At 50.0% G+C, this 72,089-nt stretch overlaps 1 pseudogene; it reads right to left on the bottom strand.

Annotated features, from left to right (window-relative positions):
- Positions 1-40,863: 40,863 nt before the first annotated feature.
- LOC129530526 (fibroblast growth factor receptor 3-like) lies at positions 40,864-49,753 on the bottom strand (annotated as a pseudogene).
- Positions 49,754-72,089: the final 22,336 nt, after the last annotated feature.

Raw genomic sequence — 72,089 nt, 5'->3', positions numbered from 1 at the left:
AGGACAAAACAGGGAAACATCAAAGCCTTGCCCATTGTACCCCTGGCAGACTATTTAACATTGGAAATAACAAAGATCATTTGAAATAAAATAACCAGCTGCTTTCAAATGGGAAGTCAGTGACACTTGCTTTTCTGCCCACTGAATCAGTTTTCTCAATTGGCCGCTGATTGAAAATGTTTATGGAATCTTTTAAGGAAATTAAGATGTTGGAAGTGACAAAATTTTCTTGCAGAAGGAAATAATGAATGAGGATAAATATTTTGTGACTTTACAACTGCTGATCTGAGCTGACTCAGATAGCGTCCCAAATCTGAGGAAATGTGTTTAAGTGTGTGTGGCAGGAATAGACTTTTTCATCAAATTCTAAAGTAGTCTACATTTATGTTAGTAAGAAAACAAAACAAGATGAAAATAGTATTGGGCTCATTTGGCTCTGTTTCAAACCAAGAAATTGAGGCCCAGTATGCTGTTAATCAAGAAATTTTATCACACAAATTCTTCCCCCCACAAAAATAACATTTAAGTAAATATTCCTACAGAACATGTTTTTCCAAGTGGTGTTTTCTCTCCTATTGACATTTAAGGGCACTTGCCTAAAAACTATGTTGGTTTGCGTTATTTTCTTTAGAAAAAATAACCGAAATTCAATAGCTTTTTTAGCATTTTGTTCTCAATCCAATGCCTTCCTAAGTGTCATTCTAACACAAGGCCTATGACTCATTTGGCATTTAATATACTTATATTTAATCATGAAGTGACAATAAGTGGAGCATATTTTTATTTCTCTTTCAAAGGCCTTTTGAATACCTCTTTAATAAAAGTTAGCATATTTAATGGAAAAAATGGAAGAACTAGGGAAATATGAGGCTAAATGTTCAATGCTTTTACCTATGTAACATGATTTATTAAGCCCCTTTTGTTTGCCACATATTAAATGAAACAATGCAGGGGTAAATAGGAACAAGATGCAAACTTTGCCCTTATAAAATGTACACTATGTGAGATGTTTTTATAAAGCAAATATATGTAAATAAAACCTTATCAGAGCACAGAGGACAGTGGCATTATTTTTCAGCTGTGAAAAACAAGGCATGTATTGGGAGGAGATGGCATTACAATCAAGCCTGAGAAAAATAGTTCTCACTTTTATTAGAGGTTTGAGACATGCTCCTCAGTAAAACTCAAGAACAGAAAAAATCTATAAAATATATTGTCATATCATTAAGCATCATGATTTTTTTAAGCTAGTTAAAAGGACTGGAATTACATCACTATTACAGGATGATGTAAGAGGCCATGCTTAGGACAACCTTAGAAAGTATCATATGCATATAAAGAAATATAGTAATAGTGTGATTTGGAACAGAGACTGTGCAATGCAGATGGATGTTTAATGACGGGGTCCCTGGTGAATGAAAACCTGATTTGTAATGCTTGATGAATTTATTGATATAAATATTCCTATCATGGCAGATTTCAAGCTACCAACATGATATCATTGCACATGGAGGGAAAGATGTGCATAGTGAGTTCTTCTACCTGCCCATCGTCTTCATGACTCCACAGAACACAATCCTGAGATCGGACTGTGGAGGTGCTTAAATTTCATTAGGAGTTTGAACTCTGTTCTTAACGAAAATACATTGAAACTTATAAGGTGAATAATATGACCATGGTAATAGGTCCAAGTCTTAATTTGAGTTGTAGTTCTGGGAATGGTGTAAAAGAATATGCGGGTATAGAGGGCATTTAGGGTAATACCGGCAAAAAGTGGTTGAGTATAGTGCAGTGGGAAAAAAAAGAGCTCAAAGACAAATGTTTTTTGGGGGGCAATTATTTAAGTATTCTTGTGCTAATTATCCTGTATATCTAGTACTTCCTTTTTTTCTGCTTCAATCTGTTCTTGGAAACTGTATCATATATATATTTTACTCATTAACTGCTTTATAAGTCTGCATGGTTCCTTGAGCTCTGGACTACATATGTCACAAGCATGACAAATTTACTCCACATTCTTAAAAACCAGTGAGGCAGCAGCAAATGCTAACAGACAAGAAAATTAAGATTCTTCTAGAAAACGGAGGAAATATGTCTTCACCATGGTGTGCTTGCGAGGGTTTTGAAGAGAACTGCATGTAAAAGCACTTTGTGAATTGCCAAGCAAAGCCTTAACAAATAAACAATAATCAATAACTGGCAAATAATGAAAAGTAGAGGTATTTTCTTGCCAGTGTTAGAAGAGCAAGATGGTAAATACAGGAATTAATTTAATAATTTTATTCGATATGTCTGAAGACCCTTTGCAGCATGTAAGGAATTACTACAACTTCATTGGAAAGCCAAGAAACCTGACTCAGAGAACGTACAATGTTTCTTCTCAAGTTATACAAATTAGTACCAAAGCTTTGATTAGAATTAGATTGGGTAATTTACAATTAAATGTCCTGTTTTGCTTTCTACAACTGCATTAAATAACAAAGTAGGAGTAGAAATAGTAAAAAGCCTAACATTTTTAAAAAGCACAATAAAATATAACTAAATAACAGAATAAGGAATCAAACAAGAACAATAGCACTATCACTATTCTACACCAGGCCCTTTACTACCTCACACTCAAATTACAGCAATAGCATCACAGCAACTTGCTTGGCATTGCATGCTTCACCCTTGAAATTTACCTGTTACAGTTGACAGAATTCAGCTTGTTAAGACAATTACAGTCTGACTAGACTGTCTGTATTTTCTACCTTATAATTCCTAAACTCTTTCACCTATTTTTCAAAGCCCCCTTCATACTACCCACTTAGAAGTTGAAGCTGTTGTCATATCTTCATGTCTTAATATTTCTATATTTTAATCTGATGCTGACCACACAATAGGTGCTCAACAAATATTTCTTAATGAGTTCATTCAGAAATATCATCCCCATTTTGAATTAACGAATCATCTCTGATGAAGACCAAGATCCAAAACAACAATGAAAATTATAAATGCTGACATATTCTCACTTTTTGTTTTGTTTTGCTCGGCATTTCATCCTTACCTTAACCAAATTCTAAAGAAGAAATAATTTGTTTTGTCAGTACATGGAGCTATAAGACTGACTGTTAGGTCTTAATTTATTGGCTAATTCCATGTAAGCAATCCGTTAAGTAAAACAAATGGTGTAATTGCTTTTTTATTCACTATTTTCCTGACTGTTCTAATTTGAATAAAATTCCTCAGTCAACCAGACTTGTATACATTCTGTGTCATTTTAGCATGGTGGAGAAGAACACAAGCTTTAGACTCAGACAGCTAGATCTTAGGTCATGGTGAGGCTTTAGCAATTTTTCTAATTCTTTAAGTCTTGTTTCACTCATACAAAAATAGAAATAATGGTATTTCTTCTTTAGGAATATCCATTTTAATCTTTCTCTATATCTAAATAATTGTCGAATAAATGCCAGTAAGCTATTTTATTAGTATTCAATGTATAAATACAAAACATCATACACAAATTCAGAAATAAATACTATTTTAAATTTTTCTTCAGAGTTGAGATTAGTATTGACAGAGAGTAATTGCAGCTATATATATATTTATATACACGTAACTATTTACATATTTTATGAAAAAGCTTAATCCCTAAGGAACATGTTCGTTCCATTGCTTAAAAAAAAAAATGAGCTTTGTGATATGATGGTTCAGGAAATAGATGTTATACATTCTTTTAGCTTTTTGTTCAAGATGCTTTTCTCTTAAGGATTTTGATGGTCTTTCCACATTCTTACCCCTGAGAAACTTTTCAAGAACAAGAGGGAAACAATAAGCTATTGGAGCCAAACACTGTGAACCAGTAAGGAAATAATTCGGTGAATCAAGCCAACCAGAGGATGTTAGCATTAACTTGCTGAGTGCCTGTTATTTCAGGAGGATGCTGGATTGCAGTATAGACCTAGGATTTATCAAACTAAACATGTACATGCCATCGAAGATGTGACTGAAAATTTTGGACTTGCACAAGCAGGCAATCTGTGGAAGTCTCCACAATTCCCATTTTGGCACTCCTGTGAGTGCCATTTGTTTTGGTCGGCAACTTGATTGTAGTTTTTATCTGGCCAGGATGAGCTCTTGCAGCAATGAACCCAATTCACAGTGGACAGATAAAAGCCACAGAACAATATCGAAGCTGATTTACATAGCACTTGTCAGTTACATTCTCCATTCCAGCTCCGATTACCAGTGCCACTAATGTCACCATTTGTGAAGGCTTTTTAGGTACTTGCAGATATGAAATGTATTCTGGAAAATTCCAGGAATATATTATAATGAGCTAAGAAGAAACATAGTTATTAAAATAACACAATTTTTTTTCACTAACAGAAATAAAAGATATGTTTTCTAAGCTATTGGGGGTTAATGGTTTTTTCCAATTATTTATAAGTATCTTAAAAATAAAAACTTTTGCATTTACCTACAAAAAAAAGATCATTGCATGCTTAGTTAAGGGAAGTGGAATGGTGATAGAGATAAGAGTACATGTGTATACACACTTTTTTGTTCCTGATCCATTAAGTATCATCTAAACCATAACACTAAATTATGATTTTAAGAAACAATATTTGATTCTCCTGTATCTGCATGTAAGTAAGTTTGATATGAAGAGATATTTGATATGTAGCCAATTACAGGCTGGAAAAATCTTACCATTAATTTCTAGAAGATTCCAGAATGTACAGAAAAATAATTTGTCTATGTATGTATGTATTTCCTGATAATCCATTGGAAATCGGTGAGTAAAAGGGATGGAAAATGGGATTAGATTAGTTTAAATATATGCTAAATTAGTAAGTGTGCTAATTTTTCAGGAATCCATAAAGTAGTACTGTCACTCTCCTAGAAGCTAAGTGGGTAAACATATTTGATGAAAGAATTATAATGTTAACACATGCTTTTATTTGTAGTCATTGTTCTTTTTATTTGAAAGTTTCTGTTTGTTCTTTATCCCTTATGGCATCATTCCAAAAGACTAATTCTCTCCTGGGATTAAAGCCATTCCCTGGCAGAAATGCAATGCTTAGTGGAGCACATTAACATTCCCTTCCCTACTAGTCTAGTTCAGTGGTTGGTTATGAGCAAGAGTTGTGGAGCCGGACTGCCTGGATTTGAATTTAATCCAGTCTATTAATCCAGTACTTTCATCTGTGACTCGCAGAGCTGGCCTTTTGGTATGAGTGTGAGGCTGCCCTGCAAGGTCCACCTGCTACATAAACTGAGTTACATAGTTTCCCATCAATCGGGCTGAAGCAAAGATGATGCATCTGTTCTCTTTTCCTTACTTTACTACAGTGATTAACTATTTTCACTGTACCTTGAATCCTTTTCTCTCTGAGCTTCTGTGCTTGCTAGCTTTTCACCAAACTCATTTGCCTTCCTAACTGAGTGCAGCAGGTAGACAATAACACTATGGTCTTGTTAGTTCAGATGGCAGGTGGGTTTTAGCCCTGAATCCAAAAGATAATAAATAGTATAATTGAAAAGATCAGTAAGGGCCCAAGGAGAAGGGAAGAGGAAGAAGGAGAGACACATTTATCCTGTTTCAAAGGAAGCTTTTCGATAAAAGAGGCACATGAGACAATTTTCTACATTTTTCATGTGTTGAAACACCACAAACCTACTAAAAAATAGAACAGATAATTTTCTGGGACTTGGAAGAACTTGATCTAAAAAAAGCAAGCATTTGTATGCTTGTGGAAAAAACAAACTTCACTTCTGTTCCTGTGCAGTAATCTCACCAGTGACTAGAGGAAATTAGCATGGAAATACCGGCTGTTAGCATTAGGATTTGATTTTTGCAAAGGATAAACAAGGACTTTTTATTTTATCTTTGCTTAATGAGCAAACTGGCTCCAGAGAGATGCAACACTTTGTCAGCATTGTGCCTACAACTTATGTCACAACTCCAAGAAACAAGGTGTCAGCCCTGATGGTGTTCACACCAGGAACTTCATAGCTGATTCATTTCTGCCAGGCCTCCCCCTGGCCCAGGGTTGCACGGCCACAAGGGACAATACACCCTTTGGACCATTTGTGGTTTATGAATTGTAAATCCAAAAAGAGGGAGAGACAGCTTGACTGAGCCCAAATTATGTTACAATAGATGGTAATGAATGTCCTGCTTCAGCAGGATAATAGAACCCCTGCTTACTGGCAGTCATTCAAGCTCTGTCTCTCTCATCCATTTTCTCTCCTGGCCTTGACCCTAATCCAGCAATTGCACATCCCCAGCTGCTCTTTAAGCTGCCTCATTAGCAGTGCGCCATTGGGCAGCTCCCATGACAGTCATCCAATGGGATGAAAGTGACATGGGGCCAAAGACTGTAACTGATTGGCAAGCATGGAAATGAAATATGAGACAGGGTTATAGGAAGAAAGCTTTTGAGAGTATTGCAAGGGGCTGAGCAGTTAAGGAATTTTAGGCACATGTTAACCTCACTATTCAGTATTTTGGTTTCTTAAGTTTAAAAAAAAAAAAAACCCAAGAGACCACACAATTCTCTACTCTACGTAGTCATAAAGAATACATTTGATATTAAATATGATTTTTAAAAAATGTTTAAAACAATTTCTTTCTCTTTATAAAATGGATACTTCAGCCACAGAAACAGTTTAAGCTGCCTTAATATTTTCATAAGATTTTTAAAAATATAATAGTTTAAGACTGCGGTTCAGAAATATGTGATTTTTAGAACCATTTAGAAATGAGCAAAAGATATATGTATTATTTGGGAGAATCTACTGAATCTATTATCTATTATTTTCCTGTCATAAATATACATTATATTTTCATAAGTTCTAGCAGAATGTAAACTTGTGGTGATAACTTAGTTCACATTCTGTTCTTCAAAACATAACTCAAAGTACTTTCTTCATCACATTAATTGTATATTACTGAATTTATTCTAGTTATTTGAGCAACTCATGTTATCCCCCACCTTAACTCAATACTCATGTGATGAACTTCACAAGATGAATCATTTTAATAATTTTAATTTATGTTGGTTTTAATTGCTCTTTGCATTATGTTGGTCAAATTCCTCTAGATCAAGGTAAGTAACCTCTCCAGCTGTGTCAAAACAATGTTTGTCATGTTTTATAACTTACTTCCTAGCTTTCAAATATTTAAATGCTTAAAGGCATTGCCATTTTTATTCACACAATAATTTTTAAGTGTCTACAATGAGCCAGATACTGTTCTATCAGCCCCAGAGATATAAACATAACTCTAATATCGTATTGTTCTCAAAAAGCTTACTTTCTACAGCAAAAAGACATTTACCGGCTCATAAAATAGATGATGATAAATGCGATGGAAAAGAAATGACCTAGGGTGTCATAGGAGTCTGGAAGAGGTATGTATATTAAGCATCTCTGGAGTGGTTAGAAAGGCTTCACCAGGAATGTGTATGTGAACTAAGTCTTAAATGATAAATAAGTGCATATTACCAAGTTTAAGGTAAAATAAGGAAAGCAGAAAGTATTTCAAGCAGAAGGAGAACCACATAGAAAGGCTCTCAAGGCCCTCCAGTACATGCTTTAATAAACCCTTTGACTGTAACAAAGAGATGTTATAAAGCTAGCATATGTACACACATGGAAGCAAGTGAACTGTAAATTCATGGAAATCCAAGTATAGGAATCATCATAGGCAGACTTCATTGGTTGTGAAACATGCATGATTGTGGTCATGAAGAAGCATCATCCATGACCCAAGTGAGGTCCAGAGACCAAGTGACAGAAATATACAAGGATTCAATCAGATGCTCTGCAATTTCAACTCAACTATGTTTTCTAGTCTTCTCTGTTTAATTCGCTTCTTTATATTTACTAGCCCATTCTCTTCACAAATCTTTTAAGAGAGGAAACAATATTGTTTCAGTAGTAACCAAAACCCCAGTTGCAGCTTTTCACAGCAAAGCAAGTCATAAATTTGTATTAGCTGCCCTTGGATCAGATGCCCTTTTATGCTCACGTAAATTGTGATTAGGGAGAAGGTAGGAGAAATGGATATCATTCAGAGCCTAGGGGCTTGTAGCTGCAGCAAGGGCTGTGGGGGAACAGTTTTCTTCAGGAGGCTTGTTGCCACGACAGGCAAGGTGGTGGTGCTAGAATTCTGATAATAAAGGCTGTGAACAAGTGCTGTGATACGGACCATGTGAGAGTTTTTTAAACTACAAAGTTAAACAAATTTTGCATTGCCAAAAGTTAAAATTTTACCAGTTACCTGTGTTATAAACTATCCAAACTCTCTAGAAATTAATTTTCCTTTAAATATAATGTGTATATTGGATAATTAAAATATTGTTTTATGATTATATGCAACATATACCTCACCCTTCTTATTTTTCTACTAAAGTTATTCTTATCTTTCTGGCTCAATTTTTACATAGTTATCAAAGTCTTTCTTTGTTTACTATTCTACTTCATATTGAATCTCTCTTTATACCTGTAACTTTCCTATTAAGTGCTTAATCACCTACTTAATTTCACTATAATTATTTTATGCATTTACATATTTTTTCCATGACTGAGAGTTCTCAAGGGTAAATATTTTATTTTATATTTCATCTTATTGCCTCTAGATTTCAATGGAATTTTTGTTTTTATTTAAAAGGAATGTAATAAATACTACCTGTTTAAGAAATTGAGTTTGAAATAAATAATTTGAGAAGTACAGAATTGTTTTAGAAGCTATCTGAGGCAGAATATGAAACTAATGTTTTGTAGTCCTTCAGAAAGACACAATTTTATAAATCATGAACAGAAATTGATTATTTTTTCTAGATTCGTTTTGACTTCTAAAAAGTCTTTAGGAAACATTAACATCTGAGAGGAACTTTTTAAAACAGAATGTCTTCTTCCACATAATGATGGTTTCAATAAAACATGCTCACTAATGGCCACAGTCTTTCTTCAGTAAACTAGAATTATTTGCAATCAAGAGTCTCCTACAGCTTATTTCTTCTGCAATAAGAATGAGTGCATTTGGGAATATTTGTCTGCTGACTCAAGCTCTCTAGAGGATAGTGAACTGCCAATATTAATACTCTGCTTTAGCCCTTGTCAATCTACTTTTAGGAAAAGAACTTGCCTTTCTAGGACAGAAACAACAAAAAGCAGTAGATAATTTCTTTTTCTAATAAACTTCGATGACTCACTAGAGTGAGCATGATGAATAGTCAGAATGTAATCATCTGTTTAAATAAAAAGAATAAAAATATTAGTAAAATTTGAAAGAAACTTTTACTCAAATATAACTAACTAAATTCCATTTAAGTTTTTTTTGAATGCCTACCTTACACTATATTCAACTATAATTACATTTTTGAGTGAAACACAATAGCAAGCACATAATCTTGTTATATACCATTTCAAGAAATGAAAGGACTTCAACATTCAAATTTCTCAGTAAACATTTGTGACATGTTAGACAATGTGATGGGGTATGGTTTGATATTTGTCCCCCCACGTCTCATGTTGAAATGTAACCCTCAGTGTTGGAGATGGGGCCTGGTAGGAGGTGATTGGGTTATGGGGGCAGATCCCTCATGGCTTGGTGCTGTTCTCATGATAGTGAGTGAGTTCTTGCTAGATGTGAGTGTTTAAAAGTATGTGGCACCTCCCCTTCCCCTTGCTACCACTCCTGCCATGTGAGATGCTTATTTCCCTTTTGCCTTCTGCCATGATTGTAAGCTTCCTGAGGCCTCCCCAGAAGTAGATCCTGGTGCTGTGCTTCCTTTACAGCCTGCAGAACCATGGGTCAATTAGATTTTTCATCTTATAAGTTACCCAGCCTCAGGTATTTCTTTATAGCAGTAGCAATGCAAAAATGCCCTAGTACAGAAGGATAACAGGAAAGCAGATATTTTACATGACCTGCATCCTAAAGAATCTAGTGAACTATAAGAGAGAAAGATTACATTAAATAAATTACTATAAAAGTAAAATGATTGTGATAAAATAAATATATATAAAATATTATTGAATTACGTTTTAGGAGGAATGTTTCTATTGTTGAAAAAAATTTTTTAAATATATATATACATATATGTATATATATGTATGACTACTATGTATCTCAGTCAATTTTCAATGATAGTAGAAGATATATAGGAGATAGAAGACATAATATTTGTGACAAAAACCTGGCTAGGTTAATGAGATGATAAAAGGGAATTGTTTAATTGGTATTGTATTCTGAGTCTTAAAACTGGAAGACTCAACCACATTTCAAAGTAAGGTGCCAAGCCGCCCTTTTAAGGATGGGACTTAGTTACTTACTCATATTAAAAACATACAGTGGTAAGGTTGAAAAGGTCAGTTGGGTATTATAGAAATATATTTTAGAGAATGTTTTTGGTGTGCCAAGTGTGCCACCCCTGGATTCCTCAACCTTACCCCTGTGGAGATGAAAAGTCATTCCTGAAAAGTATGTCAACTAGACAGAAAGGCTGCATTTGAATATTTATACATTCCTACAGGTGGCAAGTCAAAGACTTCATTTTCTCTGCATCAAGTATGAAACACAAGCATTGGAAACGGAAGTTATTTTAAAGTCATGTCCTCGAGGACTCTGTCAGGACTTAACATCACTCAATGGAAAGGGATCCAGTAGTAGTCCCAAATACCAAGGTGCTAAGTGAGGAACTCAGAGTACCCAGAAGTGATACATTCTTCTTAATCAAGAGAACTGTGTGTGATAGTTATTAAAGTCAGTCTCAAAAAAAGCATATGAAAGTTAGCATGAGAACAAGAGTCAGCTTTCACAGCTCTCCAGCCCAGGGATCTCTGAAGCCAGTTCATAAAAAGTGCCTGTTAGGAAGCACACTTCATATACACATAACGCTTCTGCTTCTCTCCCTTTTGCAATTCTGGAGGTGTTAGTGGTACAGCTAGAGAGATGTGAGGAAAGTGCCAGGAGATTAAAGAATAAAGAAGCCAACTACTATAACATCCTTTCCTGTCTGTAGACTCCCAAAGCCAAAGGAAGGAAGAAGCTAAACTTCAAATAAAATATTTTTTAAATTATTGTTTTATGGAACTGAACATTTTGATATTTACCTATTTGAGGTTTAATGTGACTCAAGGTCTTTTAATATCTGAAAATGACCCAAAGTCAGAGTCTACTCTAGATTCCTCCAAGGAGATGATGAAACAGCCGGACAAAAAGTACCTATGAAGTTGTAGTCATAAGAAAATAACAAAAAATATGTATTTCATCCTCTAAGTCTCACAGATTCAAAATAATGGTTACATTTCTTAATAATCACTTGCTGTAAACAGTAAAAAGGCAACGTTCAATAATAAGTTCAAGATTTAGTCTTGGTTAGCAGGATACCCAAGTAATGACCAACATTCATAGTCTGTGCAGGGTGCAGAAATATCTTAAATGAAATGAGGACCAAATTGCTTCAATACCACTATTCTCTTTGGTAATCTGGAGCAATTTCTGTAGTGGAGCACAGAATATTTGTGTTGGAAAGTGAAGAGGTAATAAGAGATTTAAGACAATTAGTCAACAAACTCTCTTCCGTGTTCTTATCTTATAAACCAGAAGTGGGCTAGGGCATTAAGTTATGGTGCAGGGTTTTGCTTAGCAATGGATCAAGTTGCCTAAGGCCTATCCTAAATGAAGGCATAGGTGGCAATAGTAATAATAATAGTGATAACAATTATGATAATGCTAGCTTATGTTTATTATTTGCTTACTATATTCCTGACTTTGAACCAAGTAATTTATAACATTGTATCATATAATATCCAAAATACATTATCTCTATTTTGATGACAGTGAGTTAGGCTTAGAGAGGGTAAGTAGCTCACCCACATTGACCCAACTAATAAGTAGTAAATTCAGGAATCTATCACAGCCAATCTATTTTCACAGTCTTCATTTCTTAAAAAGAAGAAATATACCTCTTATTCTGAGAAAGAATGGAAGGAGATAAGCAGATGGTGCAATTAGGTAGTTTGAGTATAGGGAGAAGAAAACTAGAGAGATTTACTTCCTAAAATACAAACTCTATGAAGGCCCAGAGCATTACTATCCTTCATGCCCAACACAGAATTTCTATAATAATAGGAAAGGGACACCAATAATCCTGTTTTTCAGAAGGATCTGAAGAACTTCATTACCAGATGGGGAATCCATGTGAGATAAGACTGTGGAAGTACCCAGACTCTGACCTGGGCACTGACTGCCTCTTATTGGAAAAAGCAAGCCAGTGTCAGAGTTCTGTACATATGACACCAAAGTGGTATTATTCAAATATAATCCAGCCCACTGCTGTCTTATGAGAAGAGACTGATCTAAAAATTGGGAGAATAAATTTACCCTTTAAGGAATGTAATCCAGTCATTTTAATACTTGGGAGATTTGTGTTCATCGTGTGCTCTTTTGTATACAGCATTAGTGGCTGGATGAGATGAAAGGTTAGTATTTACCACTGCATCAGCACATGCATCTTCAGACTGAAAATGGTAGCAGTAACAGAGGCAAAGCTTGTTCATTATGTTAAGAGAATAGTTATTTTCTTAGTAGTGCCAATAAAATATTTAAGGCAGGCAAAACTCTTAGGGAAAGTGAATCATCATAATTCTTGTTTACTGTCAGCTCTAATGGACAAGGAAAGACAGTTGGGTCCAGCTGTAGGACTAGTACTAGAAAGAAGGTTTGGTCATTTACTTTACAATATCCAAGGGGAAATCCACCTTCTATATCAGTCTAGAACAGTCCTGATGGTCAAAGTGTCCGATAAAAGTAGGAGATCATAGTTAACATTTCCCTCATTTGTTACTTGCTTTCGAAATATTCTCACTATTTAGGAATATTGTCTGATCAAATCATTGCAAAATTTCTATGAGGTAGCACCTATTGTTATCTCTTTTAATAGATAAGAAAATTTAGAGTCAGAGAAAAATATTTGCCTATAATTAACAAAAGATATGTTTAAAAGATTTTAAACAAGATCTATTTCTCTTCAAGTCCAGAGGTTTTAGTCAACATGCTAAAATAGTAATCTCAAGGAAGCAGTGATAGTCATTATAAAGCAGGTACAGCCACATGGATCTAGGGACAAAGGAAAGTGATTCAACTACTTGTAGTTGATCTCAAGCTCAGGCTGAAGTGATTAGGTAGGACCAGGCTCATCAGAACAAGGGCTGTGATAGACTTAGTCCTGAGCATGAGGGTTCAATGCAAGATCCTAGTCATGGAAAAAAAACTGGAGTATAAATGAGCAACTAAGAATATTCAAGACAGAATTAGTGAGAGACAATGTTCCTCAGAGATTTTTGGGGTCTGATGGATGCTATAAATTGGGCTTGAAGTTACATGATTTTCTAGAAATCACCCACTGGTGAATGTAGCCTACTAACATACCACCCACATGGTCAGGACTGCGTTGACATCAGACTATATACAATCCCTTTGAGTGGTAGGCCTAGATGATTGACAAATGTCTACCTTTATTTTTAAATTTAAATCTCAGTGTTGGTGTGGGCCATGGACTACATCTTCTACAAGATTATTTGTAACTTGCCTTTCAAATACACATATAGGTAAGTAGGACAGAACCTCACCTCAATATAGTATTTGTTACAGAGAAACATTCAACGTTTTGACCTGCTTTGAACACCATGCAAAACAATTATTATTTGCTGAAACAAAAAAGCAATTAAAAGTTATAAAAATTTTCACTAAAAATTCAAGATAAAAATTTCTACTCCATAGCTGAAAAGAATTAATAAAAACATCTATCTACTGGATGAAAATGCTTACATACTTATATTTTAATGCCTATGCAGTTTATATATACATTTGGGTTCATTATTCATACATTGGGTGGGCCAACTGATATTTATCCATAAATATCAATTGTATCAATAAATAATAAATGGAGCAAAGAATTTTCCTCCTCCTAGAGGTAGGAATAAAGACAGTTACATTTGCTTCCTGGTAAATAGTCCCTGAATCTCCTGAACTCTTAAATATTTTTATCTTTACATATAAAATCACTCTGGTTTTGATCTCAAGTGATATCTAACAAGAATTTTGATAGATTAAAACACCAAATATCCTGAAATTGCTACGTGTTTAGTAATTTTGTACAGAGTTGAGAAACGGTTCCAGGACCAACCTTTTCTTTATTATCATTTTCTTTTTTGAATAGAATTTTCACTGAATTGAAAAGAAACCTCATCCAGCAAATGATACAGGGCACAAAAAGGAGGCTTGTGCCTAACGATCTATACAGTCATATAATCAAGTAGTAACTGTAAACCTAGCTGATATGTGACTGGAGTACAGTGTTAATGAAATTTCACAGCGGTTCTGGTAAGATGGTGATGGTTATTAAAGCTGACCCCCTTCAGCAAAGTAAATTGCCTTAGGTTTTAATTTTATTTTGACAGGATCCTTTATTACTTTTTCTGAAATCAATATTGACACACACAGCACACTGTAGAAAAAGCTAAACAATGTAGTAGTCTCAGCAGTGAAAATCTGAACAGGTGGTTTATATTTGTAGTCACTTCATATATCATCTACTACACAAAAATTATATGCGACATACTGAAAAAATGCTATGCATGCATTAATGACATTAAGTGCATTTAATGTAGGTTCCAACTTTATATCCAATAAATATAAAAGACACTATGATCTGTCATCGCTTTTGAAGGCTTCTTCCAAATGGAGGATTAAAAAAGATTACTTTGTGATTTAAAAAATTTCGTATACATTGATTCTGTTTCTAAATACAAGGGCAACTTTAAACATACGCCATAATTTTTTGAGAATTTTTAAAACAAAAATTCTGATAATATAATAAAATTAATATATAAACTATACTTTAAAGACTCTTATTAATTTGCCTTAGAAAGTGGTAAATCTAGAGTTTCTTTAGTTAAGTGAATTAATGAGGTTATAAAGTTAAGTCGCACAAGAACTAGATGTAATATGTCAGGCAAATGTGTTCTTCAAATTATCACCCCTGCAATCTAAGATCAAACATTTCAACCAGTAAAATAACCAACTACTTTTAACCATGATTAAAATGAGAATATATATGCATATCTATGTGAAGGTATATATGCGTATATGTACATACACATATACATGCATATATATGAAAAAGTCATTAATTTAGCCACACATATTTTATTATTTTCATTAACAGTTAAAATATGATTTATTGCTTTGAGGACTGTAAGATTTATTTTTATGCTCTCAGAATAGTGCTTATGAATTAAGATATGATTTTACAATTGTAATGTGCTTATTCAATACATGTAATTTCTACCATTGAGTGTCTGTATTAGACGGGGTTCTCTAGAAAAAGAGAATCAGTAGAAGATGTGTGTGTACGTGTGTGTGTGTGTGCGTGCACATCTAGATATATATATACAAACAGATCTATATCTATATCTATCTCTGGGTATGTATATGTATGTGTTTAGACACACACGCACGCACACACACATATATAGAGGGGGTGGGGAGGAGGAGAGAAATTTATTGTAAGAAATTGGCTTATGTGGTTATGGAGGCTGAGAAGTTCTAGGATCTACTGTCAGACCTGGGAAAGCTGAAGATATACTCCAGTCCAGGTCTGAAGGCAGCAAAAGACAGATGGGTCACCTTGAAGACAATCAGGCAGAGAAAGCACATTCTTTTTTATTCTGCCTTTTAAATTCCATTCGGCCATTCAGTGGATTAAATAAGGCCCACCCACCTGGGGGAGGGCAATACGCTTTACTCAATCTACAGATTCAAATGTTAATCTCATCTAGAACACCCTCAGAGACATGCTAGAATAATGTTTCACCAAATATCTGGGCACTCTGTGGCCTGTCTTGTTGACACATAACATTAAACATTACATGTCCACCCCTTGTCAACTTATCACCCATGCACAACTTTTTAAACCATACGTAATCTGCAAATAAAGACAAAACAGGATCATAACTTTGCCTAACATGACACATCTGTCCCGCATTCAGCTGGACATGCTCTAATCTCTTCTCCAGAAGAGGAGTTATGTTTATTCTTAGCTTTGATATCTCATAACTTGAGTACTCCTGTGTTAAAATAACAATACTCAAATACTGGGATATAAAATTAACACGTTACATGACGAAAGAATGAAAGACTGGAGAAAACAAAGATATTTCCTACACATATACATGTTTTAGTCAGTTTTCATACTGCTATAAGAATACCCGAAACTGGGTAATTTATAAAAGAAATAGGTTTAATGACTCACAGTTCCACATGGCTGAAGAGGCCTCAGGAAACTTACAATCATGGAGGAAGATGAGGAGGAAGCAAGGCACATTTTACATGGTCACAGGAGACAGAGAGAGAGCAAAGGGGGAACTGCCACTTTTAAACCATCAGATCTCATGAGAACTGACTATCATGAGAACAGCACTGGGGAAACTGCTCCCATGATCCAGTCACCTCCCACCAGTTCCCTCCCTCCACACATAGGAATTACAGTTTGAGATGAGATTTGGGTAGGGACACAGAGCCCAACCATATCAATACATATGTATGTGTATGTGTGTGTGTATATATATATGTTCTGAGCTGGTATTCATAATTACTTTCTTTTTAAATTTATTCTGTATTCCCTTTGCCTTCAGTAAGCAACTCAGTGGGTTATGGATTTTTACTTGGTGGGATGACACGAACCTTCATTTTGGAATGACTTTGGCCACTAGTAGTCCTTCCTGGATTGGATTGTTGTCATTTTCTATTGATCTTAATGGTAATACTAGGAAACACCCTAAAGGATCTCCTGTTTTCCAGACATAATCTTCTTTACCTACATTGTAGAAGAGTATTCCAGTTTTCCCTTGGTAGCCAGGCTTAGTCAACTCAGCGAACACCATAACTCCCTTTTTTGCCAGTTGACTCAGAGGTATGAGGAGTGCAAAGTAGCCGGGTGGCAGTCTTAATTTCCAATTCAATGGAATCCTTACTATATCTCCTATTGAAAACATTACTCCCTCTGGAACTAAGGCCTCTAGGTCAGTAAAGCCTAAGGTCATGGGAACCAAAAGCAAAAATTTTTCCAATGAGTCACTACGCATAAGAGTAATTGGTTTTATTTCTAATTCCACCCCTTGATTTCTGGGCCTGTAGATTTTGGCTATGGGAAAGATAGCACCACATATTGGAAACTGATTTAGAGCATATACAGGAGAACCTTGCCACAGCCCTGGGAGGCATTGCCACCTAGCTAGTGCTGCAATTGGATCTTCAAAAGCCCATTTTATTATTTCTATTAAACTAGCTGCTTCAGGATTGTTTGGAACACAGCAAGACCAGTAAATTCTGTAGGCGTTGGCTTATTGCTGCACTATTTTGGCTGTGAAGTAAGTTCCTCAGTCAGAAGCAATGCTGTATGGAATATCATGATGGTGGACAAGGAATTCTGTAAGTATATAGATGGTACTTTTGGCACAGCATTTTATGCAGAGATGGCAAATCCATATCCAAAGTAAATATATATTACAGTAATAAAAAATACTGCTCCTTCCATGATGGAAGTGGTCTAACATAATTTACCAACGTAATTAACTGGCCACAAGGTAGCTGACTATTCACCTCAGGGAATGGTGCCTTATGGGGATTCAGTGTTGGTTCCTGCTGCTGGCAGATTGGTCACTCAGCAATGACCAAAATCTTGGCAAGTGAAAAGTCCATGTTGCTGAGCCCACGGAAAATCACCACGGCCACAATATCCACTTTGTCCATGAACCCACTGGCTGATGACAGCAGTGGCTAGAGAAAGAGGCTGACTGCTATCCACAGATTGGGTCATCTTACCTGCTTGATCATTAAGATCTTCCTCTGCTGATGTCCCTTTTTGGTGAGAATTCACATGGGACACAAATATCTTCATGTTTTTTGCCCATTCATAGGATTTTATCCACATATCTCTTCTCCAAATTTCCTCATCACCAATTTTCCAATTATGTTCCTTCCACATCCCTGACCATCCAGCCAAGCCATAGGCCACAGCTCATGAATCAGTATATAATGGCAAGTCTGGCCACTTCTACTGCCAAGCAAAGTAAATAATCAGGAGCACTGTTTAAAATTCCTCCCATTGGGAAGATTTCCTTTCACCACTGTCCTCCAGGGGTGCATCAGAAAGGGGCTGTAGCGATGTAGCTGTCCACTTTTGAGTGGTGCCTGCATATTGTGCAAAACCAAGGCTGTGAGAGAGAAGGTAGTATAGCAGAAGTGGAAGCCAATGGACATTTGGGCCACTTCCTCATGTAACTTACATGTGTGGCTCAGGGTCTTATTTGTTACTATTACATACATAAAACTTTCATTTGATAATAGAATACTGATGTGCATGCTCAGCTTTACAGCTTGGAGGATCAAATAACACCCAGTCCATGATAGGAAGCTCAGGTCTTAGGGTAATCTGGTGGTTTATGGTTAAGCATTCAGACTCTACTGAGGCCCAGTAGCAGGATAAGGGCTGTTTTACAAAAGGAGAGTAAGCAGTTATCTGCAGAAGATGGTAGGGCTTTGCTCCAACATTTTTTAGGGCCTGTGCTGTGATTAGCCTATGGGAGTCTACTAAAAGGTCCAAATGACATCCCTATCTGCCATTGACACTTCAAGCACCATTAGATCTTCTGTGTCATATGATCAAGAAGCATGGCAGATTGCACAGAAGACTGGACCTATTACATAGATTTCTTTTGTTCTGTGTCCCCAAACTAACAGCTTTTTGGGTCGCTACATAAATGGGCAGGAGTAAAAAACACAGATAAGAAGTAAGCTGCCTCCAAGATCCAAAGAGGCTCACCAGATGTTGTGCCTCTTTTGTTTGTAGATGAGGCCAGATGCAATAACTTATCCTTTACCTTAGAAGGAATACTTGGATCTGTCTCATCACTGGATCCCTCAATATTTCACTAAGTTAAATGGCCGCTGAATTATTTTGGATTTGTTTTTCACCCTCTGACACATACGTGCCTTAACAATAACTCTAGAGTAGTTGCTATGTCTTTCTCATTAGGTTCTTACCAGTGTAATATTGTTTGAAAGAGAAAGATTCCTCCAGACTAAATTATTACATAGTTCTGGATGGTTGATATATCTGTGAGGTCCTAGGGCAATGAAAGTGTGCTACTGGCCTTGCCAGGTGAAAGAAAATAGCTTCTGGTATTTACTAACAGATATCAAGAAAAAGCATTTGCTAGCTTAATAGCTGCAAACCAGATACCAGGGGATGTGTTAATTTGTTCAAGAAATAAAACTACACCTGGTATAGTAGCAGCAATTGAAGTCATCACTTGGTTAAACTTGCAATAATCCATCATCATTCTCCAAGATTCGTCTTACTTCTGCACAGGCCAAATACAGTGGGAATATACATCCCTACATCTTTCAGGTCTTTGATGATGGCACTAATCTTGGCAATCTCTCAAGGAATGCAGATTTGCTTTTTACTATTTTACTAGGTAAAGGCAGCTTTAGTGGCTTCCACTTGACTTTTCTTACCATAATATCATTTATTCCATGGAAAAGAAAACCAGTATAGGGATTCTGCCACATGCTAAGTAGGTCCATTCTAATTATCCATTTTGAAACTAAGGAAATAACCACAGGAAAGTTTTGTGGACCCACTGGGTGAGATGGACCTGAGCTATCTAACCTCCATTAGTCTCTACACTGACTGGTGGACCACAGTGATATTTTGGGTATCCTGGGGTTACTGTCAGGTCACAACCAGGCTCTACTAATCCCTAAAAAGTTCTGATTATTTCTTTTTCCACGTTGCACAGCTTCCCTGGTAAAAGGCCATAGGTCCCATGGGAAAGGCTGGGAGAAACATTAGGAATGTAACTTTTTGGCAGTGTACCAGTGTCCTTTCTCAAAAGAGGACAGCCTCCCCTTCAATCAAAGGGTTCTGGGTTGGTAAACCGGCTCAAATCTGGGAAATAATTGAGGGTCTGTGTCTCTCTGTTTTTATGACTTATGTTAGACTTTTGTTCACGTGACCTAGAATTTTCTGCTTACAGATTATATAAGAATTTAGTAGGTTTCCTATCTATTTCACATATACGAACGCCATGATCAACTAGTCAACACCATATGTCTGCATAAGTCAGGCTCTTCTGATTGTTGCTTTGACCCTGCTCTTCATTACAGACATCATCCACATCTTGCATATGGTAGGTGAGTACTGCTACTTGTCCCCATGCCCCTCTTGAATCCAATTATTACCATTGCATTTAGGTTTCCCAACTTGGTGACTGCGTTCCACACTGTAAGATCTGATCTAGAGAGAGGAGCAATTATAGAGCTGTTCAAGGATGCCAGGATCTACCCACATAGTTGTGAAAGGCGTATCTTCTGCACCCTCACTCCCCGACCCTCAGTGTTGGTGGGTATTTCTTAAATAACAAGTCTACTCTAACATCTCAATCTCTTTATGCTTTAGAAGCTTTACATTAAACGAAGTCAGGTCAACCATTTATAATTTGCTCACTGTGGGCCACCTTTTGGCCCATGTCTTAACCAACCAAGCAACCACACCTTTAGAGCCCTTTCTGCCTCCCCAAATGCAACATTAAATGCAGAATCTCTGCATAGTGAACCCGTATCAACAAATTCAGCCTTCTTCAACTTTATGTTCCTTCCATCATTGTCCCACATCCTTAAGGATATTAATATCCATTCCCACACATATTTCCTGTATTTTTGTCTTGATAAATTAAAGAAAAAAAACCTCCTGTAGTTCTTTGGAAGTGTAGCATACCTCCTGCTGGTGAACTCTTTGTACCTCAGCTTTAGGGGCCTGCCCTGACTTCAGTCAAGTTATATAGGTCTAAAAGCACAAAGGGGTAATAGAGGTGGGTCCTAGGGAGAGTCAGAATTATCTTGCACGGCAACTGCCTCGGTGGAGTTCATTACAGTTTCCTCAAAAAATGTAGGGTTAATACTCTCCAGTGTGAGTGAAAATGCCACTTTCACCAGGAGTGAAAAGACTGCTTCCACTGGGGGTGTGGATGTCTCTTCACTGGTAAAGAGGACTCATCAGGATTTAGGGGCTCAGTGTCCCTAGTTCATCAGGGTTTTCCTACACGTCCCCATTCCAACTTATAGGACCTCTTTTTTTTTTTTTTCTAATGAATGTTCTCACTTAGACAGTAGGTATCCTGTAAGGCTGGAAGTTCAACTTGTATTGTAATTCAGGCAGTTGTAGGATGGGATCCTGAATTTGACTTTCAGCAGTCTTAGCCCCACAGCTAGAGGAGATAAGGGTCTCCTTTTAAGCACACATGGAAATATTCAGTTCATTTATGCAGTGCTGGAGCTGGGAATTAAAATCCCTGAGCTCATCCTTTTCTTTCATCACTTTATCTGGCAACATTAAGAATAATCATCCAACCTCATTATATTCATTAGTTTTCCAAAAATGTTTGGAAGTATTATATAAAGAGTCATCAAGCTTTTGGCTTTTTAAATATGTGTTTGAGTGTATCTAATATAGATATTTTGCTTATCTCTATTGCCAGATCACACCATGGACTATCATTGTTTTCTTTACTATTAGAAATGGAGTCATTAGCATTTTAAAACCTAATCAGATTAGAGATCCAATTCCAGGAAGCCCAGAACCAATTCAGACAACTTATGTTTAAAATTCTCTTCCTCTAGAGTCATTGTCAATACCAAAATCTATATTAGTTTTGGTTCCCCAGAGAAATACATACACATACACATAAGTATATAATGGTTTACTATAAGGAATTGAAAGAACTGACTCATGTGACTATAGAGGCTAAGAAGTCCCAGGATCTGCAGTCGGCAAGCTGGAGACCTAAGAAAGCTGCTGGTATACTTCCAGTCTGATTTCAAAGTCAAGAGAAGACAGATGTTACAGCTTGCGTCAAGCAGAAAGAGCAAGTTCACTCTTATTCTGCCATTTTGTTCTATTCGTATCTTCAGTGGATTACATGAGGCCCACCACATTGGGGATGACAATCAGCCTTACTCAATCTACTGGTACAAACATTAATATCATCTAGGAACATTCTCACAGACATGCCCAGAATAATGTTTAACCAAATGTCTGAGCACCTCATGGCTCAGTCAAATTCACTTATGTTATTTTTTGCTTTTTCAAGATGGAAAATTAGTGGTTTTCAGTATACCCCAGTCACTTGAATGTAGCAAGATAGTGCATAAAGATTAACTCTGTGAGCTTTAATTCAAGAAGGAAAATGGGAATCCACAAGATTAATGAAAGATGAAAATGCAGGCAAATAGCCCCTGTGATGGCATCTGGCTGATAAAAGTGAGTAAAGCTCCAGTACACAAGAAAGGGTCCACTGGGGATCTGAGCAACCCAGGCTGAGGGAGAGCACTTTGTTTCTCCAAAGCCCTGGAGCTAACTTGGGGAGACGAATGGAGATGTTGGGCAGAAAAGACACCAGGAAAACCTGCAGTAATTTTCCAAAGAACTGAGACCAAGAGTAGGTAGTAATTTTTAATCAAGGTGCACACAAAGCCAGCTGATATGGCAGTGTGGCCATGCATCCATCTTAGTCTCTGGCCAGAGATTGGGCCATATGATCTGAAGCAGGGTAGGGGCCTCCACAGTTAGAAATGTATAGAGTGCCTCATTTGTGGGCACTGAAATTTTTCTTTTCCCTATCACAAGCCTGGGTGGTGAGGAGAGCTGCTACAGCTGTAGTTTCTATTAGATGATGAGACTTGTGATCAGGGACAGCTTGGTGATCTGGGATTGGTCTGCATGTGTCATTGCTGAGTGCTCTAACCAGCTCTACTGAAATTGTGATGCAGTGGGGCCTTCTGCACACCACCCCCAGGCAGAAATTCAGGCATTTGGAGCAGTTGCTTGCCTGGGCCAGAAACCTGAGTTGCCCCACCCTTTATGAATATAGATTGTGGTGCAGTGGGGAAGTCTCTGCTCAATGCCCAAGCAGATCTTCAGGCATTTGAAACACTTACTCCCCTGGTTCAGCAGCTTATGATGCCCCACCCTTCCTGGGCATACGTCATGGTGTAGCAGGGCCCTTTCTCCACACCTAGGCAAATCTTCAGAAATTTGCAGCACCCATTCACCTGAATCAGCAACCTGACCTGCCCTACTCTTCCTGTGCAGAGATCTTGGTGCAAAGAGGCCATCTCCACTTCACGTCCAGGCAAATATCCAGGCATTTGAATCACCCATTATTTTGGTTCAGCAATCTGAGACACCACCACCCATCCTGGACATAAATTGTGTTGCAGTGAGGCCCTTTTTGCTGCATACTCAGGCAGATTTCCAGGCATTCAAACACCTCCTTGCCCAAATTGGCCATCTGAGTCACCCTACCCCTCCTGTGCAGAGATCTTGGTGCAGTGGCCCCCATTCTCTAACTTTTTTTTTTTTTGAGATGGAGTCTTGCTCTGTTGCACAGGCTGGAGTGCAGTGGTGCAATCTCAGCTCACTGTAACTTCTGCTTCCCGGGTTCAAGCGATTCTCCTGCCTCAGCCTCCCTAGTAGCTGGAATTACAGGCATGCACCACTACGCCTGGCTAACATTTGTATTTTTAGTAGAGATGCGGTTTCACCGTGTTGACTAGGCTGGTCTCGAATTCCTTACCTCAAGTGATCCACCTGCCTCAGCCTCAAAAGTGCTGGGACTACAGGCATGAGCCACCATGCCTGGCCATGCAGTGGGCCCTTTTTGGTCCATATACAGGCAAATTTCTAGGCATTCAGAACACCCACTTGTTTGGAACAACAGCCTGAACCACCTTACTCTTTCTATGCAGGGATCCTAATATGGGGGGAGCTTCTTTATGCTTAGGAAGATCTTTAGACATCTGGAACACCCACTCTCCGGGCACAGGAGCCTAGGTCACCCCCTATCCTCATGCAGAGGACTTGGGGCTAAGGAGGTTTCCCAGCTCCATCTCTAGGCACAACCCTGGGTGCTTGGTGGCCCCCCACTGGATTCTCCCTCAGCCCTGGTGCTTTTGCTGACATCAAGGGATCTGCATGTGGACCTTCCCAGTCTGGATCTGCCCGTTTTGCACCCTGCCCCCACTACCTGGGGGCCGAGGAGTGAGCTCAGATCACAGTGCACTCCATGAATCAGGCCATTGCCTGAGGCAACAGACAGCTTCTCTTAGTAAACAGGAATCAAGTGCATACCCAGCTTCCTTGGCCACAGCTGGCTCTTACCCCTAAGTGCTATCTACTGGATTATAGTTCTAACTGCACAGTCCAATACAAAACCTTCCAAGCGAAGTGCATAGCTCCATAGAAGCAAAGTCAAAAGACCCTACCAGCATTATCTACAGTCACACCCCTTAGAGAGTAGAGGAAAAGGAAAGAGAAAGAAGAAAAATAATAGTGTTATAGGGAAAGGAAGAAATAGAAGTTATTCTACCTACAGGAAAATAATTACAATAATTAGAAGTTCGAGAAGGAATCAGTGCAAGAATTCTGGAAACATGAGAAATCTAAATGTAGTGACACCACCAAAGGATCACACTAGCGCTTCAGCAATGGTCTCTAACCAAAATAGAAACTCAGAAATGACAGATGAATTCAAAGCATAGATTTCAAGGAAGCTCAACAAGATCCAAGAAAAAGTTGAAAATCAACACAAAGAAACTGCTAATGCAATCTTGGAAATGAAGGAAGAGATAAACATCTTAAAAAGGAGTCAATAAATCAACCAGATCTAGAAATGAAAAACTCAACTAAGGAATTTCAAAATACAATTGAAAGCTTTATGATAGACTAGACCAAGCAGAATAAACAATTTTAGAGCTTGAAGGTGAGTTTTTGAACTAACCCAGTCAGACAAAAATAAGATAAAAGAACTTTATAAAATGAGGGAAATCTTTGATGAATATGGGATTATGTAAAGTGACAAAACCTGTGAACCACTGGTATTCCTGGTAAAGAAGAAGAAAAATAAAACACCTGTAAAAAATATTTGAGGGAATTATTCATGGCAGTTTCACTTATCTTGCTAGAGAACTTGTCATCCAGATACAAAACATGCAGAGAACATCTGTGAGATACTGTACAAAACAAACATCACCCAGGCATATAGTGACTAGACTTCTCAAGGTCAACCTCCATTAAAAAATACTAAAATCACCTAGAGAAAAAGTTAGATCATGGACAAAAGCAACTCCATTAGTCTAACAGTGAACTTATCAGCAGAAAATCTGAAATGTAAGGAGAGATTGGGTCTCTATTTTTAGCCTTCTTAAATAAAAGAATTTCCAGAACGAATTTCATATCCTGCCAAAATAAGCTTCATAGGTGAAGGAAAAATAACATCTTTTCCAGACAAGCAAGCACTGTGGAAATTTGTTACCACTATACCAGCCTCACAAGAGGTCCTTGAGGGAATTCTAAACATGGAAATGAAAGAATAATGCCTGCTAAGACAAAAACACACTTAGATACATAGCTCACAGACCCTATAAAGCAAATCACACAATAGAAACCACAAAGCAACCAGCTCACACTTTCATGATAGAATTAAAACCTTACACATTAATATTAACTGTACATGTAAATGGTTTCAATGTCATATTTAAAAGGCACAGGGTGGCACATTGGATAAAAACCAAGACACATCTGTCTGTTGTCTTCAAGAGACCCATCTTATATGTAAAGACACCCATAGGCTCAATGGAAAAGGTTGGAGACAAATCTACAACACAAGCAGAAAAAAAAAAGCAAGGGTCACTCTTGTTATATCAAACAAAGCATACTTTATGCCAATAACAGTGAAACAGGACAAAGAAGGACATTACATAATGTTAGAAGTTTCAATTCAGCAAGAAGACTTTAGAATCCTAAATATATATGCACCTAGCATTAGAGTACTCAGCATCATAAAACAAGTACTTCTAGACCTACAAAAAGACTTATTTAATCATAGTGTAGGATTTCACCTTCCCACTGACACTTACATCATTGAGGCAGAAGACCTAATATATTTTGGACTTAACTTTGACAGTTCACCAATTGGAGCTAATAGAAAGCTATAGAACCCCCATTAACACAGAATATATATTCTTTTCATCTGCACAAGGAACATACTCTAAGATTGACCCCAGACTAGAAAGCAAGTCTCAGTACATTTTTAAAAATCAAAATTATACCACCCATACTCTTGGACCACAATGGAATAAAAATAGAAATCAATACCAAGAAGATCTCTCAAAATTGCACAATTAAATGGAAATTAAACAACTTGCTCCTGAATGACTCTTGGGTAAACAAAATTAAGGCAGAAATCAGAAAATTCATTGAAATAAATAAAAACAGAGACACAGTAACTAAGATCTCTAGGATGCCACAAAAGCAGTGTTAAGAGGAAAGTTTATAGCACTGAACACCTACCTCAAAAAGTTGGAATGATCTCAAATTAATGACCTAACATTCCACCTAGAACAAATTAAAAAATAATAAACTGACCCCAAAGCTAAGAAAATAAATAACTAAAATGACAGCAGAACTGAACAAAATTGACATCCAACTATTCATACAAAGAGTCAACAAAACCAAAAGTTATTTTTTTAAAAAAGATAAACAAGATCAATGGACTGTCAGCTGGACTGACAGAGAGAAAAGAGAAAATATCCAAATAAGCACTATCAGAAATGACAAAGGTGACATTAAAACCAATCCCACAGAAATACAAAAGATCCTCAGGTACCATTATGAGCACCTCTACACACAGAAAATAGAAAATCTAAAGGAAATGGATAAATTCTTGCAAGGAAACAACCTCCCAATTGTATCAGAAAGAAATTGAAACCCTGAACAGACAGATATTGAGTTACAAAATTTAATCAGTAATGAAAGAAGCTTACCAATGGTAAAAAGAAGTCTCTGGATCAGATGGATTAACAGACAATTTCCATCAGACATACAAAGAAAAGCTGGTATCAATTCTACTGAAACTACTCCAAAAAATTGTGGAAGAGGAACTCCTCCCTAACTCATTCTAGGAAGTCAGCATCACTCTGATATAAAAATCTGGCAAAGATACAATGAAAAGACAACACTATAGACCAGTAACCCTGATAAACATAGACATAAAAATCCTCAACGTAATACTAGCAAACTGAATTTGGCAATACATCACAAAGTTAATTCATCATAATCAAGTAGGCCTCATTCCTGAGATGCAACGTTGGTATAACATACCAAAATCACTTAATACGATTCACCACATAAACAGAATTAAAGGCAAAAACCATATGATCATCTCAATAGATAAAGAGAAAGCTTTTGATAAAATCTAACATTCTTTCATGATTAAAAAAAAACCCTCAAGAAACTAGGTGACAAAGCAACATACCTCAAAATAATAAGAGCCATCTAGGAAAAGACCAAAGCCAACATCATACTGAATAGAAAAAAAACTGGAACCATTCCCTTTGAGAACTGCAAGGCAAGGATATCCAGTCTCACCACCTATTTAACACGGTATTCAAATCCCTTGCCAGAGCAATCAGGTAAGAGAAAGAAATAAAAGGTATCCAAATAGGAAAAGAAGAAGTCAAACTATCTCTCTTCACTGATGATATGATTCTATTGTGAGAACACCCAAAGGATTCTGTTAAAAGACTCCTAGAACTGATAAATGACTTCAGTAAAGTTTCAGAATACAAAATCAATGAACAAAAAATGTGTAGCATTTCTATACACCATAATGCTTAAGCTACCAGACAAATCTCGAATGCAGTCCTGTTTACAATAACCTCAGAAAAACCCTATACAAATACATCTAAACAAGTAGGTATAATATCTGTACAAAATTTCAAAACGCTAATGAAATAAATCATAGATGACACAGATAAATGAAAATACATTCCCTGCTCGCGAATTGGAAGAATCAACATCACTAAAATAGCCACACCATCTAAAGCAATCTACAGATTCAATGCTATTCCTATGAAGATATCAATATTATTATCCACAGAACTAGAAAAAAATTATTTAAAATTTATATGGAACCAAGAAAGAGCCCAAATAGCCAAAGCAATCCTAAGCAAAAAGAACAAAGCTGGAAGCATCACATAACCAAGCTTGAAACTATACTATAAAGCTATAGTAATCAAAACAGCATTGTACTGGTACAAAAACAGATGAATAGATCAGTGGAACAGAAGAGAGAACACAAAAATAAAGCCACACAACTACAGCCATCTGATCTTTGACTAAGGCACCAAAAATAAGCAATGGGGAAAGAAAGGACTTCCTACTTAATAAATAGTGCTGTGTAAGCTGGCTGGCCATATGCAGAAGAAGGAAACTGAACTTCTATATTTCACCATATACAAAAAATAGCTCAAGATGGATTGAAGATTTAAATGGATTGAAGATTTAAATGGATTACCTCAAACTATAAGAGTCCTAGAAGAAAACTTAGAGAACACCATTCTGGGCATTGGCCTTGGGAAATAATTTATGACTATGTCTTCAAAAGCAATTGCAAAAAAAATGCAGAAATAAACAAGTGTGACCAAATTAAACTAAAGTCCTTCTGCAAAGTAGAAGAAACTATCAACAGAGTAAATAGACAACCTTCAAAATGGAAAAAAAAAATCTACCAACAGTGCACCCAACAAAGGTCAAATATCCAGAATCTATAAGGAACTTACACAAATCAACAGGCAAAAAACAAATAACCCAATTAGAAAATGGGCAAAGGAAATGAACAGGCACTTCTCATGAGAAGATATAGAAGCTTCCAACAACACATGAAAAAATGCCCCGCATTACTAAGCATCAGATAAATGCAAATCAAACCACAATGAGATACCATCTCACAACAGTCATAACAGCTAATATAATACTAAAAAGTCAAAAAACAGTAGATGCTGGTGAGACTGTAGAGAAAAAGGAATGATTATACACTGCTGGTGAGAATGTAAGTTAGTTCAGCTGCCGTGTAAAGCAATTTGGAGATTTTTCAAAGAACTTGACATTGAACTACAATTCAACCTAGCAATCCCATTACTGGGTATACACCCAAAGGAATATGAATTGTTCTACCTTAAAGACAAATGCATATTTATGTTCATTGCAGCACTATTCACAATGGCAAAGTCATGGAATCAATTTAGGTGCTCATCAGCAGTGGACTGGATAAAGAAAAATGGTACATAGTCACCATGGAATACTATGCAGCCACAAGAAGGATGAAATTATCTCCTTTGCAGCAACATGGAAGTAGCTGGAGGCCATTATCCCAAGCGAATTAACCAGCAACAAACAGAAAGTAAAATAATTGATGTTCTTCCTTATAAGTGGGAGCTAAACAACGCGTCCTCATGGATATAAAGATGGCAACAATAGAAACTGGGGACTACTAGTTGGGGGAAGGAAGAAATAAAGCAAAGGTTGAAAGTGAACTATTGGACACTATGCTCAGTACTGGGTGATGGGATCATTTGTACTCCAAACTTCAGCGTCATGCAGCAAACCTGCACGTGTACCCCACAAATCTGAAACTGAATCTAAAATAAAACTTAAAATTATAGAATGTTTTTTTAATTCATGAATAAATGTAGCCATCACACAATGTCAAAGGAGAAAAGCTCTATGATGAGCAGATAAACATTTCAAGTTCTTTTTCATCTGGGTAAATAGTGTGTTTTAATATCTCTCTACTGTTGTCACCACCCACCATCTTCAACTTTTCTTCCAAGTCTTCATTTTCTATTATCATCTCTAGGACTCTTCCAACAGGAAGCTAAAATATATATAGTTTTAAGTTCACTGGCCTATAGTATATTGTCATTTACCAAAAGCACCCTCACAAAGTTCACCAACAACATACTAATAAACAATTCTGCATACTCTGCTCCATTCTAAATCTCTCCAAACTCCATACATAGTGACCAACTTCATTCTCTGAAGCCTTTTCCCATAGAGTGATATTACTTTTAGTTTATCTGTATGTGTCTGTCTTCACTCACTTCCTTCTATGCTTACTTTCCATCCTTATCACCCATAGACATAGATCTTTTCTAGGTATTTTTCTTTTCTGCTTCCACATTTTTACCTCTTATCTTTTCATAATTTTATGTCTTTCTCCTCCTGGTTCTTAACTTTTTGTATAGATATCATTCTCAAAGATCTCCATTTTTTCTTATATTTAGATACTAGTGAATTATTTTTTTCAATAATTCCATTAAAAAGCATTTGAAATGAAAATACTCATGATGGTTAGAAATAACTACCCAAGAATAACCTTCTCATTTGGCTGGAGAATGTCAAAAAAGCTAGCAAGTATCCAGGGATCTCTTGTGATGAATCACCTGGATTTCAATTAATGTAACTCATATATTAAAATGCATTTCAGAAGAAAAGGGAATATGCAAGAATATGGAAAATAGATTACCTTGTTAGAAGCTAAATTGATTAGCTTGATTTTATGGCAGTAGGCAAATATATAAATTAAGTGGTGAATTATAATCCCAAACTTTACATAAAAGTCTCCATCATTTTGCATAAAAGCATAGTAAAAAAATCTTTACAAGCTGTGAAGCACTGCCATTATGTTTATCCTCACTAAGCCGTGTACCATAATTATTTAACTACAGTTGCAATATTTTCATGTATGCAGCATTGCTGAGGCCATTAGAAACTCAGTATTATTGTGTCTTTTTCAATTACCTCAGCATCCCGAGTCCAGGAGGATAAATAAGTTTTCAAAGATTGCTGACTCTCTTACCCTATTAGGAAAGATTGTGTCTACTCTTTCTACCACATAAACCTATTTTTATTGGTGTTTGTTCAGTGACTTCAGATTTTTATGAAACCAGTAATTAAAAACTTTTTAAAATTTAAATATAAGGAGCAGATATATATTATCTCCCTACTAATACATTATGTAACTCTTTGTACAAAATTAAGGTCTTTAGAATATAAATATTTCTTGTGTTATCCAAATGATGCTTTTGTTTCTACTCTCTGACAGTGAGGGCACTTGTTTACTTGTTCCAAGGAGAATATACGAAGGTCAAATAAGTTCCACACATGTGGAATTTAAATAAGAAATAAATATAAATTGTTCTCATGGCATACACTTTTAAAAGTAGGCCTTTGTTGTGGTTATTTCATTATCTGATTAGTTATATAATTTATATATTTTACTCTCAGTCACAGGTATTTAATTAGCTTCTGTCTGGAGAAAGGAATATGAATAATATGATCCTGAATGTTAGTCTTTATTGTATTGTCAAAATTTGACTTTATGGAACACAGGAATATCAAGAATAAAAAATGCATTTTTCATTCATGATTTTTAATAATAGTAAAAGCCAAATATTTTATTTTCAGTAAAAAATATTTAGTCAAAAAATCTAAAGTAGAGAAAGATAAATGTCTCACTCTGTGCTATGGTCGCAATACTTAAAATAAAAGTGCCTATTTACTTAGCATAGTAATGTGTCAGGCATAGTCTTCAGAACTTTACAGGTGTTGTCACTTTAAATAATTTCAGCGACCCTTTTAGGGAGATCTTATCACCCAGATTTTTATTTAGTGAGAAAAACAAACCTCAGAGAGATTTTTAAACTTGTCTGTATTGTTCAGCTAAGAATAAATATAAAAAGTGTTAAACCCAGATTTAAAAGGGGGTCTTTCTGACACCATCTCTGACTGTATGAGAGCAAATTTGTAATACAAAGTAAAGAAATATCATGAGCTGATAGTTGGTTATAGCATCTTCAAATGTAAATGGTTATAGTGTCTTCAAATGCAGATGCCTCTGAGTCTATTAATTTAATAAATAAAATTATCATGTATTTTATTTTTGTTGTATTCCATTTGTCAGTTGCTGATGATGCACAAATGATTAATACACACTATTTCTTCCTAAGGGACTTTTTTGCATATTTTGATGCATATTAGAAAGTGCCATTTGACACAGAATGTTAAATGACCTCTCCAGAACTCACCCTCCCCTTCTTCATACTGACAAAAATCAATTTTATTTGAATGGAACATGTGCCCAGTTAAAATATAACATTTCTTTTTCTCTTATGCAGATAACTGTGGCCACATGATAAAGATTAGGCCATTGAAGTTTAAAATCTAGTAAAGGAGACCGGATACATTGGCTTGCCCCTTTGCCTTTTTTCCCTTTATATTCCTCTTTTTTATGCCTGAGATGCAGATATGATATCTTGAACACCAACTGCTATGTTGCAAGCATGCAAATAAAAACCGCCGTCAGGAATGAAAGAACAGAGCTGTACAAGGAATGTGTGCCCTGAAAATAATGTTGCGCTCCTTTGGCATCATGTACTCATCTATACCACTGCTGTATGACTCCGGAGCCGCTGAGGGTCCTCAGGGTGCGTGGCTTTAGCCCCCCTAGCCTCAGGTGCTGTCTGGAGTGAATGCTGTCCCAGGGTGTGCCCACCTCCTCTCTCTCTCTAATTAACCAACTTATTTGAGTTTATGTCCTTATTTGTAAAATTGGAATAAACATAAAACTTGCTAAGAGGGACTCAAGTAAAATAATTAGTGCAGTGGTGTGATCATACTCACTGCACCTCAAACTCCTGGGCTCAAGCTATCCTTCTGTCTCAGCCTCCCAAGTTGTTAGTTGTGCCACACAACACCCAGCTAATTTTTTTTTTTTTTTGTAGTTTTTTTGTAGAGACAGGGTCTTGATATGTTGCCCAGCCTAGTCTTGAACTCCAAGGCTCAACTGATCCTCCTGCTTTGGCCTCCCAAAGTGCTGGGATTACAGGAGCCACCATGCCCAGGCACCCAGCTTCAATATTCTTGTCTCTATTCCCCACCCCCAGAGAGATAGATTGAAGTTGCCCTGAATGTATCCTCCCAATTCTTGTATTTTTTTTTTTTTTTTGGAGACAGAGTCTCAATCTGTTGCTCAGGCTAGAGTGCAGTGGTGTGATCTTGGCTCACTGCAACCTCCACCTCCTGGATTCAAGTGATTCTCTTACCTCAGCCTGCCGAGTTGCTGGAATTATAGGCACCCGCCACCACGACTGGCTAATTTTTGTATTTTTAGTAGAGACTGTTTTCTCCGTCTTGGCCAGGCGGGTCTCGAACTCCTGACCTCAGGTGATCCACCCACCTCGGCCTCCCAAAGTGCTGGGATTACAGGCGTGAGCCACCGCGCCCGGCCCCCAATTCTTGTAATTTTTTTTTTTTTTTTGAAATGGAGTCTTGCTCTGTCATCCAGGCTGGAGTGCAGTGGCATGATCTTGGCTCACTGCAATCTCTGCCTTCCAGGTTCAAGCGATTCTCCTGCCTCAGCCTCCTGAGTAGCTGGGATTACAGGCGCCCACCCTCATGCCTGGCTAATTTTTGTATTTTTAGTAGAGATGGGGTTTCACCATGTTGGTCAGGCCGGTCTTGAACTCCTGGCCTCGTGATCCACCCACTTCAGCCTCCCAAAGTGCTGGGATTACAGGCGTGAGCCACCTCGCCTGGCCAATTCTTGTAATTTTTAACAATAATGGCTGGTTAGCCACTGAAACTTTTGGAGTGGTGAGAGGATGTTGAGGGGTGGAACTGCACAGTCTGAAGGGGGAGCTCAGCATTTGGTCTTTCCAGTTGCTGTGTTAGATGTTAGAGCTCTCTCTGGACCTCTTGATGGTGATAAAAGTACTTTTAACACTTCGTGCTTATGTAGCAGATTTTTGATAAATAATAATAATAATTAGCTTTTTATGTGCGATTCTGTCATTTCAGGAACACAAACGTCTTCTGTAGTTACTACTGTGCTTTGTGACAGGGACACTGGCAGGTCTGCTGTAGAAACAGTAGGGATTTCAGAGCCAGCGAGACCCAGGGCTGGACTGTGGAGGAGGTCCCTGAACTTATGAGTGACACACCGAGTGGAGTGCTGCAGGCCCCTGCTATTAACATCTTAGATGAGTAGGGTTCATTGTCACAGTTAATGAACTGACATTGATCTGTTACTGTTCACTAAAGTCCATAACATATTCAGATTTTCTTTACTCTCCCGTTCTTCATTCTGAGGTCCTTTTTCTGTCCCAGGACCCATCTGTACTACCCTTCTTGATTGCCTCTCAGGCTTTCCTTGTCTGCAGTGACCTTGACAGCTTTGAGGAGTACTGCCCAGGTGGAGTGTAGGGTGCTGCTCTACTGGTATTTCTTGATGTTTCCTCATAATTAAGCTGGGAAAGATGGTTTTTCAGGAGGAAGACCACAGAGGTGAAGCATCCTTATCACATCACGTCGAGGCTCCATGCTGTCCAAATGATTTGTCACTGTTGATGTTGACCTTGATTAGTAGGCTGAAGTGGTGTTTGTCAGGTTTTTCACTGCCCAGTTACTCTTCTCCCACCTCTCCATATTGTCCTTTTTGGGAGGAAGTCGCTTTATGAGCAGAAGCAGGGTTGACTCGAAGGGCTGTGTGGGAGAGGTGACCTCTGGCCTGAGCCGCCTGGGGACAACAGTGCCATTTGTTGGAACTGGGGAGGACTTGGGGAGGAGCAGAATGAGGAGGGGCGCTAGTTGAGAGTTCTTGGAGGTGTGGACTGTGCCGTGCCCATCAGACCTGTGGGGCGTGTGTATTCAAGTCAGGGAAGAGATTGCCTGGGGAGGAGGTGGAGGTCAGGTAGGGAGGATCTCCCAGGAGCGGCAAGGGTGAAGCCAGATGAAGAAAGGTTTGTTTGTTCTTTGACCTGATCCTGGCACCAGCACTGAGGGCTGAAAACCCTGGAAGTTTCCTGAATGATGGGAGTGTCTGTTTTCATTTGTTTGTATTTTGAGACAGGGTCTTGCTCTGTCACCCAGGCTGGAGTGCAGTAGCTTGATCATGGCTCACTGCAGCCTCTAAGCAATCCTCCTGCCAGCTGATGTTTTAAATTTTTTGTAGACAGGGTCTCTGTTGCCCAGGCTTAACTCCTGAGCTCAGCAGCGATCCACCCGCCTTGGCCTCCCAAAGTGCTAGGATTACAGGCGTGAGTTTGGGAGTGTCTTCTGTTATTCGTTATCACTGCACCTGAGTTTATACTGATGAGGTGACTCCGGGCAGGCCCTGAGATTGAGGTGCTGGCCATGCTGTGATTAGAGGGTGGGAACTTCCTGCCCCTTCCGGGGAGGGGAGAGGGTTTGGAGATTTAGTTCAGTCCCCGTGGCCAGTGGGCCAATACCGTAATCAGTCATGAAGGCTTGATGAGAACTTCTGGGTGAGGAGGCTGGCGAGGCTTCCCACTGGTGTCCACCCAGCTCTGCAGGACGAAGGATCCTGTGCTCGGGACCTCCCTGGCCTTGCTGTCTGGTTGTTCCTAGGTACCCTTTATAATAAACTGGGATAGCAAGTAGAGCCCATTGCTGACATCTGAGTCTTTCTTGTGAATGATCAAAACCAAGGCGGTCATGGGAACCCTCAAATGTGTGGTCACCTGAAGTTGGGTAAGCCTGGGCACATGGAGTGGGGGCAGTCTTGTGGGACTGAGCCCGTACCCTGTGAGGTCTGCACTAACTCTGGGTAGTGTCAGTATGGAATTAAATTGTTGGACTCCCAGTTGGAGAATTCGTTGGTGTTGGAAAAAAGAACAGAAGGGCTCCCAGCAGGTCCTGGCCACAGATGACACCTGTGCTCGTGAGGGACGCAGAGCAATGATCCCCATCACCCCGAACGGCCTTGACTGGGGGTTCCTTGGAGAGCTGGGGACAGAAGCCATCAGAACAGGTTTTGGGGAGAGCCTAGTAAGGGAGCCAGTGGGACAGGCAGTGTTAGAGAGAAGGTAGGGTCACTGGGGGACAGACCAGGGAACTCTGGGAGACCTGCCAGCCTGCCTGCTTGCCGGGCTGAGCCCTTGAGGCACAGGAGCTGGCCGGGGCAGGGGTGGAGGGGCTGAAGGTGCCATGGTGTGGGGAGGATAGCGGAGAATGCGCTGGGCCCTCTTCATGTGGAGACAGGTGGGGGCCAAAGCTAGTCTCAGCTGGAGTGAGAAGGGCCTTGGCATGCTCACGTGTGCTGTGCTTTTAATTTTAACTTAAAATGTAACTTGCTGTGTATGAGAACATAGCCAACATTTTCCCCTTAACCCAGCTCCCAGTTCACAGACCGGACTGTTACAAGCCCTAAATGTGGCACGTAGTAGGAATTTCCTTCCCCACAGAACCAGGAGAGTTGCCTCCTGTTACATGAGGTGAAGTGACGTATTGGTCCACTAGGAGCAGGGTCAGTGCCTGCCCTCCCCATCTTGTCCCTCCTCTCACGGTGGCTCTCGTTGCCGGCTGGAGTGGGCTCCCCCCATCTTAAAGCTGCACTTGCTGCTCCCTGGCTGTTGACTCATTGCAACCCCACTGCCTGGAGGTTCAAGGTCACTGGGCATCTCAGGGTGCTACCTGCTGGCTCCCGGCACCGCCCAGCCTCTGCACAGCCTGGCCTGGCACCTCTGTGGGCTGGTGCCTCTGGCCCTGCTGCTCCTATTCCTGTCTTGTTCCCAGCATGAAGTTTGATCACAATGGGCTCTGAATGTCAGTAGTATGAATGAACTCTGACTTTATGCTTATAGGAACTAGAGCAAGTTAGGGAAAGCATCAAAAACATGTTGAAATCCTAAAAATGTGCTGTACACTTATCACTGTTGTTTATACAAGAAATGGCTTACTCTTGGTGTTTTTGTGGTTCTTCTCTTTTTTTTTTTTTTTTGAGTGCAATGGCGTGATCTCAGCTCACTGCAACCTCTGCCTCCCGGGTTCAGGTGATTATCCTGCCTCAGCCTCCCGAGTAGCTGGGATTACAGGCACCTGCCATCATGTCCGGCTAATTTTTTTTTATTTTTGTGGAGATGGGGTTTCACCATGTGGGCCAGGCTGGTCTTGAACTCCTGACCTCAGGTGATCCACCCGCAGCATGAGCTGCTCATGGAACAGTGTGGGATGTTCTCCAGGCCAGTGGCCCTGCCACCTGGTCATGCTCTCCCTGCTCTGGGGACCTCAGTGACTTCTTGGGAGTCCTGGGGTTAGGGGCTGGGACCCTGGCCGAGGTGTCACCCAGGAGGGCCAGCTCTTCTGAAAGACTCCTCAGGCAGCTGAGGGGAAAGAGCACCGAGTACTGCCCTAGGGAGTCCTGGATGAGGCAGGGCCTTCAGCCTGCAGTCCAGCCCACAGGCAGGGCCCAGACGCCCTGAGGGACGTGTGATGGCCTGGGGCCATGGAGGGCAGCCCCCAGCCCGGACCTCTGGGTGCCTACCTGCCTCAGCGTGGCCCGGCTGCAGTAGTGCGTGGATGGTTCCAGCGCCAGGATAGCAGTGTGGTGTCTTGGCTCCCGACCCTTCTCAGTGGACAGAAGCCATCCCTTAGGTGCTCTGCCCACACTGGGACCAGGCCCTGTGGGCACCTCACGGGCTTCTCTGCGGCCCTGGCTGCTGGTTTGTTCACACTGAGGGTCCTCCCTCGGGGCCTCCCTTGACCCCTAGGCCCTAATTAATCAGACAAAATGATGGACCCACAGCTGGGGTGGGAGGTGCTCACTCACGGGGACAGCATCCCAAAGAGCTGTGAACAAAGCAGGTGCCCTTGGTGACCCCAGAAGCCACCAGTTGTGTCCTGGAAGCCGGGCCTCCCATGAGACACGTCCCCCTCAGAAAGCCATCAGCAGACAGCAAGGGCAGGGACCCTGCCAGCCTAGAGCACACCCAACCACTAGAGGGCACCCTGGTGGTGGAGGTTCAGTTGTGCTGACAGCTGGGGTCTCTCATGGGCTCACCTTCTTATGGGACAGGGGGAGGCAGCCAGGGAGCCCCTGATGGGGCAGCTTCAAGGACTGTGCCCTGCCATCTGGGGTCGCTAAGGAAGCACTCTGAGGAGGAGGGGGCTGGCCCACCAGCACCTTCATGGGCCACTGTTCTCCCGGTGGCCCAGCCCTTTGGTCCCCAGCACCCATTCAGGATCCCACTGTGCCCACCAGAGGTCCACCAGAGCCCTGACGGGAGAGGGGCCTTAGGTTGTAGCAGGGACACTGCCCAGCCAGCGCTAGGGGGCGCTCCCAGCCTGCGCTTCGAGCCCCATGCTCTGCCTGCCTTGGTGTGGATGCTGGAACTGCCTGCCTGTTGGCCTGGTCCCCCCACTGCCCTGCGGGCCTCAGCCTTCAGGCACATGTGGGCCTCCCCATCCTGCCACTGTCACCAGGCATCCCATGGCCAGGCCTGCCTCTGGGGCCCAGCATGGGGTTTCTGGGCAAGTGGGGGCATTAGGGATGCAGTCCCTTGTGAGGCCACTTCCACCAGGCCCGCGCCCACATGTACTTCCCTGAATGGGGTTGAGTTAAACCCTTGCCTGCCCAGGAAACGGGCCAGGAACGCCCCTTGACCTGAAAGGTGAGTTTGTAGCCAGAGTATTTTAGAGCTAGAGTTCATGCAGCTCATGGTTGGGAAACCCTGCTCTTGAGCCAGCAGAGGGGAGGAGAGACAAGGAGGATGGCAGAGGGGAGAAGAGCAGAGGGAGGACGGCAGAGAGGACAGCAAAGGTGGGGAGAGCAGAGGGGATGGGGGGAGGAGAGCAGAGGGAGGACGACAGAGGTAGGACAGCAGAGATGCGAAAAGCAGAGGGGAGGATAGCAGAAGGGAGGACAGCAAAGAGGGTGGTGGGGAGTCAGCAGAGATGGTACACCCCCTCCAGGAAGCCTTCCCAGACTTGCTCTCACCATGTTGTCCTCCCACCCTGCTAGGGCTATGAACTTGGGCAAGGGCCTGGTTCCATCTCTGGGTTCTCAGCACCCCCATCAGCACCTCATCTGCCCAAAGGTGCTTTATCACTGTGGCGGACCCTGATGGAGCCCAAGGCAGTGGGGGCACTGGTTGCCCGGCCTGGGAGGGCAGAGAGCTGATCTGGAGGAAAGTGACCGCCTGTGTAGCCCCCAGGGCCCCATGAGGGCTTTGCTTACTTTTGGCTCCATAGGGGGATGCCCAGAAAGCTCCCCAGCTGACTGGGAAGGCGGATGCCAGGAGTGGGGTGATGAGGGAAGGTCTGCCTCAGAGCTAGTGAGACAGGACCCTCCCCACCACCACCACCACCTCAGGAACCCACAAGCTGGGAGCATCCAGGGCAGTGCACCCCCCCAGGCACCCTGCTCCCTTCCACCAGGCCCCTCCCATAAACACTCCTTGCTCTTGGGGCTCCCAGCCCACCAGCGATTTTCGGTGCTGCTGCCAGCATCCATCCCGCGCAACTGGGACCACCTGGCAAAGTGACCCCTCCCTCCCCTATCCCAGAAGAACTGGAGACAGAAAGCACAGGGCCAGGTTAGCAACCAAGTGTCTTTATTTTTCGGAAAGTTCGTCGCTGGGTTAACAAAATCGCACCTGCCGGTTTGGGTGACGCCTCTGGCCACCATGCACTGGGCCCCAAGAAGAGACCACCCTGAGCCATGGCCCTGCAGGCAAGCAAGGGACAGCTGCCCGGACTCAGGGGCCAGTAACAGTACAGAACGAACCAACTGAATTCACAGCTTCCCTCCAAGCTTTGAAAGGTAGCAGTCCAGGCTATAAAACTCTAGAAGCATTGCATAAGAAGTGTTAAGTCTACAGCAAATACATCTTGTAAAAACTCAATAAATTATATATATAGATATATATAAATTTGTAACATCTAATAACATCGGAACCTGCACGCAGGGCCGGCCCCTCCCTGGAAACCGTCTCCCTGCCTGGGACACACAGCAATTAGAAGAATTTGTATGAAAATACCAGCTTGCTTTGAAGTCCAAAAAATAAATCTCCTAAAGGAAAATCCTATAGAAATCTAATTCTCCTGAAAAAGGACAAAGGAAATAAAATATCTTCACTGGAATCACCTCCAACTATTAACAACCTTTTAGGCTTGGAGGGGATCCTCCAGCTCCGGGGCAGGCTGGACGTACATTCTTGGCCGTCCCTCTATTGGCGGGATAAACCTTCTCGGTTGTCAATAAGTTAAAAATTAAAACTCTCCGCCATGTGGCTGGCTAAATGCTGGAAGTGTTGGGGTGTGGGAACAAGAGTGCCAGGGGCCCATAAATAGCTTTACAAATATACAGGTCCAGTTTTAAAACAAAACTGCGGTGCCAGAAAAGGCCCTGGTCCTCTGCTTGCATGGGTGAAACCCCCTGGGCCTCCCTCCCCACCCGCCCCGCCCAGGGCCATGCCTGCCTCCTGTGCCCCCAGGGTCGCAGGCCTCCATTGTACCAGCCTTTTCCTCTTCCATATATTTTATATATATGTATGTATATATACCATATACACAGCATCTATTTATAGAAATATACACTAGTTTCCGGAATAAACCTTTTGCATAAAAGGTAAAGGCTCCCATCTTCAGGTACCCGTAATTTCAGTCTCTGAGGGGCAGGGTGGGAACTGGGAAAGCCTGGAGGTGGGGAGGTGGTGCCACTAACACCCCAGGCACAAGGTGCTGGACATGTGGGGCTTCCCTGCAGGCTCAGCTTTGGGTGTGGGAGGGGCCGAGGCCCACCCTGTGATGTCCCGTGGTGCAAAGGCAGAGGCCGGAGCCATGTCGGGCCCAGCTCCCTGCCCCACGGGGGTCCCACCGGGTGGGCCCACTTACATTCTGCACTGGGTCCCCCCAGAACAAAGGCCCCTCGGTGCTGCAGCACCAGTCAGGAGGCCGTTGCACAGCAGCGGGGACACCCAGGGTACCTCTGCACCTGGAGGCAAGATGCACACGCACACAGGCACACGCAGATGTGCACACACACACACACACGCACACGCACAGACCAAAGCTCTGTGTAGCCGTCTCTCCATCTGCAGAGTCTCATGCCGGGGAGTGGCTGTGCACCAGCAGCAGGGTGGGCTGCTAGGGACCCCCTCACATTGTTGGGGACCAGTGGCCCTTCACGTCCGCGAGCCCCCACTGCTGGGTGGGGCCGGGGGCAGCAGGCCGTGGGCAAACACGGAGTCGTCCCGAGGAGCTGGAGCTGGAGCTGGGGGTGTCCTGGCCACCCGGGGAGTACTGCTCGAAAGGCGCCGACAGGTCCAGGTACTCCTGCTGGCGGGAGGCGGGGTGAGCGCTGTGCCACCGAGCCCCTCTTCGCACAGCCGCCTCTGTGCCCAGGCTGTGCCCCACACGTCAGCACTCTGGGGGGCAGGATGGCCGGGGACGGCAGGGGGAGGGGCATAGGCGGGTGGCACCAGGCCAGAGCCAGCACTCACGTCGGCGGACGTCACGGTAAGGACTCGGTCCAGGTCCTCCACCAGCTGCTTGAAGGTGGGCCTCTGCGAGGGCGCGGCTTGCCAGCACTCCCGCATGATCATGTACCTGCGGGCAGGGCGCTCAGGAGTGAGCCCCGCCGCTTCCCGCCTTATTCGGGAACAGCCTGAAGGGCTGCCGGTCCCTCCCCCGTCCAGCCCCGGAGGGACCCCCACCCCTGAGGACCCAGTGGAGGGCCAGGGATGCCACTCACAGGTCGTGTGTGCAGTTGGCGGGCTTGTCCATGCGGTGGCCCTCCTTCAGCAGCTTGAAGAGCTCCTCCACAGGGATGCCGGGGTACGGGGAGCCCCCCAGCGTGAAGATCTCCCAGAGCAGGACCCCAAAGGACCAGCTGCAGGGGAAGGTGAGGTCAGGCTGTCCTGAGACTCCCAGGACAGACACCTGGGCGGGCACCAGGGGAATAGGCCAGGGCTGCACTGCTGCCCCCAGGGAGGGGTAGAAACCACACCCAAGAGCTCCAGGGCACAGGCCTGGGGGCTGCAGCTGGGGTCCTGGCTCTGCCCAGTTCCCGCTTCCACCCCTGAAGCCTGAGGTCTGGAGGACACGTACACGTCACTCTGGTGAGTGTAGACTTGGTCAAACAAGGCCTCAGGCGCCATCCACTTCACGGGCAGCCGGCCCTGGGAGAGTGTGGGAAGGCGGTGTTGGCGCCAGGCGTCCTCCTGGCATGACCCCCACCCCCTCACCCCAGGGCCGGGCTCACATTGGTTGTCTTCTTGTAGTAGTCGAGGTTGTGCACGTCCCGGGCCAGCCCGAAGTCTGCGATCTTCATCACGTTGTCCTCGGTCACCAGCACATTGCGGGCAGCCAGGTCCCTGTGGATGCACTGGGGAAGGGGTGGGAGGCAGCGCTGAAGTCTCTCCACCTCTCCCCGCTGCTCCCAGCATCTCAGGGCAGGGCCCAGCCTACTCCACCCACACCTGCCGCCCTGCTCACCTTCTGGGAGGCCAGGTACTCCATGCCCCGGGCCACCTGGTAGGCACAGGACACCAGGTCCTTGAAGGTGAGCCGCTCCTCGGGCGGCTTGCAGGTGTCGAAGGAGTAGCCCAGGCCCGGGGGCCGCCGCGCCCGCAGGAACTCCCGCAGGTTACCCTTGGCCGCGTACTCCACCAGCACGTACAGGGGCCCTGGGGACACGGGCTCCTCAGAGGGGCTGCCAGGCCCAGGAGGGCCGCCCACCCGGCACCACCGCCGCTACCACACCTACCGCCCTGCGTGCAGGCGCCCAGCAGGTTGATGACGTTTTTGTGTTTCCCGATCATCTTCATCATCTCCATCTCAGACACCAGGTCCGACAGGTCCTCGTCAGTGGCATCGTCTGTGCAAGGAGCGGGGGCCTGTGTCAGGCGGCGGCGGCGGCGCCCCCGGCCCCGCTCTGCACCCCCGGCCGCCCCCCCCAGCCCCGCTCTGCACCCCTGGCCGCCCCCCCAGCCCCGCTCTGCACCCCTGGCCACCCCCCAGCCCCGCTCTGCACCCCTGGCCGCCCCCCAAGCCCCGCTCTGCACCCCCGGCCGCCCCCCCCAGCCCCGCTCTGCACCCCCGGCCGCCCCCCCAGCCCCGCTCTGCACCCCCGGCCGCCCCCCCAGCCCCGCTCTGCACCCCCGGCCACCCCCCCCCAGCCCCGATCTGCACCCCCGGCCGCCCCCCCCAGCCCCGCTCTGCACCCCCGGCCGCCCCCCCCCAGCCCCGCTCTGCACCCCCGGCCGCCCCCCCAGCCCCGCTCTGCACCCCCGGCCGCCCCCCCAGCCCCGCTCTGCACCCCCGGCCGCCCCCCCCCAGCCCCGCTCTGCACCCCCGGCCGCCCCCCCAGCCCCGCTCTGCACCCCCGGCCGCCCCCCCAGCCCCGCTCTGCACCCCCGGCCGCCCCCCCCCAGCCCCGCTCTGCACCCCCGGCCGCCCCCCCAGCCCCGCTCTGCACCCCCGGCCGCCCCCCCAGCCCCGCTCTGCACCCCCGGCCACCCCCCCCCAGCCCCGCTCTGCACCCCCGGCCACCCCCCCCCAGCCCCGATCTGCACCCCCGGCCGCCCCCCCCAGCCCCGCTCTGCACCCCTGGCCGCCCCCCCAGCCCCGCTCTGCACCCCTGGCCACCCCCCAGCCCCGCTCTGCACCCCTGGCCGCCCTCCCAGCCCCGCTCTGCACACCTGGCCGCCCCCCAGCCCCGCTCTGCACCCCTGGCTGCCCCCCCAGCCCCGCTCTGCACCCCTGGCCGCCCCCTCAGCCCTGCTCTGCACCCCTGGCCGCCCCCTCCTCACCTTTCAGCATCTTCACGGCTACAGTGACAGGCTTGGCGGCCCGGTCCTTGTCAATGCCGATGGCCTCCGCCATGACCACCTGGCCGAAGCAGCCCTCCCCAAGGGGCTTGCCCAGGGTCAGCCTGGCAGTGGAGGCAGAGGGGCCATGAGTGTGCAAACTCGCCCACTCTCAGCCCACCACTGTCCCCACCCCAGCCTGGCCCAGAGCCACCACCTCCAGGAAGCCCTCCATGCTTCCCCTACAGCCTGCTCATAAGGACGAAGAGCGTCACCCACAGCCTCCCGCCCTTGCTGCCCCTCCAGACAGGGCACCTTGAGAGGGGCAGTCCCTGCCATGCACCCAGTCCCAGGAGCATCTCCACAGAACCCCAGCCACACCCAACATCCGCCACATCCCTGACGGCCCCTAAACCCAGCCAGGCCTCTGACTGGTGGCTGTTTCACCCCCACCACCAAGCCCCCTACAGCCAACGCTGGCCCTCAGCACCACTGACCGGGCCCGAGACAGCTCCCATTTGGGGTCAGCAGGCAGCTCGAGCTCGGAGACATTGGCCAGCGTGGGGCCCTCCCCTGAGGACAGCCTTGCGATGTGCACCAGTGGTATGTTGGAGCTCATGGACGCGTTGGACTCCAGGGACACCTGCTTGGGTCAGCAGGGGCAGGTTGGCGCCGCGTGGGCGACAGGGCGTGGAGGTACAGCCGGGGGTCAGTGCTGGGCCAGAAGGGGGGGCGTTGACTTCCACCAGCATTGAATGAAGATTTTTAGAATGTTTCGTGCCCCAAAGTACCCTAGACTCTACATGGTGAGCAGAGACAAGGAGAGGGGAGCCCGCCTGGCTGCAGAGAGGACTCACAGCCCAGGACCAGCGTGGGCCGAGGGGGGGGCTCCAGGAGGCCTGGCGGGCAGGCAGCTCAGAACCTGGTATCTACTTTCTGTTACCTGTCGCTTGAGCGGGAAGCGGGAGATCTTGTGCACGGTGGGGGAGCCCAGGCCTTTCTTGGGGGGGCTGCGCAGGCGGCAGAGCATCACAGCCGCCACCACCAGGATGAACAGGAAGAAGCCCACCCCGTAGCTGAGGATGCATGCATACACACTGCCTGCCTCGTCAGGCTCCACCAGCTCCTCCTCGGCTGCAAAGACATGGGCGTTGAGGCCTGGCCTGGCCCCCCCCCCCCAACGGGGCTCCCATGGATGCCCCTGGCCCAGAGCCACAGGCACCACTGGGAGAGGGAGGGGGCTCAGAACCTCAGCACCCGCCTTGTCTGGAGGGTCTCGCAGTCAGTAACGCCAGTGAGTCTAGAGGGTCAGACCCTGGAGAGGAGGAGCCCAGCAGAGCCAGCCAGTCCCACACCGCCACCAGGCGCCCGGGAGACACCAGAGCCACAGGAGGGGCCTTTTGGGGACCCAGATGGGAAGTGGGCTCGAGGGGGCTGAGGGGGCCCCTCTGGGACCAGGACCGGGCCAGGCCAACTTTGTCCCCACACTGGGCACAGGGCCAGGTGTGAGGGCTCAAGGAGCAGGACGGCCATAAGTCACAGGATTCCCGTCCGTCCTGGCAGCTTTGGCGTGTCCCGAGCCAGCGTCCCCCAGACAGTGCGGAGCAGCAGGAGCAGCAGAAGCCGGTACCTGGCAGCACCACCAGCCACGCAGAGTGATGAGAAAACCCAATAGAATTGCCCACCAGGCAGGTGTACTCCCCGGCGTCCTCAAAGGTGACGTTGTGCAAGGAGAGAACCTCTAGCTCCTTGTCGGTGGTGTTAGCGCCCGCCGTCTACAAAGAGAGAGCAGAGCGATAGGCGAGCGCCAGCACCGCCCTGCGGGCACCGCAGAGTCCACACGGCAGGATCCAGCCGCTGCAAGGAAAACGCCGCCACCACCAACTCCTCAGCCACCGCCAACTTGGTCAACACCACGCGGCCGAGGGCCCTCCGCCTGGTACACCGGTACTGAGCCCGAAGCCAGGCCCCTCCACCGGCGAGTCCTCTGTCCCAGGTGAGCGGCAGGCGGGCAGGCAGCATGCGGGTTAGCGCAGAGCCGGGCGGGTGCAGGTGGAGGATGGACACAGGGACACACAGGCTGCAGAAGCGAGCAGGCAGCGGGCGAGGGTGGAGAGAGGCGCAAAGGGGTGCTCACAGATGGCACGGAGCTGGCCCGGTGGGCACCGGGCACCTCCTGTGGGGGTCGCAGGCATGCGGGAAGGGTCGGCGCAGGCCACGGGGCTTGAAGCGGGCGGTCACCGTGGAGGCTGGAGCTGCCAGCCTTGCCGAGGTGGCCCCGAGTGGAGCGCGAGCCAGGGGCAGGAGCGAGCAGGGCTGGGCGTGCGGGGCGTGCAGGGCGCGCGGACAGGGCCTTGGAGCTGGAGCTCTTGTGCCGGCCGGCATGGGACAGAGTTGTTACCTGCTCGGGGCCCGTGAACGCTCAGCCAAAAGGCCTTCTCGGCCACGCCTATGAAATTGGTGGCTCGACAGAGGTACTCACCCCCGTCCCGCTCCGACACATTGGCCAGGCGGAGGCGCACGTCGGCCTCCACACTCTCACTGATCCAGGACTGCGGGGACAAGAGACCCGGCTCAGGCACGCCCCTGAGGCAGCCCCGCCGGGCACGAGGCAGGATGTGGGAGACCCCCAAGGTACAGATCGAGGCTGGGCTGCGTCAGCCCCAAAGGCTGCCTGGAGGAGGCGTGGAGGCACTTCGAGGTGGCTGTGGTTTCACAGGATGCACGTCTCTGCCTCCACCCCAACAACCCAGCCCAGACCCTCAGACAACCTCTGGTCACTGGCCTGCCCTCCCCCGGGCTCTTGCAGAACCTGTACCCTGGACAGGGCCCGAGGCAGCCTCTCTGGGCGGGGTCGGGACTCCACCCTCGCCCTGCGCCTGCTCCCCGCCCCCACGAGACCGTCTTCTCTCTGAACAGATGTTTCTCTTTGGGCTTTGAGTGTCGCAACCGTCCCAATTCAGTGGCCCCCACCCGGCAGCCATGGGAACAAAGCTAAGGGCTTCAGGAGGCGGGCAGACAGTGAGCTTGGGCCCCACTGCACACAGCTGACGAGAGCCAATCGGCCAGGTCGGGGCTCAGCCACCGCCTCTGAGGTCCAGAGGGGGCCTGGAGGACTTGGCCACACTGCCCTGTCCTGGGGCACCACTGCTGCCCAAGCCGCACCCACCCCCAAGAAGCCCGTGGGCAGCTCCATGTCAGGGACTTCAGTGGCTGAGGTTGGCCCTCTGCAGACACGGAAATGGGTCCTAACGCAGCTGCCTATGGCCCTGAGGTGTGGGGTGGCTGAGACGTGGCCCCACAAGCAACCCCACAGCTTCTGCCCCCGAAGCTCCAGCCCCTAGACCCAAATCCTCACGCAACCCCCAGCCAAGGGGCACCCTTGGGGCCAGCCCAGGAGCCCCAGCGGCGGCACCCACGTGCACACGGTGGCCCACCTTGAGCACGGTAACGTAGGGTGTGCCGTCCGGGCCCACCTTGCTGCCGTTCACCTCCACGTGCTTGAGCCACTGGATATGGGGCTGTGCGTCACTGTACACCTTGCAGTGGAACTCCACGTCACTGCCCAGCACCGCCGTCTGGTTGGCCGGCAGCCCCGCCTGCAGGATGGGCCGGTGCCGGGAGCGCTCTGTGGGGGCAGATGACTCTCAGGGGCCACCCCCTCCCTCACCACCACCGCAACTGCCGCCCCCGCCCCCGCACTGCCCCAGGGCCCTCACCCAGCACGTCCAGCGTGTACGTCTGCCGGATGCTGCCAAACTTGTTCTCCACGACGCAGGTGTAGTTGCCGCGGTCCGAGGGCACCACGCTTTCCATGACCAGGCTCCACTGCTGATGCCGCAGCTGCACCGGGACGCGGGCGGGCGAGTGAGCGGAGGCAGCGACCACCGCCGCCTGCCAGGCCCAGAGCCACCCCGCCGCGCCCACCTTGATGCCTCCAATGCGGTGGTTGCCGCGGAACTCCCTGCCGTTCTTCAGCCAGGAGATGGAGGGAGTGGGGTTGCCAGCGGCCGGGCAGCGGAAGCGGACCGTGTTGGCGGCTGGCACGGCCAGCAGCTTCTTGTCCATCCGCTCGGGCCGTGTCCAGTAAGGGGCCCCTGCGGGCCGAGGTGCGTGTGAAGGCCATGACCCGAGTGGGAGCAGAGGCCCCTCTGAACAACCCCCTCCCCAGAGCTGCCCCTGCCCACCCCCAGCCTCAGTTTCCCATCCTGTGTAGGAAGAGCGCGGGATGAGGTTCCCAGGAGCCTCCACATCTTGTCCCCTCCCCAGGGCTTTCTCAGAGCTGGGCCGTGTGTCCCCTCCCCTCCCCTCCCCTCCAGGGTGCTCTGTCCGGACCTGTGAAGTCACAGAGCACAGGGCATTGTCCAGGGGAGCCCACCTGCCCAGAGAGGCGTGCCAGGGCCAGGCCCACCAACGGGGAGACTGAAGACCCAGGGGGCAGGCCCATCTAGTGGACAAGCCAGGACTTGGGAGCAGTTTACCAGGAGAGGAGCCCAGTCGCCTGCAGAGCCAGGAGCCTTGGAGGCAGCCGGGCAGCATGGGCCCACGGGAATCAAGACCCTACACCACCCTCTGCAGAGCTCCAAGTCTGGCGGGCACCCAGAGACGGTGGCACCCTGGAGGCCCTGCCTCCTCCCATCTCGATGTCCAGGGCTCCCACCACCCCTCTCACAGCCCAACTGGTTTTTCTCCTTCCTCAGGGCTGGTGCTGCCTTCCTGCTGGGACTCCAGGCAAGGATGGCCTGGCATTCCCCAGGAGGGAAGCAGCCCTCCCCTCAGTGAGCTCACTGCCAGCCCCCCTCCAGGGACATGCCCATCAGGGGCACTGAGGCCCAGCAATCAGCAATGTGGACAGAGGCTGGAAAGAGGCACCCCACGGTGCTGAGCTCCCTCCCAGGCCTCCTGAAGACCCCCAGGGTGAGTTCCCCCAGCTCAGTTTCTCTCATGGACTCAGCCTCCCCTCCTCACCTGCTCACCCCACTGGCCCAGGGACCCAGCCCACACACCATCAGTCCGCAAGTCGTAACTGCCCCTCGTGTCTGTGCCACGATGACCCTCATCACCTGCACGCACTCCCCTCAGAGCTCCCTCCAAAACCAGAAGCCCCACCTCCCCGCCCTACAACTTGGCAAAGTCCACCTGCCACCGTTCCAGGCCGGGACGCCAGGCATCGTCCCCGACTGCTCTCTCACAGCCGCAGCCCACCAACCAGCCACCCTCCTGCCAGCCACCCTGCCCGCCACTGGTTGTGGCAGGTCCCCCAGCGCCCTCACCCCAGGTCCATCCACCCCACGGTGGCCACCTGAGTGCCCCGCCCTGCTGCGCTCATGTCTGCGGGGTCCACCTCACCTACAGCCAACACCACAGCCCCACAGGCCAGCCCTGGCCTCCTCCTGCTCCTGGAACCCCCAGGGCCCTGTGCCTCGGTCTCCCCATCAGCAACACGGTGTCCCCTTGCACCCAGCCCTGCCACCAGGGTCGGGCGTCTACAGCCATGTCAGTGGCCCAGCCCCTCCTGCATCCTGAGGGGACTGGACCTTCGGGGTGACCCCAGGGAGGTTGTTCCGGGGCCTCAGTCCCTCAGCTGCCTGTGGAGGGCAGGGCTTGGCGGTGGCAGCGGGCCCCACCCCGGCTGGCCTGAACCCTGGACCCTGCTCCCACCTGTATCCACACCTGTGTCCTCAGCCTCGTCGTCCCCGTCTTCGTCATCCCCCGAGGATGGAGCGTCTGCAAGGCAGAGATGGCCGCATCCGATGTCCAACCTGCCCCAGGAAGCCCCCAGGTGCTCCTCCCAGATGGGGCAGGGTCCCCCATTTGGGCAGCACTTCCTGGGGGTGCCCTCCTCTCCACCAATGACCACAGAGACCCCCAGCCGCTCCTGACCCACGCAGGGACTCAGGAAGCCCGGCACTCGGCTCCTTTCTGTAGCTGGCGTGGCCCCAGAGCTCACCTGTCACCCGCACACTGAAGTGGCACAGTACACGCTGCGTGAGCTGCTGCCGGCAGCTGTAGGCCCCGGAGTCCTCGTGGGAGGCATTCAGCACCTGCAGCCACTGGGGCCCCACCAGGACACGCTCCAAGGGCACCAGCCCTGCGCCATCCTTGACCCAGACAGTGGGCCCCATGGGACCACCCCCGGGCGGGGGACAGCTCAGCTCCACAGCATCCCCGCTGCTGAAGACCAACTGCTCCTGCTGGCCGGGCTCTGGGCCCGGGACTTCTGTGGGCAAGATGGGCGACCATGAGGCAGGCACCCCCAAACCCGGCACCATTTACAGACACAGCAGTGGAGGCCTCGGCGGCCCTGAGTGAGGAAGGTTCTGACCCAGATCCAGGGTCCCACCAGACCAGGGGCTGGAAACTGTGTCCCAAAAGGGCCAAAGGTCTCTATCTTCAGCTTTGCCAACCAGTCTGTCCCAAGGACTCCGGTCTGCCTCGGTGTGACAGCCGCCTTCCCCACACAACCTGCAGCCAACCCCACAGTGGTGGCCCCATGATGCTTCACTTATGGACATGGAGAATTCAAATCTCAAAGTGTCACAAAGTGTGACTCTTCGTTCTTTTAATTTGTTCAATTGCTTGGAAACATAAAATCGATGCTTGTCTCACAGGCGGCACCACAACGGGCAGGTGCTGCGGGCAAAGGGGACAGGCTGCCCTTTGCTGGCCTCTGACTCAAATGGAGCTCAGAGGTGGTGCCAGGGTTGGCCAGCCAGCCCCCTCGTGGTGCAGATTCACCCCAGGAGGGGTCCGTCCTCAGTAGCCCCCACACCCCATATGGGCCTGAAAAGCAGTTCAAATGGACAGCCAGGGAACAGAACAGGCGAGAAGGAAGGAGGTGCAGGGTCACGTGGCCGTGTGGACGGATCCGGGGGGCGATGCGCGGGTTCACCGGGCAGAGCACAGGCCAGAGCAGCGCGAGGGGGCCGGGGTGGGGGTGGCGGCTCCCTAGGGTGGGCAAGGTTCTGTATCCTGCAGCTCCTGTGGAAGCTCCACAGAGCGGTCATGACGGTGGGACACGCACCCCTCGCTTGCCTGGAGCTCGGCATGCACCCACGGGGAAGCGCCCTCGGCCCCCAGGCAGGGGCAGGGTCGGCAGCGGGGACGCTGGAGGCTGCTGCCTCTTCGGGCGGGCAGGGGCCGGGCTTCACTGACGCGCACTCCCACCCTTAGAAGTCCGGCCTCTCGCCTTGGCTGAAGCTGGCCACAAACTGGGGCCCGGGGAAGGGGTACGCCAACAATGGGAACTTTCCGTCTGCGCAGAACCCGAATAACAACAGCGGGAATCGTGGAAATGGGGACCCCCCCGCGCCCTCCCGACAGGCCAGGGCTAGGGAGCCGCAAGGGATCGGGGCTGCGGACGCCAACCCCCAGCCTGGCTCCCCGTGGTGGCCTCGCACTTGGAGGGTATCTGCGGCTCCGGGCGCCCCATAAGTCGCCGCGCTAGCTCTGGCCGCGCTCTCCGGCAAGGAGGCAGCGGAATCCGGGCTCTAACCCCGGGGCGTCACTCACACCCGGCGGCCCCTCCGACCCGGGGCCGGTTCCCGTCCCCAACGCCTCTGCCCGCACGGGCCGGCCTCTCCCGTGCCTAGTGGGTCCCTTCTTACCTGCCGCTCGCGCCACGACGCGCTGCTCCGTCCCCAAGGACTCCGAGGAGGTGCCGGCCACGATGGCTACGGCCACGCAGAGCGCGAGGGCGCAGGCAGGGGCGCCCATGGCGGGGGCCGCGGCGTCCTCAGGCAGCGCGCGCGGGCATGCTGCCCCCCACGGCCCGGCGCGGGCACCGGCGGGAGGCGGGCGCCGCTCGGGAGACTGCAGGAGGAGGAAGGCAGCTCGTTAGAGGGGCGGACAGGGACGAAAGCGGCGGTGGCCGGCTCCTGCGTCCCAACCCCTCTGACCCCCAGCCGCCCCGCCCGCCGCCGCCGCCGCCCAGGGCTCCCGGGCCGCCTGGCGCCGGCTGCCTCCTCCCCGCCGCGGTCCCTCCCTCCTCCCCCTTCCCTCCCTGGCTGCTGCAGAGCCCTCCCAGGGCGGCGGCGGCGGCAAACTTTCCCGCGCGGGAAGCCCGCGCCCCGGCCCAGCCCGCTGCAGGGACCTCTGTGGTTCCGCGACAGCCGCGCCCCGACCCCTCCGCGAGCACCGTTGGATCCCTCCGCACGCCTGCCCGGCCCCAAGCACCGACCGGGCGAGCGCCGGAGCCCGGCTCGCTACGCGCGGCTCCCGCTCCGGCTCGCTGTCCGCGGGCCCAGCTCCCGCCCCGTCCCTCCGGCCGGCGGCCCGCCGGTGCGTCCGTGCGACCGGCAGAGCAGGACCGCGCGGCGCCAGCTGCCCGCGACGCCGCCGCCACCGCGCACTGAGCCTGCGCTGCCCCGCGCGCCGCAGCCAGTGGGGGACGGTCCGCGCCCCGCCCCAGCCCCGCCCCGGCCCCGCCCCGCTCCCGCCCGGTCCCCGCCGGGCACGGGGCGCACCGAGGGCGAGGGCAGGCCTGTGTTTGCACAGCGCGCAGCTCGGGTCCCCTGGGGCTGTGCTCAGGAGCTCAGAGGGGAGGTCTCGGCGGGGGTCGGGATGTCAGGAGGCTTCGCCGAGATGCCGCGGAGCTGAACCCTGTGTGGTGTGAGCGGCAATTCCTCAGGTGGAGGAGGGCAGGACGGCATTCCAGGCTGAGCCTCCCGTGTGCGCGGCAGGTCTGGGGCAGCCCGGCGCGGCCTGCGTACCTGACTGGCGAGGTGCAGAGGCTGCTTTGACTGACCTGGGGCCGCATGCAGCTAAGCCGCCTGAGAGCCCCACCCAAGGGGTCTCTACCCCCAGCTCCCCAAGGACACAGGCCTGGGGCTGGCTGCCTGCCCGACCTAGGATGAAGAGCAGGGGCTGGATACCCCTGGCTTGGGGAGCACAGCCCGGCTCTGAGGGAGGGTGACAGAGAGCTGGTGGCAGAGCCTGAGCTGGCCTGAGGTTCTGGGCTCCACGGGGTGGGCTCAGAGTCCAGCTGAAGAGGGTTGGGACTGGTAAGGTGGGTTCGCAGGAGGGGAAGGTGCTGCCCTGCGGGGGACGCTGGGGGTGCCTGGGTCCCCTCACCCCACATGACTGTTGGCTTCTGTGTCCACCCTCACAAGGAAAAGGCTATCTGCTCCCACCTTCAGGCAAAGCCCAAGGAGGTCCGGGGCCCATGGGAGCCAGTGAGCTGGCCAGGAGGGCCAGCCAGGTCTGCTGCCTGCCTGGCTTGTGGCTTCCAGGACTGGAGGTGCTCATCAGGCAAATGGGTGCTGAAAGCCCCTCAGTGACTGGCTGCCTGCTGACCCCACCCAGCCCATGCACAGCCTCACCATGAATCTCCCAGAGGCCAGGGTGTCCCTGGGCTGACCTCAGGGACTTGGAAGGGCCCTGCTCCCAGGAAGCCCTCATGCCCACCCCTCTGTGCCCACCTGGTACCTCAGCACCTGTCCTTGGCCACCCTCATTTCCTGCTCTGGCCAAGCCCATGTCCCCAGACCGTCTCGGGGCCCAGGCTCACCAACCTCCAAGTGCACTGTCCAGCCCCCTCCAGTGCACAGCCCCAGGTCACTGCCAGCCAGGTCCCCTCCCAGGACACTGTTCCCCAAGGCACAGCAGCACATTGGCCCTGCTCTTTTTTTTTTTTTTTTCTTGAGAGGGAGTCTTGCTCTGTCACCCAGGCTGGAGCGCAGTGGCACAGTCTCAGCTCAAGCAATCTCCGCCTCCCTGATTGAAGTGATTCTCCTGTCTCAGCCTCCCAAGTAGCTAGGATTACAGGTGTGCACCACCACACTCAGCTAATTTTTGTATTGTTAGTAGAGACGGGGCTTCACCATGTTGGCCAGGCTGGTCTTGAACTCCTGACCTCAACTGATCCACCTGCCTCAGCCTCCCAAAGTGCTGGGATTGCAAGTGTGAGCTCTCTTAACCAACTAAGTCATCAGGTTCTGAAAGCACCAGCATGCGTGTGGGTCCTGACCTGACCGTCTTGCCCCTTCCCCTGGGGGACTGGATGGGACTGTGGGAAGGAGCTCATGCGTGGACAGGTCTCCCTCAGGGAACAGCTACTGAGTGGGGCCCCTCCTGTAGGCAGAAGGGCTCAGTGGAGCTGTAGGCTCCTTTCCCAGTACCTCCAAGAAGGACTGACTCCCTCTGCACCCACGGCCGCGGGTCTCTGGGAGGGGAGCATCCGTGCATCTGTGAACACATAGCTTTCTGCTTTCTTCCTCACCAGGATCCTCTCCTTGGCAGAAATGCCCAGTAGGGGTCTGTTCCCCATGTGTCCCTTCCCCAGCCCCTCTCCCATTTGTCCTTGAAAGCCTGATCCTACACACCCTATCTCTCAGGGTCCCTTGCTCTCCAGCTTCTGGGTGGGTTTGACCAGTGGGCAGTGCTGGCAGGAGGAGGGACTGGGGACCAGGCACTTTCACAACCCACTCCCTCCCTTTGTCCCCGCAGCTCTGGCCCAGGCCCACCACCTCTCCCTCCGGTAGCAGCCGGGGACTCCTTTGTTCAGTAGCATCCTGTATTTCTAGGTTGCCCTCACAAATTACTGCACACTAGTTGACTTAAATTTACTTTCTCATAGTCTGGAAGAGCAGATGTCTGGAATCAAGGTGTAGGCAGGGCTGCACTGCCTCTGAAGGCTCCAGGGAAGATCTTTCCTGCCTTTTCCAGCTCCTGGGGGCTCCAAGTGTCCCGGGGCTCCAAGTCCCTTGGCTCGCAGCCGCATTGCTCCAGCCTCTGCTTCCCACTCTGCTATCTTCTCTTCCATCTCTTATAGGAACACTTGTCATTGGATATAGGGCCCACTTGGATAATCCAAGAGGATCCCCCATCTCAAGATTCTCACCTTAATTACATTTGCAAAGATCCTTTTCCAAATACGGTCACGTTCACAGGCTGCAAGGGGTGAGGACATGACCATGTCTTTTGGGGGCCGCCGTTCTGCCCACTACGCACTGCGTGGCAGCTGCCTCCTCTGGTGCCCTCCACATTCTGAATGGCTTCTCCAGTGGCACTGTCTGGGAGCAGTTAGGTCAAAGGGCAGGAGCATTTCCATGGTGCCGCTAATTTTGCCAAATTGGTTTCAAAAGGGTCCTAGTGCCGCCACGGCCACCAGCAAGGAGTTGCTGCCCACTCTGCCCCAGGACTGTCAGGGCCACGGGAGGTCTTGCCTGAAAGCTCGGATTAGTATTGTCTGAATAACTGTGTTGTTCAAATGGATCACTTCCAAGCCCACAGGTGCAGGTGGCATTCCCCCGACACTGAGGTGAGGCCAGGCCGGCTGCTTGACTCCTGAATTTCGGTGACTCTGCACATTAGCTGTCAGTAGCCACGATTTCATCACAGTGCCCTTGCTCAAGCGTTTCCACAGACCCTTTGCAATATTACCTGGCTTCATCCTCGTGGCACCTGATGAGGTAGGCCCTTCTGGGGCCTTTGGGGCAGGGAGGGCAGGCGAGGACTGGGGGAGCCTGTTGAGGGTCCGCATGTGCAGGAGGCTCCAAGCAGGTGCCGGCCGGACAGGAACTTCCCATCTGCTGGACTCCGGTTTACACCTCCCTACCCACTCCCCCTGCACCCCCACCCACCTCCTGAGGCCCACACCCAGGGGTCCCCCCTTAAGGTGAGTATGGGAGGCAGGGGCCGAGACAAGCGGCGCGTGCAGCTGACGGCCCGGCCCAGCCCAGCCCTGGCGGTGACTCAGAGCTGGGCAGCCTGGCTTGCTGGGGCCTGTGTGGGTGAGTGGCAGAGGTTGCCTGGGAGGGAGGCCCATCCTGGGTGCAGGGCCTCCGCAGGTTGCCCATGGCCCCGCTCACACCCGCGTCTCCTGCGTCTCCCTTGCAGGTACTCAGAAAATGGCAGAGACGCCTTCAGCAGAGAGGACGTTCCCAGCACAGTCTCAGATCCACACCGCCTGTTCCCCACAGCACTCTGGGCAGGCAGCTGCCGCCTTTCCCGACAGGGAGGTGGGCAGGGAGGCCGAGGCTTGGAGACCTGGAACCCAGGGCAGGCGAGCTGCCAGAGAGAGCCTCCTGTCCAGCTCCCCTCTGGGATCAGAACCTGGCCTAGGGCTGGGGCTGCTGTGGGGAGCTTCCCTCGGCCCTGCCATGAGGCTGAGTGGAAGGACAGGGGACACGGAGGTCCGGAGTGGGTATCAAGTCCCTTATGCCCATGGGACCCCCTGGGAGCCATGCGATCTCCCCTCGGAGCTCCCCATCTCCTACCACCTTCCCCAGGAACCACTAGTGCCCTTCCACACTGGCAGGGCACAGGGTTGGGTGCCAGGGATCAGGGCAGGCCACCATGGGATGGAGGAAGAAGGTCCCCTGGGTAGCCCTGCTGAACTGGGCTGGGCTGTTAGTGGGGCTATAGCTGTTATAGTTTATGGGTAGTTTCTGCCTTCTATTTTATTTTTGAGACAGGGTCTTACTATGCTGTCCAGGCTGGTCTTGAACTCCTGGGCTCAAACAATCTTCCCGTCTCAGCCTCCCAAATACAGGCATGTGCCACCATGCCTGACTTTGCCTTTTAAATTTATTCTTACAAAATTTGAAAATATTAAAATAAAAAAACAAACCTTGATTTGCTCATTATAACAGAAATGAAATTTTAAAGAACATGAAGAAGAAGAAAAAATATTCCAAAATTCCTAAGCCAACGCAGCTAGCAAGACCCTTAATTTTAGCTCTGAGCTTCCTGGCAGGCTGAGGAAAAAGGGTAACACCATGAGTCATGAGCTGCTGGGAGCCTGTTGTCTTGGATATGCCGGGACAGTCCCAGTTCAAACATTCTGGCCTTTTTGCCGTTTGGTTCACTCAGACCACTAGACCTCAAGTTCTGACTTTGGTTTGGAAAATGTGGCTGCTCCCAGATGAGCAAAGAAAGGAAACCAGAGCTGTCTGCAGACACAAGAGAGAGGTGTAGAGACGGGGGCGGGGGTGAACGTTCAGGCTCCCCCTGGGCTCCTGCCCCAGCCTGGGAGTGGGGGAGGCCCAGCTCCCTGCCTGGAGTCTGGCACAGGAGGGCGGCTCGAACCGTGTGGAAGCAGCAGGAGGTGGTGGTGGGGTCCCCCACAGGGGTGGGTGGGGCGGGCAGTGGAGGGCTGGCCAGGGAGGGGTTAAGGCTGGGCAGCTCCCAGGATGGCGGGGGCCAGGCCGGTAGCCGCTGAGCAGCTCAGAATCTATTTTCCTAAGCACTTGGCATTTGCCTGAAACCTCAAGTGTATTTTCCCTAAGTTTTATTTTTTCTTTGACCCCAAACTCTGGTAAATTTAAAGGAAATTTAATTATGGTGTTTTGGGTCCATTTACACTTAAACCCTCTCAGCATTTTTTCCAAGACCCTTTTGGAGTTCGGCACGCCTTGGGAGCCTTCTAAATGAGCGTTTTTATTATTATTATTTTTTGAAAAGGCTTCACTCCCCACTTCTGCCCCCCTAGCACCAGCCTTCCTGCCAAGAATAAACAAGCCCCGACTCCACAGGCTCCGTCTGAATTAGGAATCCAGGCCTTGGGGCCGCCGGTCCAACCCCACGTCACACCCTCCTCCCTCCGCGGCCTCCGCCCTCTTCAGGATGCCCCTTCCTCTCAGCCCTGCCCGCCACTCCGGGTGTCACCTGGCCAGCCTCGGCCAGAGCCCCTTCTCAGGGCCTCGCCTGGCCACCCTCTGCCTGCCCGTCCCCAAACCATGGACAACCTCAGTCGTGCTTCTGGCCAGGGCCCAAGAGTCCAGAGTGGCCAACTGGGCCCAGCAGGCAGCTGCCCACGAGAGGCTGGAGATCCCGTCCAGCCCAGCCGGGGTGTGGGGATGGCCCCACCCCCACAAATGGGTTGGCTTGGGGCAACCCCACACCCTGTGTGGTTGAGAACCTGTGGATGGCAAGGTGCGGAGTGCTGGTGGCTCCTGACAGAAACTTCATGCCAGCCACATCACCATCACCCACTTGACAGGTGGGGAAACTGAGGCACAGAGCCACAGGCAGCAGGAGGCCCTCAGTGGCCTGATCTGACAGCCCTGCCCCAGGGAGGTTTCAGCTGAGCTTGGGAAGGGTGGGGTGTTTGCCACAGTATTTAGGGAGACCCGAGAGTGGGCCAGAGCCCCCTGCCCCAGGCCAGGTGCCCAGCGGCATGAGGGAGGGCAGCCCTGCCCCACCCGGCCCCACCCCCAGCCACTGCAGGGCGCTGCCCCCGTAAGGCTGCATGGGGCTGACTAGAGGAGGCAGCTGTTTGGCTCTGACCCCCTGGGCGGCCTCCTCAGGAGCCCTGCCTCCAGGTGCAGCCTTCAGCCAGGCCCCCACATGGCACATTCAGCAGGGGCACAGGGCCCTGATGCTCAGCCCCAGAAGCCGGCAGATGATGGCGGAGGCTGCGGCCAGAGGCCCTTGGCCTGGGAGTGGGGTCGGGAGGCTCCGGGCTGCAAGTGCAAAGCCTGATGTCTGAGGCGGGTCCTGGTGGGCCCGGAGGGCCTCGCCCAGTTCCAAGGTCTTGGGTAAGAGGCACCTGCTGGGGGCCTCAGTCTCCCAAGCTATGAGGGACTCTATTCACACCTGCTGAGAGAGCAGTGGGGAGAGCAGGGGCAACCTCCGCAAGTGCCCAGGAGGAGATGGCCCGGGCGCCAGGGCATGCCAGGGAAGGGGCGTGGCTCTGGGGACTCCAGCTCTGGGGGAATCTGGGAGAGAAGGCCCTGGCCAGGCCCTGATGATCACAGACCTGGGCCACCCTCCCAAGCCCTCTCCAGCCCTCAGGAAGTGGGGCGTGGCTGGTCCCTGGAGACCTCTCCTAGCCCAGCTGTTGACCTGTCAGAAACAGAAGCCACCTCTTGCCAAGGTGAGGGCCTGGCTGGCGTCTTGGGCCCCTTGCTGCGGTGTGCGTGGGGCCTCGTCTGCCCGGATCCGGCAGGGCAGTCAGGGTGAGGGCCGAAACCAGTGCCCCTGCAAGAAGTCTGCTCTGGCCCCAGCCTCCCGGGGGTACGGAGCTTCTGCAGGTCCCCCAGCCCTTATGCTTCCTGCCATCTGCTCCCACAGAAGCCCTCCTGCCACTCCAGCTCAGCTGCAGTCACTGGGAAGGGGTGTCTGTTGAAGCCACAGGGTTGCCCCATTTTAAAGTTGGGTGTCGTGAAGCACCTCACGAGGGGTATATTCTAACAGCCGTTGGCTGAGGGTCTGCTCAGGCACTGGGTAGAGTGTCCCCCAATGCTTCCGCTCAGCAGGAGATGTGGGCCTTGGGTGCCTTAGGAGGCTGGCAGGGCTGGGATGTCAGCGCCATCGACACCTCATCCCTGTGCAGCTCCCAGCCACGCTTCCACCCTCCCTGACCACCTGTGGCCAGCCCCACGCTCTGGGCTCCTCCATCTATGGGCCTGCCTTTCCAGGGACCCAGTCCCAAGGCTGACTGGGGCCCTGATGGACAAGACGACCCTTTCTGCCCCAAGCTTGGGGCCACCTCTGCCTCCAGCTCTCGGAGGCCCCAAGGCTGGGCAGGACAGTGGAAGCAAGGTCTGCAGCCCCTAATAGAGACATCTTCGCCTCCTGAGGCCTCCCTTCCCCGCCACGCCTGCCTGCCTCCCCCAGCCCCAGTCTGCTGACAGCTTCATTGTCCACTGACCTGGGCAGGGGAGGGACTGAGGGCATGGGGGTGCTGACCGGCACCAGGCAGAGGCAGGCGCCTGGGAGAAGGTGCCTACGCAGTGTTCACCCAAGCCACACATAGCTGGTGCCCACGCCTATGCCACACCTGTGCCACACTATAGCCCTGGTCAGACAGGGCTGCCCAAAGGGCCTCAAACCTGCTGAGCCCCAGCTGGGGAATGAGGGCCTCAGGGGTCTCCCAGGGGCACAGTGAAGGGGATGGGAACTGGGGGGTGGGGGAGGTGCCCCTTCCCAACCAAAGGGGACAGAGAGCTGGACACAGAGGCTGGGGCTGGGGAGGCTTTTAAGGCACGGTGAGGACCAGCAGGTCCTGGGGTGGGGGCACATGGAGTGCCCGCCAGGCCTGGGCTCAGACTGCACCCACCCAGCTTGCAGCTGAGCAAGGACCAGTGACTGTCAGGGCCGGGGTCCACCCAGGGCTGGAGGGGCAGGGCAGCGCACACTCGGGAGGGCGGGTTGACCAGAGCCTTGGGTCCCAGGCCCGGGGTTATCTCAGGATGGGGGTCTGTGTTGCCTCAGTGTGGATCAAAAGGGCAGCTTATCAGGCCAGCCAGGCCAGGGCTGGCTTCCCACGGCCGCCCTTCCGCCCACCCAGCTCCCCTCCCCGCTCCCAGCAGCCTTTGCTCCCTGCGCCTCCTTGCCCATGGGGACCTTCCACCCTCCCTTCTCTGGGATGCCTTCTGAGGCCTGCCCAGGCCCTGTGGCTCTGAGGCTTATCCCCAGATTCACCCCTCAAGGATCTGGTCTACAGCCAGGCCATGACTGACCCCCAGGAGTGGGCAAGGAAGCAGCCTGCAGGTCTAGAGTGCAGGGCCACAGGGATCAGTCCCTGGATGACAGGTCCGTTCATCTGGAGGCAGAAGGCAGGGCAGGCAGAGCGCATTCAGGCAGCGGCAGCTGTGTGCCTAGGGACCACAGGCAGAAGGCAGGGGCGTGGCACTGGTTCTAGGGTGTGAAACCGCTGGGGCTGGGTGGCCACATCCCAGGGGGGCACCCACCCTTTCAGAGGACGTGCCCAGGGCACATGGAGCCATCCAGGTGCCCCTGTGGAGCTGCTTTGGGCCCAGGGGATTGGTGTTGCCAAAGAGAAGCTCTGGGAGCCCCTACACCAGTGCCGCCCGCCTGCCTGGGCATGGAAAACTGGGTCAGAGCAAGGCTGGGCAGGCTCCCTGTGCCAAGGCCGCCACCTTGCTGTGCCCAGCCAAATGGGCATCCACAGCCAGGGCAGGGGCTTCAGGTGGCAGCACAGCCTGGGGCTCGAACCCGTGCCTGTGTGCTCACATGGTCACGTGTGCATGTGCTGTCACGTGTGATTGTCCCAGGGACACAAGTAATGTCAGAGGCTTCAGCTGACAGCCTTGGCTCAGGCCCCACATGCCCCGACCTGGCTCCAGACAACCTGTTGCCAGTGTGGTGTCCAGGATAGCCGAGTTTCCAGGCTAGCCCACAAAAGCTGCGTGTCCCAAGTGTCCTGCCCAGCTCTGGCCAGCTCAGGAGAAGGCCCCTGCCTGTGATCCTTGTATCTCCCGGGCTCGGGGAGATAAGTGAGTCAGAAGACAGGTGAAGAAGCTCAGCTTCGGGAGGACAGACCCTGCCCTGGGTGCACAGCAAATCAAGCATAGTCGCTTCCTGGCTGAGCACCTCAGGACTGCCCATCAAGCACCCTCCCTTGGGTCAAGCTCGTCCTCCCTCCCAAGCAACCCCCAGCTTGCTGCACCAGGACACACCCCCATCTTCTGCATGGCTGCCTCAGAGAAGCTGCCAGGGTTCCGCAAGAGCTGTGCCTTGGCCTTGAGGCTGGCCCGGCAGTGTGGGGCTCATTAGCCCTCGAGGCTCATCCTCCTGGTGGTGCAGGAACTGCAGGACACTGTCACGGGCACCTCAGGACTGAAGCCCTGGGCCCCATACCCCTGCCCAGCCTCTAACCTGGTTCCTGGAGGGTAGGGACTGAAGAGAGGGATGGGCTGCAGGTGACCCCCATCCTAGGTGCCAAGGGTGGAGGCCGAGCCCTCCGTCTGCCCACAGAGCCCTGCTGCACCACTCTCTCCTGAGCATGGGGCACCTTCTTTCTCTCTTTGCCCTGGCTGCCAGGAAGCTCAGACCAAGCCAAGGGTCCAAGGGCAGGCACCTCCCTCCACAGAGTTTCTTCCTTCCCCACTTCCTCCCTGGCCCCACAGAGGCCTGGGCTTGCCTGGGCTTCCAGCTCTGCCTTGGGGCAATCTGTGCACCTGCTGGGCAGGGTCGGTCCACCAGCTGCTGCTGGCTCTGCGGTCCTCCCGGATCCACCCCACTGAAGAGCAGGGGGACGTGCAAATCTCCAAAACCAGGGGCTGGTGAGTCTCAAAGAGACCCGCATCCCACCCCCATCCCTGCCCCTGCCCACCCACCCCTTAGCTCCCCCGAGACAAAATGGTCCTGTGCCCGGGCCTCCCCCCGCTGCAACGTTGACATTGTGGCCCCATCACAGCATGGCAGGACCCCCAGAGCAGCCCCACACACCCTCTCCTAAGGATGCCCTGGACTCAAGTTGCACAGCTTGTGCGTGCAGGCCCGTGAGGGGCGCAGACATGGCACTCCGCCCAGAGAGCTTAGAGGACCCCACTGCTTGCTCCTGTGGAGCTCACGGAACTGGTAGTGCCAGTTCTGTGTCACAGCCTCACCATGACGCCTGTTCCTCAGTCCCTTCTCCCAGACCGTCCAGGGCCCATGGAAACCTGGGTTGGCTCAGTCGCCTTCCTGTGTGGAACTCTTTTTTTTGAGACGGAGTCTCGCTCTGTTGCCCAGGCTGGAGTGCAGTGCTACAATCTTGGCTCACTGCAACCTCCGCCTCCCAGGTTCAAGCAATTCTTCCACCTCAGCCTTCCACCTGCTCGGGACTCTTACAGCTCCCGGGCTTCTGGCCAGCTCAGCACAGCTAGGGCTTCCCAACAACCTCTCTGACCACCTCGCTCCCCAGACCTGCTGGTGCACACTTCCTTTCCGCATCCTCTCCCCACAGGCCTCCCTCACCCCCATCTAGTCTCAAATCCTACCCACCAGATGTGGGCCTCCTGACCACAGGCAGAGCCTCCACAAAGGCCTGGAGGCTTCAGATGACCCCATGGGTTTGGGGAGGAGGCTGAAAGGTGGGCAGCCCCTCAGGGCACGTTAGCTCCCAGGGCAGGACCTGGGCCTGGACCAGAGCAGGACCGAGGCCAGCTGGGCCCCCGAGGGGCAGGCAGTTCCCAGAGGAACCTCCTGTAGCTGTCCTTGACCCTGGGGCCTGGCCATGGGCCCTGCCCCACCCCCAACCCAGCCGATGAGGTGCAGAGACTGAGGCCAGCAGAGGGCCCTGCCCCAGGCCTGTGTTTCCCGAACCCCAGGGCAGCGAGGGTCAGGCTTGGGGACCTCAGAGGCCTGTGCTGCAGGCCACCAGCCCTCACAGGACTCTTGTGAATCAGGCGTTGGCCCTTCGCTCATCACTAATTCATTCAATCCCAGCCACCCGGCGAGCACCTCCTGGGTGTCTGGGGCTGCTCCCAGCCCTGGAGGCTCATCTGGGCCATAGGCCACGGCCCTGCCCTCGAAGGTCACATGGTGGCCCAGGCTAGAGGTGGGGCCCTTGGGCACTTTGTGCAGGGAGGCTGGTGCATCAGCCCTGCATGGGGCCCTGTCCCAGGGGTCTCCGAGCAGCACTTGGGCCAGGTCCTGAGCATGAGGGTGGTCAGGCTAAGCGTAGGGGCTGATGCTGCCTGGAGCCCCGGCCCCCATTCCCTGGGAGCACTCGGAAGCCCAGGACCTGCCCCTCGGCCCATTGCTGGGCCTGTCTGGGGATCCTGCCACTCGCCAGGGGAGGTGGCAGGCCTGGCACACTGCCCATTACAGCCATGGATGCCCCCTTCTCCCCACGCCAGGGAACCCTCCATCCAGGTGGTCAGGGGATGGGGGCAAGAGCTCCTTTCCCAGGCAGAGTGGAAGGAGATGTTCAGGTGGGCCCCTCAACACCTGTCCCCTGGGCATGGTGCCAGCCTCCCCCAGCTCCAAGCTCTCTCCCAAGTGAGGCCCCAGCAGCTGAGGCCTTTGTGCCTCCTGTCACCCACCAGCCCGGGGACTGCCCCATCCCAGGCCAGGCTCCCTGGTACTCCTGACACGCTCCTGCCCTGACTGTGCCCAGACACAGTGCGAGGACTGAGCAAAGCATGCTGGGCTGGCCCTGAGCAAAGCATGCTGGGCTGGCCATGCTCGGGGCTGGCGGGACCCTGTCTGGGTGGGGGAAGGACACTGATGGGCCCTGGTTTGAGGCAGGCATCACAGAGCTGAGGAGAGAGGGAAACCCAGGCACGAGGTGGGATGCAGGCTCGGGGGCCTGGGCTGGCCTCTTGGCATGGGCCTCCGACCACGGGGCTCGAGCAGGGTCAGGGCAAGGGGCCACTGCCATGCCTCCTTCACCCTTGCTTCCAACAGGCTGGCTTGAGGTCACCATGCCCTGAGGTCCTGGGGGCCACGCTGCATGAAAACGTGGACCCCTCAAATACTGTTGGTGTCCCTGAGTGCCAGGCTTGAGACAGATGCTGGACAGAGCAGGGAAAAGGATCCCTTCATCTGGGGCTGGCAAGGGTGGGCGATGGCCAGGCAAGGCCTCTTGGGTGCCACAGAACAGGGCCGGGCCAGGGGAGGACCAAGCAGTGCAAGGGAAGTGGCGGGCAGCTGGCCCTGTGGCTGGAGAAGCGTGGCCTCTGATGCCAGTGGACACTGGGAATCCCCAGGGCTTCAGGCAGAAGAGAGGCGTGAGGCTGGAGGCCCCTTTGCTGCCAGGTGGCGAGGGCACGTGAGGTGGAGGCCGGCGGCCAGTCAGATGGACCCCAGGCCCACGCTTGCTCAGGGCCCAGCCCAGGAGGGTATCAGCAGGGTCCCTGGAGCAGCTGACACCAGTAACGCTGGGGGGAGGGGCAGGGACAGAGGAGGGGTCCCGAGTGGGGGGCGCTGACGGCTCAATCCTGGCCGTCACTGCTCAATGGGCCCTTGTCCCAAGCCATTGAGCACTGCATTCCCGGCCCCCTGGCGATGGCCCTGGCCACGGCCATCTCCGGGGAGGCAGGAATGTGGCGGGCGGGGCTCTGGCTGGGGGTGGTGGCTCCCGTTCTCACGCCTGCGGCCACTCTGGCCGACTCAATTGGAATTTAAATGCCGGCTATTGTTGTCCCCAGAATGGCCAGGAGTCAGCGCTGCCCTGGGGGCTTGGCCAGGCAGGACTGGAGTGGCCAATCCAGCAGCTGGCCAGCCCAGCTCCCATCAGGCCCAGCCACCTCTGCATTCCTTTTCCTTAGCCCCCTCTTCCAGGCAGTCCTCCTGGATCTGGCCAGCCCCCTTTTCCGGCTGCCAGCTCAGATTCTTTCTGGCCCTTTCTGCCCTGGGGGGAAGGATGATGGATAGCTCCTACATGGTCCCTGCCTGGGCTAGGACCTGCCTGGGGAGCCCCACCCATGGCCTGCTGTCTCCCAGAAGAGCTGGGCCAGGCCCATCTGTGAAGAGCAGCCCTCACCCTCCCAAGGGCCCCACTCCAGCCACCCGGAGCCCAGGATGGGGGCTGGAGCAGAAGGAGCTCAGGGCTGCACTCAAGGTTTCTGGGTACCCCGACCCCCTTGGTGGAAGAGGCTGGGGTGGGATGCTGGGCCCACCCCTAAGGCATCCTCAGGCCCAGGCTGGGGGTAGCACAGAGCTCTCAGGGGGTCTGACCCAGGCAGGGCTGGGAGGAGCCTCCTGGGGCACGTGTCCCCCTGAGCTCCAGCCTTGTGGAGTTGGAGGGTCCCAGGAAGAGAGGTGAAGCTCTAGCCTCTCACCCTGGAAGGCAGCTCATGAGGGTCCCCATTCCAGCTCACACACTGTGGAGCTCAGATGCACCAGGTGGGTTACTTCCCTGGACTAAGGGTGGTCCCTGGGTCTGAGTCCAAGCAGAAACCCTAGGAAGCGGCAAGTGGGGATGTACCCAGCTTTTGAGGACACACGGGGACCTGCCACCATACTGTTGCCCAGTCCGGGCCTGGGGTCTCTGAGTCTGTCCTCCCACAGCGGCCAGGGTGTGTCACTGGGTACCCCAACTCCACGCAGAGCCTGCCTCACCTTTGCAGGAGCATGTAAAACCCCCAATTCCCGTTCTTACACCCCAAACCCCACGAAACACAACTCCAGCCCCCTAGGTTGGGGCCCATTCCTTGGTGCCCTGGGCCATTTGCCCAGCTCAGGCACCCTCTGAGGGCCGGGCCACCTACAGGAGGTGCCAGCCGCCCCCCAGCCCATCCCATACCCCTTCCTCCACAGGACTTCATTCATTTATTTATTTGCTGAACCTCTGACATGTCTGAAAGGGGCCTTTGTCCGCACAGACAATCAATAGCACAAATGGAAATGGATTCGTGTTTTGGGGAGAGTCTAGTGTATGTGTTTGTGGGATGGGGCGGCTGGGCCAGAGGCCCACGGAGCGGACCGCAGGCTCTGTCGCCCACCCGGCCCAGCAAGCTGTGTGCTCTCCAGGAGTGGCAGATGCCCGTGAGCAGACATGAGCCCAGCCCAGCCTGGACGAGCACTGTGGGTGAATAACAGATGCCATCCTAGCACGGGCAGTGCTGTGCTCACGTGGCCAGCCAGGCCCAGGCCACCTGCACAGTGGCCAGTGAGGGTGGGGCTGAGAGACACCCAGTGAACAGGCTGTGGCCAGGTCCCTGCATCACCCGGGCCCAGGGTACAGCTTGCAAGAGCCCTGAGGCCAGGGTCGAGGTTGAGGACGGCAGGGCGGGCTCGCAGCCCGAGTGGCCCCTGGGACAGGGGAGGAGGCCACTGTGAGCCGCCATTGAGACTTTTATTGGAGTGAAACGGGGGCTCAGGCGGCTGATGGAGGAGGCATGTGGCCTACATAAGGTTTTCAAAAGATTGTTTGCTGGATGGGGGCTCTGATGCCGGGGGAGGTGGGTACGGGTCCCAGCGAGAGGAGGCCACCTTGACCTGAGCAGGTGGTGGCTGGGAGGGCGGGAAGCATTCGGGAGCCCAGGTGTGGCTGGAAGGCCCAACCACATGGGTCTGCTGACTGATCCGCTGTTGGGGCGGAGGCACATTTATGAAAAGGGGAAGGACTCGGGTTGAGCCCTCCTGCCCCTCATTGCCATCCTCCCCATGCACACCACAGTCTGAACTCCTCGAGGCAGAGAGCCCTGGCCTCTGCACTTGCACACTGACTCACGCAGAGCCTGGGGCTGCCTGGGCCTGATGGAGCTGGCAGGCAGGGACTGTCTTCTTCCTGGAGGACTTCCTGGTGGAGGCCTGCTGCAGCTGGAGGCCTGAAGCACAGCGGACATCCCCAGGCGTGTGTGGTGAGGCCTGCTGCTAAGTCCTGGTCCCTTGGCCCAGTGGGGGTCGGGAAGGTGTGGGAGGTTTCTGCCTGCCCGGGGCAGCTGAGCAGCGCTGACCCAGCACTGTCCTCTGTGTCCCAGGCGCTGCTCCTGCCAGCCCCCGGCACCTGCCCAGACAGACACTGTCCATTCATGGGCCGCGGAGACACAGCCATGGGCATGTCAGTGGCCTGGCCTGCCCAGCTGGAGTGTGGGGCCTGTGGCTGTTTGTCCAATGTCCGCTCATCCACGGCCAATGGGCTTTGTGAGGCTGGCTCAGGGCAGCCAGACTCCTGGCTGGTTCTCAGCTACTGTGACTGTGGTCTCTGAAGCAAGGGTGGCAGTGAGGGCAGGAAGCTTGGGGACACCATGGGAGGAGCAGGTTGAGGGTGAGGAGGGAGCCCCACTGTCCAGGATGTGAGGTGCAGGGCGCATGGGACTCCAGATCTGCAGGCAGGGCTGCCCCACAGGGAGTGCTGGCGGCTATGGGAATGGGCAGAGCTCAGAGGTCCCCTGGGTTATTTATTTATTTTAGAGATAGGGTCTTGGCTGGGCACGGAAGTTCATGCCTGTAATCCCAGTACTCTGGGAGGCCGAGGCAGGCAGATCACCTGAGGTCAGGAGTTCAAGACCAGCCTGGCCATGGTGAAACCCTGTCTCTACTAAAAATACAAAAATTAGCTGGGCGTGGTGGTGTGCACCTGTAATCCTAGCTACTCGGGAGGCTGAGGCAGGAGAATCACTTGAACCTGGGAGGCAGAGGTTGCAGTGAGCCAAGATCATGCCATTGCACTCCAGCCTGGGCAACAAGAGCAAAACTCCATCTCAAAAAAAAAGATAGGGTCTTGCTATGTTGCCCAGGCTGGTCTTGAACTCCTGGCCTCAAGTGATCCTCCTGCCTCAGCCTTCCAAAGTCCTGGGATTGCAGGTGTGAGCCACCATGTCAGACGCCCCCTCGGGCCGGCCTGCTGGTGCCCAGGAGCTCCTAATTAAGCCACAAAGGGCAGCTCCCTCTGGGGATATTGCACTTGGTCCTCGGCCTTTGTCTGGAGGTCTACCCCTCCAAGGACCTCGGGGCAACCTGCCAATGTGGGGTCTACTCATCCCATGCACCAATGCTCCCTTGGACTGCAGTGGGAGGGGCATCCCTGTGCCTTGGGTGACCTACGTTGGGTCCCAGGCCATCCTATTCTGCCGTGAATACTACCCTCCAGGCCCCCACACTGGGCCACAGACCACCAAGGTCCCCCCTGCTCAGAAGTGGCCTGCCTTCACATAGCCTGACACCCCAGGGCCACAGCCTCTGCCCTGACCCTGTGGCCCACCCCGACAGCACTGGCAACCTCAGCCCCATCCTCCGACTTGGCCCAAGAGGCATCTTCCTAAAACCAAAGCTCTGTCTGTCTGATGCGCTCAGGCCAGTGTCTGTAGGCGGCCCAGGTAGGGTGGGGTTCTTGAGAATATCGACCCACCTGAGCCTCTTCTGGGCAGAATGAGAACCCCATCCTCCTTCTGGGGCCTGGGTTCCCTCACGGCTGGAAAGGGCCCATAGCGGCCAGTGGGGCTCTCAGTTCGGACTCCTGGCCAAGAGGCTGCGCTACTTAACGCAGCCCTCTCCCCAGCCCCTGCATCCATCTGGGCCTCATTATCTGGGAGGTGGCTTCTTGTTTCCGAGTTACAGGCCCTGAACAATTTTGTGTTGGGATGTGCCATAGGCAGTGCCAGGAAGGTTCTTTCATGAGTAATTTAACTTGTCACTAAGTTTGTTATCAGCCGGGGGCTCTTTCCCCGGGTTCCCTTCTTTTCCCTGAGTCCCCTTCCCCCCGAAGCAAAGTCCAACTCAAGTTAGAAACATCCCACAGCCTGGAGTTAGGCCGCCCTCTCTTCAGTTGGTGTGTGATGTAGACGCAGGAAGGGCTTCCCACTGATAACCCTAAAAATAACTGCCCAGAAATGCTGTCAGATGGGGCCGAGAGGTGCACAGGAGCCTGTGCCCAGCTGCCGACCTGGAACGTGGGACTTTCTAGAGGGCTTGGAGGAGCCCTGCCCCTTCCAGGCCTCTTCCCAACAGTGCTTCTCACGCCTGCTGCTCCATTCCCTTTTCCTCCTTCCTCCCGCGCCCCCCCCTTTCCTGGGGTCACTTCCCTGATGCCATTCTTCAACTTCGCCCCTGTCCCCCCCAAAAGCAATCAAATCCACAACCTAATAAGGCAAAAGAATGAGGAGAATGTCCGCCTCCCAGCCTCTCCCCTAACAGGGTGCAGGCCTGAAGCAAATTTGGAAAATGTTACAACGGAGTGACCACCGATGGGGGCTGGGGGTGGGGCGGTGCAGCCTTGTTCAGGAGCTGCCCATTATTGGCCTGAGGCAGGACCCTAAAGGAAGGCCACCCGGTTTGCGCTTTCCCGATCAGGCTGTTGACACCCTTCTAGCACAAAAAAATGTATGGAAAGTAACTGCCTGAGTCAGCTGCATCTCCAGTTGTGGGATCCATGTGCCAGGAGAACACGAAGTACACTACACACAGGTCTGCAGTGGGAGCCCGCTCGGAGACACCTCCCCACCATCACGGCTGGGACTGTGCATATCCAAACACTTCTTGCCTCTGAGATGAGCAGTTTTCTTCCCCTTGACTGTGCCAGGGTTCAATTAGCCTGGGCATTAATTAAAACTTGTCAACACTTAGAGTGGGGCCCCAGAAATCTGTCACCCCTCCTAGATCATTATCCCAGGCTAATCAACCCTCTCTAAGGCAGTTTCCATTCTTGACTTAGTGGGAGGGAGGAACAAGCCCCTCAGTACTGGGGAGCTCTGGGGGAGGTAGGGACTGACTGGGCCCAACCCACTTTGTTTTGGAAGGTCAAGCTTAGTAATTAACCTGAATGCTTGAGGGAGGGGTGAAGGAGAAAGAACTGAGTCTAGGGATGTGCCAGGTCTTTCAAATTGCTAATTATCAGCGAGCATGAGGTCATCCGTAAATATATCTAATTCTTTAGCTTGTAATTAAGGTGCTCATTAAAAGTGCAGGGAAGTCTTGTTTTTCCTAAAAGGGGAAAAAAACAACAACACAAAAAGTCTTTGTTTTGACCTGACACGATGGCTCAGAACAGGGGGAGGACTCAAGGCACAGGACTAGTTTCCTGCCTTAAAGAGCCTTTACAGGAAATTCACTGCAAACAGTATCGGTGACCCTGCCAAGGAGGCAAACCTAGGGTGATGTCATTGTTCGAAGCTGTCACTGCCCAGCCTCTGGCCTTGGGGCGAGGAGAGTTGGTGGGATTCAAAAATGAATGTGTGTGTGTGTGTGTGTGTGTGTTTAGCAGTCTCTAAAGAGGCGAGTCAAGGGGAAAATCCTAGCGGGAGAAAAATCACAAGCGGTGGGGGGTGTCTCAGAAATATTCTTAGCTGGGTTCAACTTTCCTCGTTTTTCTAAGTGTAAAAAATCCTCTCTTACTATTTTTGCTCATCAAAATGCTGCTGCTTTTTCAGAGACAACCTTTTTTTTGAGCCATTCCCTATTTAGTGTTTTGGGTAATTGGCTGTTACAGTATGGAATCTGTGGCCCAAAGGCAGCATGGTAAGTTAGACACTAGGTGCACGGTGCCCCATCGTTATGAAGTGTGGAAACTGAGACACTGGACTAGTCTGATGTATCTGTTTCTTCCACCGAAAAAAAAAAAACCATTTTGGAGAACTACCCAATGCCAGTGACTTGGCATCTCTAAGTCACTAATCTTCCCATGTGCCTCCAGGAACCGTCTGGAGCATCCCTGAAAAAAGGACAAGGTTTGTATCTTGTCATTTTTCCTCTGGCTGGAAGTCTAAGAGGCATAAACACAGTCTTAAAATGAAAGCAACAAAAATAAACTCAAAGCAGCCCTGCGTGAAGGCATTAATGCAAAATATGCAAGCTGGCTTCCTATTTATACAGCGGAAGGCAGTCAGAAGAGCCAGGCCTGGTTAAGGAAGGAGTTATGTCTCTGGAGGTGCCTGTTCCTTAGAATTACAAATAAACCCTGGGTGATTACTCAGATGAGGTTGTAATGTGGTGTCTCATTTCATGCTTTGCACAGTCCAGTTTCTTGGTGGAACCAATGGCCTCTGAAATGCTAATGCAGGATCAGGATACAGTTAGAGTGCCCACCTTCCTGTGCCCCTCCTAACATCCTAACAGCTTTAGAAGGAAGTTTGAAGATTAAACAGGAGAGCCATGTAAGTTTCCTGTGATCCTGGATCCTGCGATTTGTTAATATTCTTTCTCTTCAATCCACCTGACATTTACCCAGATACCATATTAGGCTTGGAGATACAACAAGAAAGAAAACCAACCCAACCCTGTCCTTAAAGAAAAAGATGGACGATGAAGGGCCAGGCACAGTGGCTCACTCCTGTAATCCCAGCACTTTGGGAGGCCAAGGCACACAGATCACGAGGTCAGGAGTTTGAGACCATCCTGACCAACATGGTGAAACCCCGTCTCTACTAAAATACAAAACATTAGCTGGGCGTGGTGGTGTGCGCCTGTAGTCCCAGCTACTCAGGAGGCTGAGGCAGGGGAATTGCTTGAACCTGAGAGGCGGAGGTTGCAGTGAGCCGAGATCGTGCCACTGCACTCCAGCCTGGCAACAGAGTGAGACTCCATCACAAAAAAAGAAAAAAGAAAAAAAGAAAAGATGGACAATGTATTGCATGATGGAAGTGAACAGAGTGTTAGGGTAATATGCAGATGTAAATGTGGTCTTGTTTTACTGCTCACTGACTTACTGAAGTAAACCCATTGACTTTGCCTTCATGGGTTTGAAAAGGGTTTTCCAATGTGCTCTGTGTGTCTCGGAGCTCAGGTGTTCAAAGAGCTGCCTCCCTTATAAATCGACCTCCAGGTGAGTTGTGTGTTTGGTTCTTGGCGTATGGTTTCATAGGCTCCCCAGGGCTGAGGAGTCACCTTGGGATCCAGCTTTTTCTTTTTCTTTTTTCTTTTTTGAGACAGTCTCTCCCTGTCGCCCAGGCTGAAATGCAGTGGTATGCACTTGGCTCACTGCAACCTCTGTCTCCTGGGTTCAAGCGATTCTCCTACCTCAGCCTCCTGAGTAGCTGGGATTACAGATGCCTGCCACCATGCCCAGCTAATTTTTGTATTTTTAGTAGAGACGGGGTTTCACCATGTTGGCCAGATTGGTCTCGAATTCCTGACCTCAGGTGATCCACTGCCTTGGGTTAGGCACCCAAGCACGCCCAGCCAAAATCCAGCTTTTCTTAGTTCCTGGCTTGGGGCATGTTGCTGGAAAGGAATGACAGATGGAGGCAAGAAAGGAGGCAGGAAGGATGCATCTTCTGGCCAAGGAAACTAGAGTTTGGAGGTGTCCCCTGTCAATGGCATCTGAAGAATTTCTACATTGGAAAGGCATAGGTGACCCAGTCTGGTTTGGAGTAGATGGGACTGGGTAGGGGACTAGTCTTGAAGCTGCAAGCATGCTGTTTTTACTTAGAGCACAGGTAGCTGAGGGAGGAGTTCACTGTGGTGTG

This window comes from Gorilla gorilla, chromosome 13, assembly GCF_029281585.2.
Source record: "Gorilla gorilla gorilla isolate KB3781 chromosome 13, NHGRI_mGorGor1-v2.1_pri, whole genome shotgun sequence".
In the NCBI taxonomy this organism is placed as follows: domain Eukaryota; kingdom Metazoa; phylum Chordata; class Mammalia; order Primates; family Hominidae; genus Gorilla; species Gorilla gorilla.
Note: the sequence above shows the minus strand (reverse complement) of the source record. Positions and strands in the feature narration are given on the sequence as shown.